The sequence below is a fragment of the Monodon monoceros genome, unplaced genomic scaffold (assembly GCF_005190385.1).
Source record: "Monodon monoceros isolate NGI ecotype Baffin Bay Population unplaced genomic scaffold, NGI_Narwhal_1 Super_Scaffold_21, whole genome shotgun sequence".
NCBI classification, from domain to species: domain Eukaryota; kingdom Metazoa; phylum Chordata; class Mammalia; order Artiodactyla; family Monodontidae; genus Monodon; species Monodon monoceros.
Window position 1 is genome coordinate 145,150,005 of NW_021703778.1, and position 72,089 is coordinate 145,222,093.

Below are 72,089 nucleotides of genomic sequence, written 5' to 3' on the forward strand. Positions count from 1 at the left end.
GCACTTACCACATCTAGACACTTAGTATGTTGAATGAACAATTTTTGCCAGCATTATTCCCTTTTAATTCTTAGAACCCTACGAAGCACGTGAAGGTCACTCCTATATACCAAAGAAAAAGCTGAGAATAAAGCAATTTGTCCAAGGTCTCCTGCTAATAAGTAGCAGAGCCAACGGGGTCTCCTGCTCAAGAAATCTATTAGGCCCCATGTGTTGGAGGGAATGGAATTTTTACTTTTCCTCTGGAAGTTTAAGATCTCCTTAAGATAATTTTCTGGGACTTCCCTGGTGGCGCAGTGGTTAAGAATCCACTTGCCAGTGCAGGGGACACGGGTTCAAGCTTTGGCCTGGGAAGATCCCACATGCTGCAGAGCAACTAAACCCATGTGACACAACTACTGAGCCTGTACTCTAGAGCCCATGAGCCACAGCCACTGAGCCCGTGTGCCACAACTACTGAAGCCCACATGCCTAGAGCCAGTGCACCGCAACAAAGAGTAGCCCCCGCTCGCCGCAAGTAGAGAAAGCCCGGGCGCAGCAACAAAGAGCCAATGCAGCCAAAAATAAATTAATTAATTTTGGGGCTTCCCTGGTGGCGCAGTGGTTGTGTCCGCAGGGGACACGGGTTCGTGCCCTGGTCCGGGAAGATCCCACATGCTGCGGAGCGGCTGGGCCCGTGAGCCATGGCCGCTGAGCCTGCACGTCCGGAGCCTGTGCTCCGCAACGGGAGAGGCCACAACAGTGAGAAGCCCGCGTACTGCAAAAAAAATTAGTATTTCGAAAAAAGAAAAAGATGAACCCTGGGCATGTAGGGCAAGAAAAGAGAACCTTTGGTTATTTTGACACCGGGTTACCTTCTTTTCCTCTACTGGTCTGACTAGCGTAAGGAAGAGAGTTCGGAAGACTTATGCATCCTCCCTATGTGGTCCAGCATCCTCCCACGCTCAGGGGCGCCCCTAAATGACAGAACAGGAGACAGTGGATAGCGGTTGTTCAACAGGAGCTGAACAGACAAAGCAAGGCAGGGCAGAGGAACAAAGAGCAACAGGTACAAAGGGAGAAAACAGTCTTTTCCCAGGGTTTCCATAGGTCACTAGTAACACCTACTCTCTTCTGTGATGATAGAGGATTCGCCGGGAATAAACTGAGGTATTTACAGGTAAAATATACCTCTCACTTGGCTTCTGCTCTAAAAGCCACCAGCTACTTTCTTAACTAGAAAGAGGTAGCAAGATACACTGATGAAGTTAAAGGAAAGCAGCACAGTCCATATTCCGCAGGAAGATTCCTTTATAACGGCGAATTTAATAATACACAGTACTAGAGCAGGGCCTCGGTCATAGGCCATAGGAGGCAGTAAGGAAGCAGGTCTGAGAGGGACCGACACATTCCAGGGCTCACGTTACAGTAACACTCACGCCGAGAATGACCGCCACGCACCTCCCTGAAGCTCGGCCCACCCACCAGTTCAGTCAAGAACTGTGTCACTTTTAATTCTTCATTTTTGGCCACTGACGATAAAATCCACCATGATGACAGCATTTCAGCACAACAGTCTCTTTCCAGTCATGATAGAAATGGATGTCCCAGCTCTTGAGAAACAAAGTTCATCTGATTTCTCTTGCCAGGACCGGAGAGAGAATTTTTTCTTAGTGGTCTGTTGAAATATTTATATATACTTAAAAAAAAACCCCACTAACAGTCCATTCTGTGCTCTGTTTCCCTGGAAGATTTCTCATGATCACCCCTCCAATAGCTAGAGGGGTCGTGTGTCTGGGAATAAAGAATTAAGATGCTTCAAAACAAGCAGAAACCCTAGTGCAACACTCAGTAGATGGTGGGCTCAAGGGGGTTGGTAGGGGAGGGAAGCAGGTGCTCTATTTCTGGGCAGGGAAAGCCAAGTGCTCGCATAGACGGAAGCATCAACAAGCAGGAAACACTGCTGGGGAAGGCCCATCTCCTTCCGTGTTCCCCCTGTATGAGGGCCATCGCGTCACCTGCACTTGGACTTCTGAGGTCTGAGGACCGTACCCCCCACCTGCCACCCATCCATGACCTGCATGCTAAGCTGGGTGGTCTCTGACCACAACAGGCCTAGGCAAGGAATTGGGATCTGACTCTGGAGGGCCCAGGGAGATCCTCCACAGGCTATCCCAAGAGAGAAGTACCTGGGAAGCTCACTTGCCCCAGCAGCTGAGGGGCATGAAGGCTTCGAAGGCTCGGAAAGAAGCAGCAAAAGGTGACTAGCAACGCAGTGGCCTTGGACATGGCTCGGTTTTGTGGGGAAGACCTGCTGCCACTGCCACCTGATTCTGTGCTGGGGACAGACTGTGCAGGTCTTCACAGCCAGCAGCAGCCTGAATACACTCCATGTTCCTTTCGTATGTATATACAGGTTGTGTGTGTGTGTGTGTTATATGTATAATTTTTAACTGAAATAAAATGCGATGGATTCAGGTTCGTTCCCCTTCGCTATAAGCTGCTCGGTCCCCTGCCCTGAGGGGTTCGTGCCTTCAGGCCCACCACCAGGCTCACCCTGGCTCGCCATCTGTCCTACCCCCCACCGTGGGAAAGTGGCCTCAGGATGAGCAGAGAGGACACATACCCCAACAGGTGACCAGGAGGAGGGCCTACCTCAGTGAGATTTCATTTCTAACCCTGAGAACCTAAGGAATTGTGAAGGACTCGGAGAGGGAGCTGGGGTTAAAGGTCACCAGGCTTTTTATTGCAGTTAAAGCAGACTCGGACAGGATGGTCCCAGCCTCGAGAGGGGACAGCCCGTCGGTCATGGGAACACTCGTCACAGAAGCCCTGTCCGCAGGCCCGGCAGTGGTGCTTGGAAAGCTTGATGCTGAACTCCTTCCGGCAGTTATGGCAGTGCAGGATCTCATGGTCTGGTACCCAGTACGCCGGCCTGGCCGCATCCTTCACCAGACCTGCAGCACGGAAGGAACCATGGCAGGCGGCACACGTGGGACCCATCACCCCGAGTTCCACGAGGCAAGAAGCCATCCGCAGACACTTCACTGGCTCTCAGTCTGACTGCACACAGATCACCCCCCTTCCACCCAGGTCTCCTTCACCGCCTACCACCCAGGTCAGGATCTCTGGGGCTGGGACCTAGGCACTGACATTTGTGTATCTACTAAGCTCTCCAAGTGAGCCTAAAGTGGGGCTGAATTAAGAACCAGTGGAGTAACAATAAAGAAGTTTGGGCTTTGGAGTCAGGACATACCTTCACCCCAGTTCCACTGAGCCTAAGTCAGTTGGTAGCTGCGGGATTAAGAAGTTCCTTAAATTCTCAGGGCCTTAGTTTACTCATCTTTAACAACACACCTTCAAAAGTGGTTACAGGATTACAAGAAATAATGTGTCTGATGCACTGGGACCCAATGGCCAGTGAGTGCTCAGCAGGTGAGCACCTGTGAGCACAGTTGGCAGACTTTGTGCCAAGGGCAGCCCCTGCCTCTCCCGGTTACCCCTGAGAGCAGATGCAACCTAAGCATCAAGCCTCGACAGACCCATCTATCCCACACCCTTAAGTCAAAAACTCATGATCAGCTCATTGTGAGAGAGAGCCGCAGTGATTAAATCTGATCCAAGCATCTCCATCACACCCACCCAGGAACCCTTGGTCTCTCCCCTACAGTGGGCTTAAATACCCTAGGCCCAGCCAGCCCTGCCTAAGCCCTCCACACGCTGGCGGGGCTTCCCTTCCTCTCCCTCTTCCCATCCTGGTTATAAGCACCCCTCACATTCAGAGGTGAGTGGCTGTCTTAAATCTTAAAGGAATAACAGTTTGGCTGGTGTGGCGGATTAAAGACGGCCACAAATTCTTTGATAACCTGACCCCTCCCTCGAATCTAGGCAGGCTCTGTGACTACAGCGGACTGTAGCAGAAGAGCCAGTTTCTAGGCCCAGGCCTGTCTCAGAGTCCTGAGCCACCATGTAAGAAGCCCACTACCACTGGAGAAACCACGTGGAGAGGCCTGGAGAATATGGGGAATGGCGGGGGGAGTTCTCCTGAGCCCAGCCTTCGAGGCATCCCTGCCAGGCTACCCAGCATGTAAGTGAGGTTGGCTTGGCCCCTCGAGACCAGTCCAGCTACCAGACTGGAAAATCCAGCAGTAATTCCAGTCAATGCCACTTGGAGCAAAATAATTGCCCTTCCTGTGAGACATGATAAAATGCGGGTTGTTTTAAGCCTTTACGTTTTCAGGTAGTTTGTTATGCAGCAATAAATGATATAAGAGGATGGCCTCCAGGAATAACATGAAACCACCAAGGTATTCAGCAGAAGCAAATGTAAATTTTCAGTCACTTCCTTGCTGCCCAACTCAATCTAGGTCAGTAAGACTTGGACAAAACAACAGCCCAAGGCACTATGAAAGCCTTCATCCCACATACACTGCACCCAAGAGAGGCACTGCCAGGCCCACCTAGTGGTATGTCAATGGCTGTCACCACAGCTCCCAAAGTGTTCTGCACGGCCTCGCCCACCTTCCGAGCAATCAGCGTCCCGCCTTCATCGTCCGCCTGTGCCTCAGTAACATCTGCAGACAATGATGAAGGAAAAGCTGTGATCTCTCAGTCATTTCCCAAATGCAAGACTCAGGGGCAACGGCAGAGCATTCTGGATGCTTCTCCCAGGGTACCACTGTGCTGTCCTGCAAGGATGGCAAGGGTCTGGGCTATGGGCACCAACACTGCAGCCGGTGAGAGTTGTTAGTCCTTTACCTCAATCCTCTGGGGCTATTTTATAACTTTCCCTTACAGTGAGCCAGAAGGGTTCAAGGAGCATGACCTAGAACCTCCTCCAGAGATAAGACTCAGTCTAAAGCCTGTGGTAAACACAGGACAGGTTTAACACGCCCCCCCCCCCCCGCCCCGCAAGGAATAGCACCCCAGGACCCTGTTAACAAAGAGCTCAGAGGATGACTGGGCAAGACCGGGGAGCAACTACTCTCAGAAGAGTGACGTGGTGAGGAACAGGGTCAGGCAGGTGGGAGTCCCGTTCCCAACACCCAGTGCCAAGGAGAGAGGTTCCCCCTCCACCCATGCAGTTCCCGGGCCCCACGTTACCTAACTGGGAATTCCTGGCTTCATAGCAGTTGTCACACACCCGCACGGGCGCAGGGCCCCAGCCCCGCTCCGGCACTGGCCGGGTCTTGGATGAACAGCTGTCACAGAAGCCCTCCCCACAGGCCCGGCAGTGATGCTTGGTGTCGTTATCTTTAAAGGATGTAGCGCACTTGTTGCAGCTCTGTTCCAAGCCCAAAACAGAGAGGCAGGTAACATTCATGTCTGCTCAGCTGAGAAAGTCAACCCGGGGGAGATGCCCAGGACCATCTGGGAATGGCAGGACCCCGATGATCCCAAAGGATGGGACCTAAGATCTCCAGCCACATGAAAATACCCACTACTGCAGCACAGCTGTGATTAACATTTTCTTCCAAGAAGTGCCTGGAAAGGTACCAAATCCATCTGGCTGAGTCACAGGGTTCCAGAAGGGACTACACCAGTTCCAGCTAAGAGAGCAATGAGGATTCACTGCTTTCACGGCTTCTCAAAAGAGCCTCTGGGAAGCTGATGAGGAACGGGTTTCCTGTCGCAAGTGCTTGGGCCAAAGCTGGGTGCTCCCTTTCTGTAGGTGCCATGAGGCTTATGTCTCAAGCTGAGGATGACCCTAAATGACCTCTAATGGCCCCTTTTCCTCCAGATTCTATATGTATGACCTCAGACATCTGACTAATAATAACTGGCTCTTGCAGGGAAAGAAACTAAAATCCACCGCAAGGAAAATACTTGCAAAATAACAAAGGGAAATCAGTGGGCAAAGAGGACACTGGCTGCCTCAACATACCCCACCCTTTCCAACACTCTGAGAGCTAATCCGAGAGAGAAATTCAGAGCCTCCCTCACAGAGCAAGCTTAGGACAGGGCAAAGCGGCACAAGCAGAATGGGCCGTGCCAGGGATGCAGGGCATCCTGCCACACCATACCAGGATCTGGGAGTTGGGCCTCCAGTAGGCAGGGGCGATCTGGTCTGTCAGCCAGGACGTCACAGCCTTGGTGGGCCCAAGGCTAAGCTCAGACACCGACTGAGCCATGAAGTTCATCCCATCCAAGAGGCGCTGGGCAGCATTGTTGTTGTCCTTCAGAAATCCATCAGTCTGAAATGAAAATGCAGGTTCCCATCATGCTCTGAGCAAAGGGAGTAAAAAGAAGGAGAGAGAGGGGTCTCAAACAAGTTATACACTCATCACAGCCAACTCAGAACCACAAACTCCCTGGCAGAGAAGAACGGGGATGGGCCAGGAATCCCTCTGGCTTCTAGACAATATCACACCCATGAGTCATTGCTGATATTATTCTCATCAAGGTGACCATAACACTTGGTGTACAACTGTTCAGAACTTTGCTGTAAGTGAGATACACAACCCAGGAAATACTTATGTAAAGAGGACACCTCGGGCTTCCCTGGTGGCGCAGTGGTTAAGAATCCGCCTGCCAATGCAGGGGACACGGGTTCGAGCCCTGGTCTGGGAAGATACCACATGCCGCGGAGCAACTAAGCCTGTGCACCACAACTACTGAGCCCACGTGCTACAACTACTGAAGACCACGAGCCCGTGCTTCACAACAAGAGAAGTCACCACAATGAGAAGCTGCGCACCACAACGAAGAGTAGCCCCCACTCGCTGCAACTAGAGAAAGCCCGAGCACAGCAATGAAGACCCAACGCAGCCAAAATAAGTGAATAAATAAAAGGTTAACATAAATTATTAAAAAAAAAAGAGGACATCTCTTCCAGGAGGCCTCCCACCCCAGACTGGGTTAGGAACCCTTCATCTCAGTTCCTCTAATATCTGCACATCTCTAGAAATCCTATTTCCACATGTAAGTGCAATGTCTCTTTATACATCCAACTCCCTATTAGACTGAACTGAGAACAATAATCCTTTTTCTTTTTTTAAGTATCTAGTTCAATTCTGGGCACATAGTACTCAACAACGTATGGTGATGAATGAGTGAACAAAGAGAAGGGGAGGAGCCTATATTCCCTAATCCCAAGGACTATGAGGAATACAGCCTAAAAATAAACTGGTATTACTGTTTTCTTGGAATATAAACTACCACAAGGATGATAGCTTTTACAAGAAAGAACACAGATCAAAAACAAAAGGTACTGATCAAAGAAGTCTAGTGAGAAAGTTATACTAGTTCAAGACCACGTTAAATCCTTGGGACAGAATGGCCTGGACCATCATGTCAAGGGGGCGGCCTGCAGAAATGAGACCACACTGCAGTAACCAATTCCAGTGCAGCTGGAAACTGGAAAGAAGATGACAAAACAATAAGGAAATCTTCAGTTCTCTGGTATCTGCAGGATCCAGGAAAGCTCAGAGGTGGATCTGCAGATAGGCCTATTAGGCTGACCAGAATCACCCAGCAAGGGGAACACCACCAAGTAAAATAAGTCCCTTAGAGAAAATCGCTTATCTTTCTTCCATGAAGGAAAAAGGTTTTGGATGTGTTGTGACTGATGGGTAATTCCAAGTGTGAATGGTGGTTTAATGCAGAATGAAAGCACCATATCACTGCCTCATGAACAGATTTGTCTTTCCAACATCTTGAATTCAAAAGTCAAATTAAAAACAGTAAAGGTTCCATCCATAGTAATTCTGCTTCTCAGAATATACTTCAAGAAGAATATACTCCAAAACAAAGTCTCTCTTACATGAAGATGGTCACTATAGCATTTTCTTCGATAATAAAAAAAAAAATCATAAACAGCATGAATGAAATCGAACTGTAATACTAGACAGAATATTACACAGTAATTACAAATGAGAACTGTAAAAAGTGAAAACAATGTAGAAACAAAGCAAAATTGTGTATGAGAAAAAAGTAGTTAAGTGGCACACAAATTGTAACTGCATCTATACAAACATACACATATGGAAAATGAGTGAGGAGAATATGAAAAAATAAAGTTTTATTTGCTAAGGCAATGTAACTATACAGCAATTTTTAGTTTATTTAAAGTTGTGCTTCTAGGGACTTCCCTGGTGGTCCAGTGGTTAGGACTCCATGCTCCCAACACAGGGGGCCTGGGTTCGATCCCTGGTCGGAGAACTAGATCCCACATGCTGCAACTAAGAGCCCACATGACGAAACTAAGACTTGGTGTAGTCAAATAAATTTTTTTAAATAAATAAATAAATAAAGTTGTGCTTCTAATATTTATGCAAGAAGAAATGGAAAAAATTTAAGGGTCTAGAACAAGAAAGGCTCTCCAGATCACACCTTCCTAAACCACCAGGATATTGAAATTCATGGTTAACCTTAAGTGTAAACAAGTTCTGCTTTCCCACACACAGGACTGGACAATACAAGAGAAAACAGGAAAATAAAACAGCTCTTACTCCAGGCCACACATGCACAATTTCTGTCCGCACCACTGTATCCACAGGATCTTGGTTTCCAAACCAGTACTGCCGGCTACGATAGACCACGCCGCAGTTGGGACATTCAATTACGTACCTACAAGGAAGGCAAATAGATACTGTAACCCCACCAGGTGCCTGGAGAGACAAACACACCAAACAACCGGTAGCTGAAACTCACCCAGACCAGGCATATTTTGCGAGACCCATCCAGGGGGAGTCGGTGGAAGCAGCCGTCTTCGGCACCACGCTGACTTCGTTGCCTCTCTCGTAGCAGGCCTGAAACATGGAGCACTCTGCCAGCTTCTACTCTGTCCACCAGAACCCCTGGCCTCTCCACATCCCTGTCCAGCCCCACTGCCCACAAACCAGACCAGCGGAGGGTTTACAGACCCTGAGTTTAGCACAGCAGAAGAAAGTCTTTCTCTAAAGAGGTCAGTGCCCTAATATATACAATGGAATATTACTCAGCCATAAAAAGAAACAAAATTGAGTTATCTGTAGTGAGGTGGATGCACCTAGAGTCTATCATACAGAGTGAAGTAAGTCAGAAAGAGAAAAACAAATACCATACGCTAACACATATACATGGAATGTAAAAAAAAAAAAAAAAAAAAGAGAAATGGTTCTGAAGAACCTGGGGGCGGGACAGGAATAAAGACACAGACATAGAAAATGGACTTGAGGACACGAGGAGTGGTAAGGGTAAGCTGGGACGAAGTGAGAGAGTGGCATGGACATATATACACTACCAAATGTCAAATAGATAGCTAGTGGGAAGCAGCCACATAGCACAGGGAGATCAGCTTGGTGCTTTGTGACCACCTAGAGGGGTGGGATAGGGAGGGGGGGAGGGAGACACAAGAGGGAGGAGATATGGGGACATATGTATATGTATAGCTGATTCACTTTGTTATAAAGCAGAAGCTAACACACCATTGTAAAGCAATTATACTCCAATAAAGATGTTTAAAAAAAAATCTCGGGCTTCCCTGGTGGCGCAGTGGTTGAGAGTCCGCCTGCCGATGCAGGGGACATGGGTTCGTGCCCCGGTCTGGGAAGATCCCACATGCCCCGCGGCTGGGCCCGTGAGCCATGGCCGCTGGGGCTGCGCATCCGGAGCCTGTGCTCCACAACGGGAGAGGCCACGACAGTGAGAGGCCCGCGTACCGCAAAATAAAATAAGATAAAATAAAATAAATAAATAAAGGAAGTCAGTGCCCTAAATGATTATGAATTGAATGTATACCCATCCCGGGCCCCAAAACTGAACTATAAATTATATCCCTGTCACAGACAGGAGAAATCCATCAAAACTGGGTTTCTGAAGAGCATTTCTGCTCTTAAGAATGAATAGTCAATGTATGGGAATTCCCTGGCAGTCCAGTGGTTAGGACTCCACACTCTCACTGCCAAGGGCCCAGGTTCCATCCCTGGTCAGGGAACTAAAATCCCACAAGCTGCGCGGTGCGGCAAAAAAAAAAAAAAAAAAAGAAAAGAATGACAGTCAATGTAGATGGCCCTTGCATATATAAGCTCAACAAAATAAGGGGGATTGAAGCTTAAAAAAATAAACCAAGGAGTCCCCAGCAACAGACATGTGAGTTCTTATGGTTAGAGCTGGAGAGAAGTTCCAGAGATATTCAATTTGAGTATCAGATACTTTGGGATGCAGCAAAGAATGGTCCCAAGCCAGTCTTCCCAAAAGGAGAGTGTGGCCGGCAAGCCAGCTGCTAGGGAAGAAGCTGGGTGGACTCACCTTGCAGGTAAAAACCCGGTTGTCATACTGGTGAGAGTATCTGCAGCGGCTGTTGGCTTCATGAGGTACTCCTTCTTTCCCATGATTCATGCTGTTCTTACATCCAGCCCTGAGTGAAGCCCAAAAGCTGACAGTGAAGCCGCCAAAAGGAGCCAGCGCCGCTTACGCTGAAGAATCTCTGACCCTGAGCCAGACCCAGGGCCAAAACCAGAGCTCCAGAATTAACCAGGCCCTGAATACCGAGCAGAGAAGGCAGTTTCTTTCAGAAACCCACGTGCCTCTCTCATACTTGCAATCAACATCACTACACAGGTAAAGCAACTATTACTCTTGTGTGAGGAGAAAGGGCCAAAGGAGTAATCTCTTCTTGGAAAACCACCTGGTCCCTCAGTAGGAACGGAGGAGCCAGAAGACACCACCTTGACCAGATATAAAACCTGAATGGCCCTCAGGGAACTCAAAAATCCAAACAGCATGAAATGGGAAGTTTAACCAGAACAGGCTGCCAAGATGTAAAACAAAAACCCACCCTCAAAATTTGGCAGTGCATAAAAAGGAGGCTTAAGCTGAACAAGAAAACCTTCCAAATGAACAGTGAGCTCTGCTATCCTGACAACGCAAAACCAGGGACTGGGACTTTAGAATTTCACTGTGACAGAAGGAGAAGTTCTGGAAACCCTAGTGAGGCACAGTTAACATGGAAAAGTGATGATCTAACAGATCCTAAGCCTCCTGCTGGGCTCATGGGGCCCGCTAAAGGAAGGCAAGTCACACTGGCAATTACCATCCCTCCTTCCTCTCCAAGACAATGCCCAGTTCTCTGTAGCCCAGACTGTATAATCGTAGCCCAGACTGTATAATCGAAAAGCCAAGTCCTTTTTACAAACCCAGAGCCAAGGTGGTGACCCAGCAGGTGGCCTACAGGGATCAATGCAAAAAGGCCATTCATAACAAAAAAGGTTCAGGTCTCCTCTGTATGGACGAATGTGAAGGACAGGAGCAGAAGTCCTGATGAGAGCAAAGACTCTGCAGTGGTGAAGGGAGTGGAGAGCTGGGGGAGTGTCTGCAAGACAGAGTCTGCAATCTGACCCTGACACACTGCATTTAAATCCCCTGGGCTCCATCAGACAAGTCACCAGACTGCGATTGAAGAGCCATTAACGGCTCAAATTAATCCAGTGAGCCTCAAAGTGTGGTCCCCATCCAGCAACATCAGCATCACCTGGGAACGTATCAGAAGTGCAAGTTCTCAGGCCCTACATCAGAACTACTGAATCAGAAACTGGGGGCAAGGCCCAACGATCTGTTTTAACATGTCCTTCAGGTTTTTCTGATGCATGCTAAAATCTGAGAATCACTGCTCTGTTCCCCCTGTAACAAAGTGTGACCCATGGACCAGCAGCACAGGCATCACCTGGGAGCTTGTTGGAAATGCAGAATCTCACCCAGACCAGCTGATTCAGAATCTGCATTTAACAAAATCCTGAGGTGATGCACACACGGATTAAGGTTTGAGAATACTGCCCTAACTCAGTGTTCTCAAGTGAGCTACGTATCAGAATCATCTGAGGAGCCTTTTAAATACACCAGTGCTGAGGCCCCACCCCAGATCTGTTAAATGAGAATCCCCGGAGGTGAGGCCCAGGCCTCAATGATTCTGAGCGCTCCCTGGATAATCCTAATGTGCTCTAAGTATCTGCCCTCACGGTGAAAGCAGCCAACTGGGAATAATGCCTACCCTGGTGCTTTGCACACACCGCGCTACCAAATATTAGGTGAAGGGATGGAATTACTACCATTGAAAGCTCTGGCCAGAGAAACATAGAAAAACAGGCAACCTGAAGTTTTCTGTGGTAAAAATTACGCAAACCAGTCAATTGTACATCTAAACCAGGTTGGAATCTTCAGGGGATTCCTCATAACCATGTGTCCTGGGATCCCCTGCAACCTCAAAGTATGGTCCCCAGACCATCAGGATCACCTGGGAACTTGCTAGAAGTACCCCATCTCAGCCCCCACCCCGTCCTTAAATCACAATCTAATTTAACCAGACCCCACATGATCTGCATGCACAGTGAGGTCTGCGAAGCACCATTCTGAGTCTCTTTGCCCAAGATGGGGACTTACCCGCAGCTGAGGCACAGGACAGAGCAGGTGAAGTACTCATCTGGAAAAAAGGAGCTGTGTGCCATCTGGTCATCGGGGATCTCACCGCTGAAGCGGTCGCTCAGGGCCTGTGCGGAGGGAAGGTGATACATGAAGGGACACGGGGGACAGCCCAGAGCTCTGGCCCTTGTACTGCTTGCCTTTTTTTTTTTTTTTTTGAAATGAACTTTATTGGTTATTGTTTTCCTTTTCTTCTTTCTTTTTTTCCCCACACCGCCCAGCATGTGGAACTTGGATCAAACCCACACCCTCTGCAGTGAAAGTGCAGAGTCTTAACCACTGGACCACCAGGGAAGTCCCACTGCTTGCCTTTCTAATATGCCCTCACTGCTGGCTTATTTCTTATGGGCTCCACAGCTAGAAGAGGGAAGCCAATGACTTCTGCTCTTTACCCTAGACCTTCTTGGCCCGACTTGCACCAATCCTCACCACAGGAAACCTCAGAAAGAACCAGCCCATTTCCCACGAGGTCAGAAGTAAGCAAACGAAGTTACCGTTCTCTCCTAATTACCATGCAAGTTATAAACACCTCACACACTCTCCGTCTTTCATTCAAAACCACCAGATACTGACTAATGTCCACTTCATCTTTGTGAAGCTGGGACCAAGAAACCAACACTAAAGAAGGTGGCTTGTCTTTCAGTCAGAGGCAGGCAGAGCTGAGAAGTGAGCTGGGAGTTTCCTGGGCATCTCCACCAGTTCTAACCAAAGGTGCTCACTGGAGTTTATGAAACCACAGAACTATATGTAGAATAAGGGTTATCAGCCAAAAAGCAAGGAGGAATTATTATAGGTTCTGGCAGTCTTTTATCAACTACAGTAACCTAAAAGACAGCAAGTGGCCAGAGCTTCCCTGGTGACGCAGTGGTTGAGAGTCCGCCTGCCGATGCAGGGGACACGGGTTCGTGCCCTGGTCCGGGAAGATCCCACATGCCGCGGAGCGGCTGGGCCCGTGAACCATGGCCGCTGAGCCTGCGCGTCCGGAGCCTGTGCTCCGCAACAGGAGAGGCCACAGCAGTGAGAGGCCCGCGTACCAAAAACAAAAGACAGCAAGTGGCCAAAATAAATGCTAAGAAGAAAGATAAAAGTATTTGCAGAAACAAACTGAAAATTTTATGTTTAAAGGCAGCTTCCATTTCTAAACCTCTCTTTTCACTCACTACTTTATATTGAAAGCATTCTTCAGGCTGGTTTTTTCCTTCCAGGCCCTTACTCGTATGCAGTGGAAAAAGTTATATAAATTAAACAGAAATGGGCTTTCCAGGCTTTAAAAATTATTAAATGCTCGCAATTCCAAGCTTCTCTCAATCCCTCATTCTGAGGCAGCCAGGCGCTATTCAGGGGAAGAGAAGGAACAGTAGCTTAAAACAAAATGTTACTTCCTTTAGTTAAAAGGCAAAAGAAATTTTAAGATGAGACTTGGAAAAGGGGCAGATTAGGTTTTAAACTAAGGTTCTCAAGCTCTAAATGGAATTTCGCTTAAGGAGAACTTATTTATTAAAGTTCCTTTCCCTTTTTTCAATGAAACCTAATACCCTGAGTTGTAAACGAAGTGTTTACAAAAGCACAGGCTCTCAATGTTGAGTCAGGTCAGGTGTTCAGACAAGAGTAGCGGCAAAGAATGTGTCAAACTAAGGGTGAGGGCCTCACCCACGTGCATTAAAATTCAGCTCCTGCAAGGATAATGCACAGGCTTGTAAGACACCATCTGCCAGCGATGGCCAACCAAGTGGCAATCCTTGACTCAGACCAAAAAAAAACAGTCTAATAATACATATATGTCCTGTTCTCTTGGGGTAATTCTGTAAAGAGTAACTTAGGGAAAACAACAAAGATTTTGAGAGAGACTATAAAGGCATATACCTATCAATATTAAAGAGAATAAACAAGAAGCAAGGCAAGTAGAATCACTTACTAGCCTACACGGTCCTCCTCTTACTTCAGAATGTGACCCATCTTTCGGGGACCTTTTCCATGAAGCCTTCCCAACCACTCTAGAAAGACCACGCTTTGCCTTCCCTGAGCACCTACCGTCCTCAACATCTGAACCAGGTACTAAGTGATGAGGTGATGAGGCAAAAGCTATGAGCCTGTTATACATATTTTACCTCCCAGACTAGATCACTAACACCGTGAAAGACATTTCCTACCTTTGTATCCTCCTCTCACTCCGAGCAAATGTCCTAACAAGTACTCAACTAGGACCTCTGGAATGAAGTGCCCCAGCACCAACCCCCCATGTGCACACCAACCCCCATGTGCACACCAACCCCTGCCCTCTCCTCCTCACCTTGGCCCTGCCTCTGCGCCAGGCTTCATCCCAGGCCCACAGGCCCTCTCTAATTTATGGCTAACTACTCGTTGATTGGCCAAATCACTGATAACTCTTAGGGCTGTATTTCTCAAACAGCTGTGTGCATAACTCTCTGGGGCTAGCTGGTGGAAAAATAGAGCATTATCTTCCCAATGCATCAATTTACTGAAAGATACGGGGAGGAAGTTATTTTCAGATAAAAAACAAACATGGATATAGTATGAAACTAAATGGAAAATTTGCATAAATAAAACATGAGACCCCCACCAAAGTTATTTCAGCTTGCAGGTGGCAGGTCTGCACTCTCTGTGCCTTTATTTCCTTATCTATAAAATGGGGGTGCTAGTAGTACCTTCCTCAGTAGGGGTCTCCATGGATTACACTGTAAAGATCAAATGAAGTTACTCATGTAGAGCACCTGGCATAGACTGAGAGCTCAGAAAACGTTAGCTGCCATTATTAATATCATCTTTATTTTTTATGCTGAGAATTCTCTTATTCCCTCCCTCACTAATTCAGGTAACACAGGGGATATAAGAACTTCTCTCTTTTCCATGATGGCTCATTGGTCTTCATGGCTGTTTGCATTTGTTGGTGAATATTTAGCTGCAAAAAGATGGTTATGTACCTAAAGCAGTGTTAAAATAAGAAAGAAAGGGCTTCCCTGGTGGCGCAGTGGTTGAGAGTCCGCCTGCCGATGCAGGGGACACGGGTTCGTGCCCCGGTCCGGGAAGATCCCACATGCCGCAGGGCTCCTACGCCCGTGAGCCAAGGCCACTAAGCCTGCGCGTCCAGAGCCTGTGCTCTGCAACGGGAGAGGCCACAACAGTTAGAGGCCCACGTACCGCAAAAAAATAAATAAATAAAAAATAAGAAAGAAAAAACGCAGAGCTAACTAAGGAATGCAGAAGTTACTAAGGAGGTATAAGGAAAACCAAAGAATAGCATTTTTAGCCCCAGGTAACTGAAAGGGTAACCTAAGTACTAGTTTTCCTTAGGAAAAATAATGCCAAATTTAGCATGAATCCAACAGCTGGGTTGAATTCAGAAGGCATGCCACTCTCCAGTAAATATAAAATTGCAGCCCGATAATAGTGATAAGCACAAGGTTTTTTCTATTCCAAATTCAAGTGGCCTGGTTCACTTCTCTGAAAGTTCTTCAGAAAAATGGGGGCATTTCTAAGTGTCTCAAGGCTAAGCATAAAACGATCTGCAGCCTGATTCCCATGGGACAAATCCCCACAGAACCACCATCATCACCTGCCCTAGACATTATGTTGGCCAAGGCAACAGTAACTTCTTGTGACATCAGAAAGAGAAGAACTCCTAGACCAACCAGCCTCATCACTTCAGATGCTGGTCACCCATCCTCTCAAATGCTGGGTAACACAAGCATCTCATTTCCCTCACAAGTCACTGAAGAGCTGGCAGTCAGTAATGAATGAGAACTTACAAGCATCAGGAGGACTTACTGAATCATGAGTATGTGAATAAAACAGTAACTGTTAAAAAGAAAATCTGATGTTCACGTGTTTTAGATACAAGGGTAAGGAGACACTGTTTTCCTTCCTCTATAACCTGATTGTTCCTTTCCAGCGTGGACATGACCACCTAATCCACATACTTCGTCCTTCAAAAATTCCAAACCTCACATCATTCCAGGGTTTCTTGGGCTCTCCTCCTCCTGAGGTCCCAAAGCCGTAAGAGACAGGGAAGGACCTTTCCTGAGAAAGCTTGGGAAAGCACTTGAGGCCAATCTGGAAAAGGTTGCCTGGAGGGCAGATGATCTTGAACTTTAGTTGCCTTGGCAACAGTAGGGCTCTTACTACTGAACCTGTAAGTTTAGCCCCAGTCACCAAAGGCTAGCAGTGAATTTTGATTTGAAATGGAGACTCTTATGTAATCCATGATGCCACCCACCCCCCCAAAAAATATAATAACTTTATAAATACTTAATAGGTGCTTCCTGATGTGACAGAATTAGGAAGTCAGAGTTTCTAGATTTAGAGATTGGAGGCTAAAGGAGGTATTACATAAAACCTATCGAATTCAACTTTAAAATTGTTCTCTCCATTATTCAGAACTGTAAATACAGGCAACAATAGTTAATTCAATATTCAATTCCCTTATTCAGTAGGGACCTAAGCATCTCTTTTCTTTAAATAGACTTACTTGATCAGTGAGAATATGCCCTGCTGGTAGGTATCTGGGCTGTTGCTACTGTGGAAACAGAGCAAAGGAGTGAGTGGTCAAGAAGTGGGGGAAATAACCCAGCTGGAAAAAAGGGACTGGAGCCTGGACCACAACATGGCTAAATGGTAGGAAGAGTGATCAGGTCAGCAGGATGAATCGGGAAACATAGGGGCAAGCAGCTAGAGCAGAAAGAGACTGTAGATCTCTCTCTCATTCACGCTCACTCACATACACACACACACACACACACACACACACACTCACACACATTCTACAAACTCCTCAATCTTTCTCATTAATCACATTTCCTTTTCAATAACGAACATGAAAAGAGAATATGGAGAAGGAAAAAAGATTTAACTTCTCTAGGATCCAATATATTTAGGGAGAAAATATACATATACATTATATACATATACTTCTGTATGCACTTATGTAGCACCAAAAATTTCTAGAGGCATAAACAAGAAAGTATTAACAACAGTTATCATACAGTGAGAGGGGAGAGGAGAGAAAGGGACTTAAGTCATATCTTACATGTTTCTGTACTATTTGAGTCGTTTATCACAAACACACATTGCTTTCTAATTTAAAAAATAACTTTTTAAATTAACCAAACACACAAATACAACTTATAAGAATGTCCTTTCTAAAGGCAACTGGCAATATGCATCAGGAACCTTTAAAGATGACCACACCTTCTGACCTTCTTAAAAGTTGAGTAACTACTGAGAAGGAAGACAACACAGGGTTATATAGACTTGGGAGTCAGACTATCTGGTTCAATCTCTCCACCACTTATTAGAGGAGTCATCTCAGGCCAATCAATGAACCTCTCTGTGCCTCCATTTCTCCACCTCAGAGTTGGTATGAGGATTAAAAGAATGAATACACGTGCGGTACAGAGCACAGTACATGGCATTAGTAAACACTCCAGAAAGGTTGGCCAGCAGTAGTATTGGGAGTTGTCACTTATCCTAAGGAAACAGGCAGAATGTGGGCAATACCTTTAAATACTTGGAAAATATAATAAGGAAAAAGGGAAACTACTATTAAAATAAGGGCAGAATTACTAAATGTAAAAAATGATCCATTCATATAAATGAAAAAGCATGGAGCTATTTTAAAAACATGTTTTCATAGAAATATTTAATAGCATGGAAAAAATGCTAGGCTTCAATGTTCCATGAAAAAAAAGGTATATTAAGTGTACACACATACATCACAACCCCAATTCTCTTTTTAAAATAAGTAGCAAAGAATCATATAATACCCCATTTTTATTTATCTATTTTTTGCACACTGTTTTTCTTTGCTATTACAAGGATGCTGCTATTAACTTCCTCACATAGTTCTCTGTGTTCCTGTGGGAGAGTTTCTTTAAGGCAAATTCCTAGAAATGATATGATTAGAATATATATTATGCATATCTTTACCTATACTATTGCATTTCAAAGTGGTTGTACTAATTTTACTTCCACTGGAAGTTTATAAGAGTTTACATTGCTTCATACCCTTTTTGACATTTTATTGCCAAACTTGTCAGTGTTTGCCCTTGCATGGTTGTGGTCTTAATTTCTTTGATTACTAGAGAGTTGAGATTTTTTTATTTGTGCATCACAGTCTTGACTGCATCTTATGTGATTTGTCTCTCCATTTTTCCAAAAGGTTTATACATTTTTTCCTAACAATATTCCTGCATACTTTATGTAAAATAAAAAGAAAATCATATAGGAAACAAAATCATATTGGAATATATTCCTAGGCTTCTTGAAGTGTTTGCTCAGTGAGTTAGTGAGGAACTGGACAAGGTAAAGCATAAATACCAGGAGAGAAAGAAAGAAAATGGAAGAATCAGAAAGCCAAACAAGTTATTTTGGCACTGATAATGTATCTGCTTATGACCATCCCTGCTCTTTTGTTCCAAAAAGGATTCAAGGCTGCTTATTTTTTAAAAAAATACAACACAAGGGCTTCCCTGGTGGCGCAGTGGTTGAGAGTCCGCCTGCCGATGCAGGGGACACGGGTTCGTGCCCCAGTCTGGGAAGATCCCACATGCCGCGGAGCGGCTGGGCCCGTGAGCCATGGCCGCTGAGCCTGCGCATCCGGAGCCTGTGCTCCGCAACGGGAGAGGCCACAACAGTGAGAGGCCCATGTACTGCAAAAAAAAAAAAAAAAAAAAAAATACAACACAAAACAAAAAATAAGTGGAGAAAAATAAACGACCATTATATTATCCACTGCTATAAACTATGAAGAGTGTATTTTAACAGCAATAAAACTCTCCTGGGTCAATTTGCCTAATGCAGACCTTAAAGGTAGTTTTCTATTAGAGTGATTACCAGAGAATTAACAACTTCTAATTGAAACAAAACAACAACCAGAAAAAGACAAAAACAATTTTTTCAAGGATTTGAGTAAGTTCCAAGACCCCACAGCTCCCTGGGGAGAGCCCAAAACACATGCTTAAACAGGTAACTCCTTCCCATGCACAGAGCAGTGGGCCCACACCTCAGTACAGCACAGACCCTGCCTCAGAGAACAGAAAATATAGGAGCCAGGTAAACTCTGAGGACAGCACTTACCAAGAAGCCTCAAAACTCCAGCTGACCAGGCTCATTTTAATCACAGAAAGCTTCATGAATCTTATCACTTCATAAGAATACACTATAACTCTTTTTCTCAAAAGTACCTAACAATGGGACTTCCCAGTGGCGCAGTGGTTAAGAATCCACCTGCCAATGCAGGGGACACAGGTTCGATCCCAGGTCCAGGAAGATCCCACATGCCACAGAGCAACTAAGCCCACGCACCATAACTACTGAGCCTGCGCTCTAGAGCCCACGAGCCACAACTACTGAGCATGCGTGCCACAACTACTGAAGCCCGCGTGCCTAGAGCCCGTGCTCCACAAGAGAAGCCACCGCAATGAGAAGCCTGTGTACCGCAACAAAGAGTAGCCCCCGCTTGCCACAACTAGAGAAAGCCTGCGCGCAGCAACGAAGACCCAATGTAGCCATAAATAAATAAATAAATTTTTTTTTTTTTTTTAAGTACCTAACAAACTGGCCTGGAGTAGGACATCCAAGACACCTGAGGGTAGAATCCCTGACCACTAACTACTGCTTAGAGCACTCAGTGTCCCTGAAGGTCTTATTTAAACTTTAAGCTGGGTTAGCTTTGAGAAAATCTAAGGAACTCTAGAATCCAGCCATTGGCCTAGTCGTCAATATTCATACTTACCAGATTTTACAGCCCTTTGTATAACATAGCATGGATTCGGCCTCTTTTAAGAATGCTTGCAATACTTGGGTGTAATCTTCCACTTGACTACCTTTGAGCCATTACAATGGACAGTAGCCAATAAATCTAAGTATACTTTAACCTCAAATTCTAATTAGAAATATGTATTTCATGAATTATTCAAATATAATCATTTTTCATAGTTTTTTTCCCTTAACATTATTCACATTAGTTAACACTTATGGAACATTTACTATATACCAAGTACTTTGCTTCTTAAAGTATGCGTTCTCATTTAATCCCCTCCTCAACTTCATTAGGAACTTCATTAGGAATCCCCTCCTCAACTTCATTAGGAACATCCTACTATTGCCCCTTTTTTACAGACGAGGAAAAAGGTCTGAAGAAGTACAATAAGGGCAAGGATTGTTGTCTATCTTATTTTCCACTGTATTCCCAGCACCTGAAACTCTACCTGGCACAAAGATTCACTCATTTATTTGTTGAATGAATGAACACACGAAAGACAAACTAATTTCCTAAGACCAAGCAGCAGGTAAATGGCAGAAATGGGATTCCAACACAAGTCTGTCTGACTCCAAAGCCCAAGCTTTTATAGTCCATTCAGGCTGCTATAACAAAATAACACAGGCTGGGTAGATTATTAACAACAGAAATTTATTCCCCACAGTTCTGCAGGCTGGAAGTCCAAGATCAGGGTGCCAGCATGGTGGCCTTCCAGTGAGGGCCTGCTTTCTGGTTCACAGATGGTGCCTTCTCACTGTGTCCTCTCTTAGTGGAAGGGGCTAGGGAGCTCTCTGGGGCTTCTTCTTTTTATTTTTTTTTAACATCTTTGTTGGAGTATAGTTGCTTTACAATGTTGTGTTAGTTTCTGCTGTATAACAGAGTTACTCAGCCATATGTATACATATATCCCCATATCCCCTCCCTCTCATGTCTCCCTCCCTATCCCACTCTGGGGCTTCTTTTATAAGAGCACTTTTATAATGTCACTTATGAGGGCTCCATCTTGATGACCCAGTCACCTCCCAAAAGCCCTCCATCACATTGGGCATTAGGATTTCAACATATGAATTTTGGGAGGATACAAACATCCAGCCTTTACCAAGCACTATGCAAAAACCATAAACCATTTTTGAGGGGTAACTTTTCATCCACCACCCCCCCTTTTTCTTTTTAACTTTTCATTTTGATATAATTTCAAACTCGTAGAAAAGTTGCAAGAATAGTACAAGGAACTCCCATATACAATTTACCCAGATTCATAAATTGTTTACATTATGTCCCACTGCAAACTTTTTAAACTCAAGGGATTAAGCAAATCAGCATATGCCCAAAGTCTGTTGCTGGGTAAACCAGGGCTGACCTAGCTTTATGCAAAAGCACTCCTCCTATCCCTTCCAGTCTCAGGCTCTATGCCCTAACCATCAGGGCACCCTCAAATCCCTAGCTCAAGTCTTCATGTCCACACTTGCTGTCCCTTCTCCAAATCCCACACTCCCAGCACTGCCCCAAAGGCCCTGCTCCCTCCCTGCTCCTCTGTACTCAGTCTGCAGGCACGGTGACACAGAGGTATACACAAAGCAAACTGCAAAAAAGGAAGCAGAACTGGCAGGAATTGATTTGATGAATTCCTTATAAAGAATGGTAAAATAACGTTTTTCTCCAAGATGAGGACCTGTCACCTTTTACCTATCACCCAAGATTCCTCCATACTCGTGTTCCTGGCAAGATGAGGCCATTCAACAGGTGCAAACTCTACTCATGCCCTTCCTTTCATATATCCTCTCTTTCAAGCCCAGATTTCTAATCACTGGCATCGACAAAAGCTGGAGAATTGAGTGTTCTTACCACCCACTGGTACCCCCATGAGAAGCACTCGGGGCAGAAGCCAACTGACCTTCAGGGCTTTGAAGATGACCCCCGGGTGTCGGGGAGAACGGGTGGTGTTATTCTCTAGTTGTTGCTCCAAAGCACGTCGAAGACCAGAAAAGTCTGTGGGAGGATTGTATGTCCTCGTTCCCTTGTAATGAATAGAACTGAAGGCTTCAGGGAAGCGGCCCAGCTTCCGGAACCGGTCCTGGATGAGCTTCTCGGGCACCTCAGAGGGGTGATCTGGACAAGCAGAAACAGGTACGTGAACAGTGGCCTCTCTTTAAAAGAAAAAAAAAAGTCACCTGTCTTTCATTATTAAAGGGATATATAGTCTGACTCCGTAAATATAAAGTACATAAACAGGCAGAACTGATCTATGCTGTTGGAATTCAGGTTACCTTTGCCTAGAAGGGAGCACAAGCTGGGACGTGGGTGCTGGTGTGTCATGATCTAGTACTGAATTCACATGTATGCTCAGCTTGTGAAAATGCATCATATATACACTTTTGATATAATGTGCTCTTTTTGGTATGTATGTTACATTTCAAGGAAGTGCCTTTTTAAAAAAAATGTGCTCACTGTAAAAAATCCAAACATGGACTTCCCTGGTGGCTCAGTGGTTAAGAATCTGCCTGCCAATGCAGGGGACATGGGTCTGATCCCTGGTCTGGGAAGATCCCACATGCCACAGAGCAACTAAGCCTGTGCACCACAACTACTGACCCTGAGCTCTAGTCTGTAAGCCACAACTACTGAGCATGTGTGCCACAACTACTGAAACCCACGTGCCTAGAGCCCATGCTCCGCAACGGACAAGCCACCGCAATGAGAAGCCCACACACCACAACGAGAGTAGCTCCCGCTCGCCGCAACTAGAGAAAGCCCGCGTGCAGCAACGAAGACCCAACACAGCCAAAAGAAATAATAAATAAATGTATTTAAAAAGAAAAAATCCAAACATGTCAAAGCATAAAAGGAAAGAAATGTACATCCTCTGCTCCCTCCTCCTCCTCATCAAAGGTAACTACAGACCAATGTTTACACTTTCAGACTTCCTTTTCTTACTCAATTACCAACACATTTATGCAACTTGCTTTCATCACTTAATAACATATTGTAAATATGTGTCCTTGTCATGTTATACTCTGAGACATTCCTTATTCTTTTTTAACAGCTACACAGTCTTCTATTCTGTGGACGTATTCCACCAGTCACCTACGAACGAACATTTAAAATAAATAGCTACTTTGAAAGTGCTGGTCTTATGCTGGTGAAGCTGTGGACAAACTGCCAACGTGAGGGTATCAGCCTCCCCATAGTTTCACCAACATTTATCCAGAAATTTGGGGAGTAGCAGTATAAACAGATGCAATAAATATTTTGGAGGTAAAACTTGGAAGGACTTTTAAATTTCCTTTAACAACAAAATCACTCCAATTAACACTGGAAATGTGGTTTTAGCTCATATTTAAAGGTACGGTCATCAAAGAGAAGTAGCCAAAATTCTGCAGTCAACCCCTAACCCCATCTCCTCCTGAACTCTTCCTGTGAGTCACTCTTGAAGGAAGGAGCAGCCCATCAGCAAGTGACTTCTCCCAAAGGCACCCAGAAGCCTGACTACCTTCATTTTCTCCCAACATCAGCTCACAGCTTGCCCCTGAACAAGTAATTGCTCCCAAATGATTATGGGAGCTTGGTCTGCTTGTTTGTAAAACAGAGATAATTCATTTGCCTACTAACTCCCACCTAGGAATCCCAGAAAAAGACCAGGATCTAACAAAATCCAAAAGTCTACAAGACAGAGAAATATGTAATTATCAATTTGCCCACAATTTTGGCACCTCTCCTACCCTGCATAAACTCTGGCTGTCTTGGTTCCATCTCAAGGTTTCAGGAAACAGTGATGGTATTCCAGAAACAACTCTGGATTTAGGAGTTAGAGACTTTGTTTTGAATCCCAATTTTGCAACCTGCTAGCTGGAACCTCCTTGGTTACATAACCTAAGCTGAGTTCAGTTTCTTCATCTGTAAAATATGGCTGCTGTTGACTGAGCTGAATAACAAAGATATCTTAAGTTAGCATTTATTTTTAGAAAGTGTTGGGACTTCCCTGGCAGTCGAGTGGTTAAGACTCCACACTTCCACTGCAGGGGGTGCAGGTTCGATCCCTGGTCAGGGAACTAAGATCCCACAATGCCGCGTATTGCAGCCAAAAAATAAAAATAAATTTAAAAAATAAATTCTAAAAAATATTTTTTAATGTTATTTTTGTTATTCAGCATTTTTGTTTGTTTGTTTGGCTGTGTTGGGTCTCCGTTGCTGCGCGTGGGCTTTTTCTAGTTGCAGTGAGCGAGGGCTACTCTTCGTTGCAGTGTGCAGGCTTCTCACTGTGGTGGCTTCTCATGTTGGGAGCACGAGCTCTAGAGCGCAGGCTCAGCAGTTGTGGCACATGGGCTTTAGTTGCTCCGCGACATGTGGGATCTTCCCAGACCAGGGTTCGAACCCATGTTCCCTGCATTGGCAGGTGGATTCTTAACCACTGCGCCACCAGGGAAGCCCTCAGCATTTATTTTTTTAAAAACAAATAAATAAACAAACATCTAGCATAGTGCATGGCACACAGCCCCAAAAAAAGTTACTTTTGAAAGGCTAGTTATTTCAAAATCCTGAACTGGAAGTTAGACCTTCCCCTCACCAAAGTTGTAAAGATCCAAAGTGGCACAGAAATGCTGATCACAGGAGGCACCCTAAAGTCAGCATTTCCAACCCCCTCTCCTTATCTCAGAGTCACATGCTAATGAGGCTCTTCTTCCATTCCGGAATATTTAGATTTCTCATCTTCCCACTAGACCCAGGTCCTTCAGATTCTAACTCCTTAATACAGTCCCAGTCTGTCCACTTCCCGCCTACTGCCCCTGCCCTGGCTCAGGCCCCATCACTCCTCACCTAGTACGGTGATAACCTTCTGGCCATCTCCCTGCCTCCAGGCATGCCTCTCTAGTTCATCCTGCAAAAGGCCGCAGGGGATCTTTTGAAAATACAGATCTGATCACGTAACTCTCTGCTTAGAATCCTTCAGGGGCTCTTGTCATACTTGTGACCTAAATCAAGGCCATCCACGCATGATCTGATCCCTGAGTATGTCCACGACTCCCTCCCACACCATCTATGCTTCAGACACACTGAGCCCCTTCATTCAGCAAATATCTGATGAGAGCCTACTGTGTGTCAAGCACTCATCCAGGCTCTTCAAAGGCAGCAGTGAATAAGGCAGGCAAGGTTCCTGCCTTCACGGAGTTGCCATTCCAAGGGGAAAAGGCCAAAAACAAGTAAGCAAACAAACAGGATGATTTCAGACAGCGACGGGTGCCCTGATGCACATGAACAAGGTGATGCAGTAAGACTGTGACCACCAGGGTGCAGGAAGGACCACTTTAAGGAGACACTTGGGAAAGGCTCCAATGGGGTGAGAGCTGAGATGAATCTGAAAGAGGACGGCTAACTGGGGAAAGACTGTTCCAGGCAGACAGAGTAGCATATGCAAAGATGGGAACAGAGAAAAGGCTGGTATAGCTAGCGGAGAGAGTGAAAGGGGGTAACTAGAGAAAGAGTTCAGAAACAGAGGCAGGAGGTAGAGTGAGGACACCATAATTAGGAGTTTAGATTTTTTTTTTTTTTTTTTTTTTTTGCTGCTTTGGGTCTTCATTGCTGCGCATGGGCTTTCTCTAGTTGCAGCGAGCGGGGGCTACTCTTCATTGCGGTGCGCAGGCTTCTCATTGCAGTGGCTTCTTTTGTTGTGGAGCACAGGCTCTAGGCACGTGGGATTCAGTAGTTGTGGCATGCGGGCTCAGCAGTCGTGGTTCGTGGGCTCTAGAGCTCAGGCTCAGTAGCTGCGCACAGGCTTAGTTGCTCCGCAGCATGTGGGATCTTCCCGGACCAAGGCTTGAACCCATGTGCCCTGCATTGGCAGGCGGATTCTTAACCACTGTGCCACCAGGGAAGTCCTGGATTTTTATTTATTTATTTTTGTCTGCACTGGGTCTTCGTTGCTGTGTGCAGGCTTTCTCTAGTTGAGGTGAGTGGAGGCTACTCTTCGTTATGGTGCGCAGGCTTCTCACTGCGGTGGCTTCTCTTGTTGCGGAGCACGGGCTCCAGTAGTTGTGGCACGTGGGCTCAGTAGTTGTGGCTCATGGGCTCTAGCGCACAGGCTCAGTAGTTGTGGCGCACGGGCTTAGTTGCTCCGCAGCATGTGGGATCTTCCTGGACCAGGGCTCAAACCCGTGTCGCCTACACTGGCAGGCAGCTTCTTAACCAGTGTGCCACCAGGAAAGCCCTGGATTTTATTTTGATTTAGTGGAAAGCTATTGGCAGGTTGGAAGCAAGAGTATGACATGATCTAAATTATAAATTAAGCTTTTAAAAAGCATCACTCCCCATGCTTTGTGGAGGACGCATTGAAGGGGGTGAGAATGGAATCCAGGAACTCACTACAACTACCTACAGTTCCCTGGACACAACGAGCTCTTCAAAATACTAGGGGTTTGCTCTTTCTGGAGCATCCTTACTCCCCTCCTCTATCTAGCCGAGTCTCTAGAGTTCAAATGTCACCTCCTCTTTCCTAGATCCCATAAGGAGGTGTAAAGGGTCCCTCTTCTGCACTCTCACAGCTCCAGGACCTACATCCACCACAGAACAGAACACGTGTGGTCTCTCCAACTAGACTATCAGCTATTCGAGGGTGGGAACTGTTTTTTGTTTTTCAGCTTGGGGCCCCAGTGCTCAGCACATGACATTGTGCACTTAACAGACTTTGTTGACTGAATGAACGTAAATAATGTAACTGTTTTAGGGGCCCACACTACCGTCCCTACCTGCATCCAATCACTGTCACTGCACCTGCTCCCTCACCCTCCCACTCAGGTGATGCTCTTGCTTCCCATTTCTTTAAGAAAATAGAAACAATGAGACAACTTCCACACACACATCCACCACATCTACCTACTTAGCAGTAACCATGTCCATATAATCTACCTTCTCTCCTGCTGTTATGGATGAACTGTCCATGCCCCTAAAGTCAACCCTCCACCTGTACATCACTCCTGCTCTCTCTCTTACATCTGCACTTCTTCTTTTCTAGTGAATCATTCCCATCAGTACACAAGTATCTGCAATACCTCACATCTTAAATTTTTAAAAAGGGAAAACTCCTTGAAGTCCCAAATCAGCCTCCAGCTATCACTTCATTTGTCTGCTTCCCTTTATAGAAAGAACTCTTTGAAAGAGGTGAATATACAACCTTAAGTTTTCTCCTTCTGTTCTCTTGATCCCACTCTGATTAGGCTTTCATGCCCACCATCCCTGGGAAACAGTCTTATCCAGATTCCCAAGGACTCTAACCCGCCAAAGCCAACAGGCAATTCTCAATCCACATCCCGATCATGAGCAGATTCTGACGTGGCTAATCACTCCATCCCTCTTGAGACACTTCCTTATGTCTTGCCCAAGCAGAAATTTTTCTGGGCAATCTACCACCACCAAGTTGCTACTGCAGCCCGATGCACCCAGGAAGGTCAATGTGTGACATGGTACCCCATCTACTCACCAGAGCCTAGCAGCTGAGTATGCACAGTCTCGTGGAAAATGATAACAGCAGGGCCCAGGGTGGACAGGGGGACATCCAGGCCACAGCGGGCAGTGGTAGCCTTGAGCTCCTTGGTGAAGTGCTTCAGGTAAGCTTCTGAGGCGTCCCCAAGGAACTTGAAGAGGTCATTGTGCAGCCGGTCTGCGTGAGTTCGATAGATGACGAGGTCTGAGATGGCCAGGACCTTAAGCAGCAGCCGTGTTCTCTGGCTTAGGTTCACTGTAGCCCCCAAGAGCCCTTCTGTGTCTATCACTGCTACTTTGTGGACTGGGTCATATGCTGCCCACACTCCCACAGTGCAGGACTCCTGGGCAGGGGAGGTTTTGAAGACTTCCCGGCCATAAAAGAAAGTGTGGTTGAGGGTATGAGACTTCCCATCCCCAGTATTTCCAAAAATGGAAACCACTTTCAGATGCTGATCAGGTTTGCAGTCCAATTTCCTAATAAAGTCCTCTTCATTCATTACCTTCCCAAAAAAAGGAAAAAACAAAAAAGACAATGAAATATGGAAACTGCAAAATAGCTAGAAACACCCGCAAGAAGAACAAGTGCTTCCCAGGGCCCCTTGATTGACTTGTCAAGGTGGCAAGGAAAAGAAGTCCCAGAATAAAAGCCTCTCACCCAGCACTTACCCCTAGCAAACAGCTAACGGGAACTTTTAAAGCCTCAGTCAGTATAAGAACTTAGTGGTCATGAAAGAGCTAAAACTATAAACTCTTAGAAGAAGACATAGGAAGAAATTTTATGACCATGGATTAGGCAATGGCTTCTTAGATATGACACCAAAAACAATACAACAAAAGAAAAAATAGATAAAATGAACTTCATCAAAATTAAAAGCTTTTATTCTGCAAAGGATTCCATCAAGTGAAAAGACAACCCAAAGAATGGGAAAAATATTTGCAAATCACGTATCTGATAAGGGACTAGTGGTCCAGAATACAGAAATAATTCCTATAACTCAACAAGAAAAAAATAACCTAATTAAATATTAAGCAAAAAATCTGCATAGACATTTCTCAAAAGAAGATATATAAATGGTTAATAAGCACATGAAAAGATGCTCAACACCGTAGTCATCAGGGAAATGCAAATCAAAACCACAACGAGATATCCCTTCACACCCACTAGGATGGCTATGATCAAAAAGATAATAGCAAGTTTTGGTGAGAATATGGAGAAATTTCAATGCTCATACACTGCTGGTGAGAATGTTAAATGGCACAGCCACTCTGGAAAACAGTATGGCAGCTTCTCAAAAAGTGAAACATAGACTTACCATATGTCTCAGTAGTTCCACTCCTAGGTATAAACCAAGAGAACGAAAAACACATGTCCACACAAAACTTGAACATGAATGTTCATAGCACTATTATCCATAATAGCCAAAGGTGGAAACAAGCCACATGTCCATCAACTGATGAATGGATAAAGAAAATGTGGTATATCATACAATGAAATATTATTCAACCATAAAAAGGAAGTACTGATATATGCTACAACGTGGATGAACCTTAAAAACATTATATTAAGTGAAAGAAGCCGGACACAAAATGTTACATATTCTATAATTCCATTTATATGAAATGTCCACTACAGGCCAATTCATAGAGACAGAAAGTATGTTAGTGGTTGCCAGAGGCTAGGGGAAGCAGGAATAGGGAGTGACTGCTAATGGTACAGGGTTTCTATTTGGGGTGATGAAAATGTTCTGGAATTAGATAGTGCTAAGGGCTGTACAACTTTATAAATATACTAAAAACACTGAACTGTAGAATTGTATACTTTAAAAGGATGACAAATACATGGTATGTGAATTACATCTAAATAAAACTGTTTAAAAAAAAGAAGAACTTATTAGTCAAATTTTATCCATCCATAATTCCTCTGTACAGTTTAAAGAACACTGCAGTCCTTGTAAAAAGTCAGGCCAGGGGACTTCCCTGGTGGTCCAGTGGGTAAGACTCCACGCTCCCAATACAGGAGGCCGAGGTTCAATCCCTGGTTGGGGAACTAGATCCCGCATGCATGCTGCAACTAAGAAGTCCTCATGCCACAATGAAGATCCCATGTGCTGCAACTAAGACCCGGCGCAGCATGAATGTGTGAATGAATGAATAAATAAATAAATCTTTAAAAAAAAAAAAAAGTCATGCCAGGAAGGAAGAGACCTGGTGCCAGTGAGATCCCAGACTGCAGCTCCAGAAAGATGCTCACGGTCTCTAACTCTTATAATACAGAACCCCGGGGTCAAAGCTCCTAATTCAAATAGGCAGTGTTCTACTCCAGCTAAAGGAGTGATGAACTTTTACACCTAGCATCCTCCAGCCACAAGAGAAAAAACACTGCTGTCATTGTCACTGTCACTGTCATTGTTCTGTCATTAACACGGTTCAGCTGGGAACTACATCTCCTAGAATCCCTTTCCCCCTACGATTCTGGGTTACAGTTGGCCAAAGAGGAACGTGCATAAAATCTGGAAGGCAGAAGTGAAGGGCTGGCCATCCCTTTCTGAAGGTCTTTTCACAGTCAGATACAGTACAAGTCATAATCAGAGGGGCCCTGTCAGTTCTCCGGCTGGATTCCCCAGGTCCCAAATCTTTTCTGTGTGTATTTTTGTTCCAAAGGCTCACACCTGCAACTCTTCTTCAGAGGCCGGTTATCAGGCTACTAGAGTTAGTCAAAATCACTTGGGAGTTTACAGCCCCTGAGGGTGACCCTTGGAAATGACCTATGGCTGCAAACATCACGAAAGCTATGAGGCCACTCACGTGCCAGAGCTCCCCTGGGGGCCAGGCTGGAGTGGCCTTTGGAGGCCTGGTTGCATCCTGCCTACACCACCCACAATAAGTCACTCACACAGGACCCTGATTCTCAAGAGTCTGCTGGTTTGATAAAGAGAAGTTAGAGAAATGTAGACAGACCACTGGGTGTGATAATATGATGTCTTCATTTCTCATAACTCATCAAGATGGTAAACCACTCATTATTCTATTAATAACATCACTACTGCTATGTTAATAGCCTTAATGTTAATGATAATATTAATAATTTCATCTACTGAATGCCCACTGCAGTGACAGTGCCCTTCACTAGATCCATGAGGGCAGAACTGAGTCTATCTTTACATCCCTAGTACTTCGGACACAGCCTGGCACATAAGAGGAGTTCAATATCTAGTTACTGAATGAATGAATGCCAGGCACCTTGCTAGGTACTTTAACCACTTTTCTCCACCTTGTATCTTCCACAGGGCTTAACACACAGCAGCACTTGATAATGGGCTCACTGATCTCCCAAGCAACCGAGAGGAACAAGAAGTTACACAGAACAGCCCATTCTGGACTGGTGTCACTCAGTCAGCCTTGTTCCAAGCTGCTAAGCTGGACACAAAAGAAACAAAACAAAATCTCCATAAACCTCTACCAGCAAGGAGTCAGAAAAGGTCAGAGGGCCGGCTGCAAGAGCCATGAAACAGTCCTGGGGAAGAAGACTCAGCCCAGGAGTTTTCTCCCCTGGAAATCTACTCCTTCATGAATCTGTTACCCAAAAAACAACAACTGCTATCCAGGATACTCAAGAGTGGGCACCTGAAAAGGGGCCTGTAGGAGCCGTTAGGTACAGAATTAAGTGTCTCAAGATTCATATTGATTAAGTACCACCAAATGACATACATAATATATAGAAATAGCTCATTCGAGTCAGCATTTGGGGATACTACTTTGGAATCAGGTGTCCTGGGGTATGTTAAACATACAAGTTCATGTGTTGGGCATGTGCAGATGGGTCCAGTGCAAAGTATTCTGGGAGGTGGAGCTCAAACCTCAGGCCGATTTTTCTACCAAGGAGCCCTAGATGATCATTTAACATGCACTGATAGCACTTTTTCACATGTAAAATGAGGATATAACCATCTTTGCCTCCCCTGACTGGGTATTGGCTGCTAATCAAATCAACAGATAAATGAGAAAATGCCTGGCAAACTGAAACCATGCTTCATTTTTCCTTCTGCATTTCACATTATTTTGCTCCCTGTTACGCTATTCAATTCATCCTTACCCTGTGGGCATTTTCCCCTGAGCCAGGAAGGAGAGAACAGCCTAGGTGGTAGCAAGACTGGTTTTCAATCAGGGGAGGAGAAGGTCAAGAAAAGATAAGAAGGACTTCCCTGGTGGCGCAGTTGTTAAGAAGTGGTTAAGAATCCGCCTGCCAGGGTGTTCCTGGTGGCGCAGTGGTTAAGAATCTGCCTGCCAATGCAGGGGACACGGGCTCGATCCCTGGTCCAGGAAGATCACACATGCCGCAGAGCAACTGAGTCCGTCCACCACAACTACTGAGCCTGCACTCTAGAGTCCACAAGCCACAACTACTGAAGCCCGCATGCCACAACTACTGAAGCCCGTGTGCCTAGAGCCCATGCTCCGCAACAAGAGAAGCCACAGCAATGAGAAATGAGACATGTTGGAAATGGTCCTCGGCCCTTACATAACAGCAAAAGCAGGAGCAACACCCCAAAGCCGCTCCTCCCCAACCTCCGCCTTCAGTCCTCCTCCAGCTTGCGTGGACCTCAGGCAAGTCAGAAACACCCAATTCCACTCCCATCTTTGCCACTATGTGGCCTTGGAAAAGCTACTTAACTACTGAAGCCTCAGGGAAATGAGATAATAACAGATACTACTGAAAGGACTAAATGATAAAGCACACAAAGGGCACAGCACAACGCCTGGCAGCAGTAGGCACTTGATGAATATCACTCATTATCTGTAAAGACGAGGCCACTGGGAAAGCCTCCAGGGGCACGGCAGCAGCACCAGCAGTGGCTCGGGCCTGCTTGTGGCTCTGAAGTTGCTCATCCAGGGACTAAAGTAGCCAATGTGGTGAGATCTAAACTGTTCTATCTGAAAATGAAAGATCTCACTGCTTGCTCCCGATAGCTCCTTTCCACTCCCGGTAAGCAAAGCAACATAGTATTATTAATACTGACTTTATAGCTGACTCTTAGTCAAGGTACTATCTAATATCATATCCATCTTGAAGAAACCAAACAGTACACCCCTCTCTCTATCACTGTCTCACCCACAAAGCTTTTCACTTTGTGTAGAGTTCCAAGGAGAGTTTCTAAAATGAAAGGTAACAGTACTCGATCATCTCCACTCTTCCAATTCAGAGTTCAAAGCAGTTTACAGCAGTGCAAAGTCAACCTCTGCCCCAAGCAGGCAATGGGAATGATGACAGTCTCCCTCAAGAAATTCCTTCTTAGGGACTTCCCTGGTGGTACAGTGGTTAAGAATCTGCCTGCCAATGCAGGGAACACGGGTTCAACCCCTGGTCGGGGAAGATCCCACATGCCGTGGAGCAACTAAGCCCATATGCCACAACTACTTAGCCTGAGCTCTAGAGCCTGTGTGCCACAACTACTGAGCCTGCATGCCACAACTACTGAAGCCTGTGCCCCGCAACAAGGGAAGCCACCGCAATGAGAAGGCTGCACACCGCAACGAAGAATAGCCCCCGCTCACCTCAACTAAAAAAGACTGTGCGCGGCAACGAAGACCCAACACAGCCAAAAATAAATAAAGTAAATAAATTTAAAAAAAAAGAAATTCCATCTTAGCCATCAGAGAATTATTCCAAGAAGAATGACCACATGGGCTTTGTCCTGAGGAGGCCTTGGAAAGGAAAAGCAAGAGATGGGATAGAAACTGAAGTAAAAAGCCTTGGAAGGAAGGAAGTTCAACAGAGCACAGAGACTAAAAGTTAAACTCCAAAGACACCGGCAAACACTCCAAAGCAAAGAAGCTCCGCACTGAGGTCCTTTCAGTCCTGGTCTCTCTGGGTGAAAAGGATCTGATTTGTACCAACGACAATCAAACAGTCCTCTAAATTTTTATGGTGTTCCCTTAGCTGAGGGCAAAAATCAGCTCCTTCCCCAAAGTAATGGAAAGGGCTAAGGGAAGCGTGGCTGCTCCCCACCACAACCTAAGGCTCATGATAAATCCCACCCCCAAGCCAACGAAGACAATTTTATCTCTCTCCACTGAGATTCTAAAATTAATCTAAATTAATAAATTATTCCCAAAGTTAAGTTCCCACTAATTACTTTTATGTGATGGTCTGTGGGTTATTCTCCTTTCATTCCGTTTTTGCCTGAGTTCAGAGGAAGAGACAGAACCCAAAGAAACCAAAACAGATTCTTGATCTTATCAGAACTGGGACCACGATTCCAGAAGGAAACTAAAACTTGATTACTTCATTTAATCTGTAGACAAAAAAAAGTTGCCTGCCATTTCAGTAAACAAAGAATGCTGCCTGCCATCCTGGTAAACAACGAATGTTGCCCCCATCAAGCCATCAGTCACTGCAGCCACCCCTCCCCCCCTCCCCCCATGGTTCACCCTGAGGGGGATTCAGGATGGAGAAAAACAGGATACTGACCCTAGATAGTGAAGATGTATATCAAAGGAATAATTTCAGTGAGCCCAGACTCTTGCATGTTCCCATACACAGAAAAGCACTAAAATCATTAACTTGAGGTGTCTGTTCTTTGTGATTAGCAGTAATCTTTTGATGTTGGACGACAAGGTTTTTGGGGGGGTTTTCCCAGCAAAAACTCCCATATATCCTGGCTCCTCCCTTAACCCCTATGAAACAGTTCCTCAGAGCCATCTAAGAGGCTGTAGCCCAGGCTATGTCCTCAGTAAGGTCACGGAGTAAAACATAATTCTCAGCTTTTAGGCTGTGTGTTTTTTTTTCAGTCCGCAAATCAACAGACATGTATCAAGCTTCATCTAGTGTCTGGCACTGACCTAATGATGTTAGACCAGCACAAGTATAGAATTTAGGTAACGTTTTCCTTCTTCTGTGGGAAGGAAAGGAGAAGCGGAAAGTGAGGGAACTCAAACTCCAGCCAATGATTTAAGTCCATGGCCTAATTTTCAGGCAGAATTTTACTTAAACAGTGTCATACAGATCAGTAGCCACTCCATTTTTAAAGTCCAAAACCAAAGGAGGTTCCATTCTAATAGCAAACTCCTATTGCCAGAAAGTTCTAGTAAGCCTGTTTCCCCCAACCCAACTAGTTCAGAAAATTACCTTTCATTCTATCCTCAAAGGAGTGTATATTTTTGTGTTTATCCATGTATGTGTCAATAGAGTTTCATGTTAAAACAACTGTTTCTCAATCAAATGTTTTCTTAAGACCGCTGAAGTCACAAGATGGGCCTTGCAAACACATGGAGCACATTTGATAAGGGCAAAGATCACTTTCTTCCACTCCAGTGTCCCCAAAGAGTTCCATTACTTGAGAGGTCAGGAATTCTCCTACCATGTCTTCTAACTACCAGTGCTGCTTCTGACACATAGCCTCACAGCACTGCCTGCAGCTCCCCTCCTCCTCTAGCAGGAAAGAGAAATGTTTCTGTGTAGAGATGACCCACAAAATAAATTTTTTTTAAAGGGTCATTTTTAGCACCATGGTCAGTTTCTTTGACTTCACCCAACTCACCCAGTTCAGCTCTCCATTTATATCTCCATAAAAAGCTTTCCAAAGCCATGCTGAATTCTGAGGACAGACTGGAAATACCAAGTCATCCTCCAGATCCACGTCATCCTCAAGGGACTCTTCCAAGGAGCTTCCAGATGGAAGATGGAGGCCCCCTTTTACGTGGCATAGCATACCCATATCTGGCCAGCTATAAAAACAGACACAAGCTCTGGTAAAGGCTCTAGGACCTAGCAGTAACAACACCAGGCTAGACAGAAGACGAGAGCTGAGCACAGGGAACTATATTCAATATCCTATAATAAACTCCAATGGAAAATTTTTTTTAATTTTTTAAAAAGAAAGAGCTAGGCCATCATCAAAAACTCTAGAAACAATAAATGCTGGAGAGGGTGTGGAGAAAAGGGAACCCTCCTGCATTGTTGGTGGGAATGTAAATTGATACAGCCACTATGGAGAACAGTATGGAGGTACCTTAAAAAACTAAAAATAGAACTACCATATGACCCAGCAATCTCACTACTGGGCATATACCCTCAGAAAACCGTTATTCAAAAAGATACATGTACCACAATGTTCACTGCAGCACTATTTACAATAGCCAGGATATGGAAGCAAACTAAATGTCCATCGACAGATGAATGGATAAAGATGTGGCACATATATACAATGGAATATTACTCAGTCATAAAAAATAACGAAATTGAGTTATTTGTAATGAGATGGATGGACCTAGAGTCTGTCATACAGAGTAAACTAAGTCAGAAAGAGAAAAACAAATACCATATGCTAACACATATATATGGAATCTAGAAAAATGGTACTGATGAACCTAGTGACACAGCAGGAATAAAGATGCAGACGTAGAGAACAGACTTGAGAACACAGGGGGTAAGGGGAGACTGGGACGAACTGAGAGAGTGGTATGGACATATATACACTACCAAATGTAAAATAGATATCTAGTGGGAAGCAGCTGCACAGCACAGGGAGATCAGCTCAGTGCTTTGTGACCACCTAGAGGGGTGGGATAGGGAGGGTGGAAGGGAGGCTCAAGAGGGAGGAGATATGGGGATGTATGTATACATATAGCTGATTCACTTTGTTGTACAGCAGAAACTAACACAACATTGTAAAAAGAAAAAAAGAAAGAAAGAGCTAGGTTCAGATCCACCTCTACCTGGATCACACTATGGACAATTTACTCAACCCTTGCTCACAGCCTCCATTCCTCACCCACCATCTCTGATAACATTTTCCCATTATTCCTGGTTCCGAGCTTCCCACTACAATGTACTCCAGGCTGGCAAGGGTCTGGGCCATGTTGTTCACCGCTGTAGCCCTAGCACAGAGCCTGACACATAACAGGAAATCTACACTTATTTGTTAAAAGAATGAATGGACACAGCACAGAATGTCTAAATGCTATATTCCCTCTGGGGAAGGGAACAGCGTAGTGTTACCATTAAGGGTCCAATCTGCCTCGACCACTCACTGACTTTAGAATAAAGAAGTTATTTAACTTCTCTGGGCCTCTGTTTTCTCTCCTGTAAAATGAGGATAACAACGCAATCTACTTTACAGGGTCACTGTGAGGATTAAGTGAGTTATTAATGCACATCAAGCACTCAGCACAGTGGAAGCATGCAGGAAATGTGAGAGAAGTGCTGACTGACATTACTGCTGCAGTTGCCCGAGTCTGCCTCTAGGCCACACTCGTCACCACCACCGCAGAATTTCATTACATTATCGATCCCAAGCAAAAACCCTCCTGAGGGAAGGTTTCCAATAAATGCCTCATTAAACAATCAGGGATAATGGGACAAGGAAGAAATTTACTCAACACATGCCACTCCCTCCCTCAAAAGGATGTATATTTTCAATTAAAAAAAAAAAGCTGTTAGGACTTCCCTGGTGGCTCAGTGGTTAAGAAACCGCCTGCCAATGCAGGGGATACGGGTTTGAGCCCCGCTCCAGGAAGATCCCACGTGCCGCAGAGCAACTAAGCCCGTGCGCCACAACTACTGAGCCTGTGCTCTGGAGCCCGCGAGCCACAACACTGAAGCCCACGCGCCTAGAGCCCGTGCTCCGCAACAAGAGAAGCCACCGCAATGAGAAACCCATGCACTACAACAAAGAGTAGCCCCTGCTCGCCGCAACTAGAGAAAGCCCACACGCAGCAATGAAGACCCAATGCAACCAAAAATAAATTTTTTTTAAAAAGCTGTTATAAGATTGCATAATACATATATTATGCATAAGAAAGCATTCAGTCTTCATAACAATGAAGTCACATGATTCCAAGAATTATTAGTACACTAGAGACTCCCTAAAGTGCCTTTCTCACAGTTTATGTTGAAGATCTTAATAGATGACACAGCTTTATAAGGAGATCTTTGATGTCTGAGGTGGACACTGAAAGGGGCCTGGTTTCTGTTCTACATGGAATGTGATAGTGGAGCCCTGGTGAAGTAACAGTATAGCATATAACTATTTAAGTAACAATAGTAACCACTCCAGCATTATCACCCTCCTCTGAATTTCCATAATGGCCTCTCTGTACTGCTCTGAGGTCATTCACCTTATTTCTTTTTTTTTTTTTAATTTATTTATTTATTTTATTTTTGGCTGTGTTGGGTCTTCGTTGCTCTGTGCGGGCTTTCTCTAGTTGCAGCGAGCGGGGGCTACTCTCCGTTGTGGTGTGCGAGCTTCTCATTGCGATGGCTTCTCGTGTTGCGGAGCACGGGCTCTAGGCGCATGGGCTTCAGTAGTCGTGGCTCGCAGGCTCAGTAGTTGTGGCTCACGGGCTCTAGAACGTGGGCTCAGTAGTTGTGGTGCATGGGCTTAGTTGCTCTGCGGCGTGTGGGATCTTCCCAGACCAGGGCTGGAACCCATGTCCCCTGCATTGGCAGGCGGACTCCTAACCACTGCACCACCAGGGAAGCCCCACCTTACGTCTATGTATTTGGTTGTTGTGGTTGTTGTTGCTCACCGAGCAGCTTGTGGGACCTCAGTTCCCCGACCAGGGATCAAACCGGGGTCAACGGCAGTGGAAGCCCAAGTCTTAACAACTGGACCGCCAGAGAATTCCCTATGTATTTGTTTTCTATTACCACTCGACTGTCCTCTCCTCAAGGGTGAGTTTAATGTCTTAGTGCCACTTTCTATCTCCCTCAGTTGTCAGCACATTGTAGGCACTCATTAAATGTTTGCTAAATAATGATTAAACTGATTTATTCTCATTAATGCATTTTATTCATTCGACAAATATTATTTGAGTGCCTACCATATGCCAAACACTGTTCTAGATGAGGATGAACAGAAGGGGAAAAAAATCACTGTCTGATCAAAATGTTCTAAAATTGACTGTGATGATGGGTGCATAGATCTGTGAATATACTAAAAGCCATTAAACTGTACACTTCAAACGGGTGAATCGTATGGTATGTGAATTATATCTCAATAAAACTATTTTTGAAAAAAGTAAATGCAACCTTAAAAAGGATTGAGATACTAGTGGCTTTCTTCTATTGTAAAATTAAGATAAAATTGTATACTTTTCTGTAGTTCTGTATTTTCAGTATTTTAACATGGTAAGTCTATGTTATTTTTATAATTGGAAAATAATAAACATTGTATAAAAAAGACACAAAAAAAACCCACTGCCCTCTGGGATGGACTGCTTAACAGGCACAGGGTTTTCTTTTGGGATGATGACAATGTTTTAGAACTAGACAGAGGTGGTAGCTGCACGACACTGTGAATATACCAAATATCAATGAACTGTTCGCTTTAAAATGGTTAATTTTATGTTACATGAATTATACCCCAATAAAAAAAAAATCACTGTCCTCATAAAGCTTACATTGTAATGAAGAGAAGAAAGACAACAATCAAACAATATATATGGTATACAAAATGTCCATCGACAGTGAGTGAAGATATCACGGTATATCCACACAATGGAACAAATTACTGGCCACAAGGACCAGAAAGGTGTGCAGAAAGAATTACAGGATTCTCAAACAGCCTCTACTCAGAGACAAGTACAAAAGACAGTGGGGCTTTCCCAGGAATGAAAGCCTCTGCCATCCCTCCCCAGTCTTGCTTAACCGCTGAATTTTCATTTTAAAGTATTTTTCACAGAGATTACTCAAACTAATAAGGCATATAATTGACACTCAATAAATGTTTATGACTGCTGTTGAGTGATACTTGTAAACTGAATTAAGCTCTTTGAAAGAAAAGGTTATGAGAGATTATGGAAAACAGTTTAGCCATGTAGATGACATATTCGCCAGGCGGGAGAATGGGCTGAGAAGTAGAGGAATTTCTAGAATACTCTATGACTGCTGAATTGCTCGGGATTATGTTCTCTCTTAACTTGAACCTGGGGTGTCTGTGTCTACATGCCAGAATCAGGCTCTGTCTGTTCTCTTCCAGTACTCTAACATCTAGAGTCAAATTCCCTGGGAAAGACAACAATAATCCAGTCAACAAGTAGAAGAAAATCAGGAAGGAGGAAAAAAAATTCCAGAAGCTACCAGAAAACAGATCATCCTCCAGTGAAGTCAAGCCAGAGGTCAGGTGCTTACGTATGGTGGGTATACATACTTCTCTGCCCAAGGACACCAAGCTAACCTCACAAACTTGTCAAAGAGAGCCTCTTAATTACTGGCCAAAAGCCATTGAAAAGAGGGGCAAAATGAACAAAACATCCTCCAGGGAAACATCCACCCTTTCCTGCCTCCAAAAGTTCCTCTGTGTCCCTTCCCATAGGTGTTTCCAATTCTTCTTGCCTGGAACTTTCTACCTTCTTGTTTTCTTTCCCTCCTTTGTGGTCTCGCCCATTAGCTTTCCTCTGGTTGCCCCTCACTGATCAAATGTGCTCAATACATTTAGCAGTTCTAACCTCAGCCAGAGATAATCTCTTGGGAGCTCTTCCCAAAGCAGGCAGGACTCCCCTGAAAAGTCCAGCCAGCCATCAGGCTTCCATGTGACACAATCTGCAGGATAAACTCAAGAGCGGTACAGCCAGGAGATGCATGCACAGGGAAAACATACACTGTCAACGTAATAAGAAATCTGCCTTTTATATTAACCCTGACTCAAAAAGCCAAATGTTTGCTGAATTCCAGAAAAAAATCAATCACTTCAAGGAACTGACAGACCAGAAAAAATCAGAATCACACAAACTGGAGGTAACTTGAAATAGTTAAAGATAGGTTCCCTGAAAAGCTGACTCACAGTGGTTTTGATGGCTTGTATGCGTCAAATTTTAAACAGCCCTGGACTAAACAAAACAGCCTCCCAGGTTAAATGCCAGGAGCCTGTTACAACTGAATGAGCCCAAGGCTGAGAGAGCTCAGAAGATGCTGAGCAGAAACCAGAGGCATATAATAGGGGCTCTTTCATCTTCCTGTTTGTCTGAGTCATCCTCAACCCTGGTTTCCCAGTAATACATACAATGCCCTCCCCTTACTACTATTACTAAACAAAAGGGGCTTTTACTTGAGTTTCTATGAGTAAAAGGTGGGGGAGGTGGAGAGAGCCTTTGCTGTTCTACCAATTACTGCTTATTATTTTGACAGACAGCTCCTAAGCAGATCTATAGAATTTTTTTTTGGTTACATTTTTTAAAATGCACCTAATAAGTGACCGTAAATATATTTGTGCTCTGACCAGAATTTGCCAAAGGGCTAATCAGCCACAGCACCAAAATTAGTCCTTACATTATAAAAGTTTGACCATTCAAAGAGAAAAATGGGGAAGTTCCACAATTTAGAAGATTATGATCCCCAGGCTCCTGACCCATTGACCAGTTAAGTCCTGAGGGGTTTCTGCCAGCCTGTTTGAAACAGAGATCCTGGAAAGAGCAAGCCCCAGAAAGGTGCCCTAGACCAGGAAATGGAAGACAAGGCCAAGGGGTCACCAGCAGGGGAGTCTAAGACAGAAGGAGCATAGAAATGGGGCAGACCAGCACAGGCAGTTTGTGGTCAAGGATTCTCACACAGTACAAAAACATCCTCTGCTCTTTTCCATTCCTGAATCCCACTAGAACAATGTCTCTTTTAGCCAATTAAAAAAAAAAAAAAAAAAGCCAAGTCCCAGTATTTTGAGCCACACTATTCTGGGACTGTAAACAAGCGAAGCAGCCAAACAACTTGATGGGTCTTCTTAAAGGAACGGTCTCAGTGAGATGAGGTCCACCACTGACTCACTGAAGGAAGGACTTGAAGACTCACCTTGGCCTTCCCTTTCAGACAGGGCCCAAGGCTGTCTATTTCTGAGTCCAGGAGGGCCTGCCCCAGGGGACACTTTCTTAGCTTCTCATTGACCACTCCTGGGTCACTGGGCTTCCCTATCACCCTGCATGTTCAGCAGGAGGGATTTAACTTCAGGAGTCTTTTGGCATGAAAAGCTCCTGCTACCATCAGGGGTCAGTCAGCATGAAGATGAAACAGGGGCAATTGCTTGCCAGTGTGCTGCTCTATTCTCTTGGGAAGAGGGAAGTTATAGGAGATTTGTAGAAAAGAGACAGTGGAGAATAAAGTGGTTGTGAAAGAAAAACTTGTATGGGGTTTAAATATTTATATATATATTAAACTTATATAGAGACATATAATTTTATTATATACATATATATGATTTTTTTCACCTTTTCTCTGTGACTAGAAATATTCTGGTAAGACAAGATGTCTGAATCCCTCACAAGACTCAACCGATAGGAAAATACTACCCCCTACCTCCACTAAGAACTCTAATTGTTAGAACTTTATTCTTCTAACCTTTCAGTTATTTGCTAAGGGTGTCCTCTCTAACTTCAAGAGATTATAGATGACTTGTCAGTGTGGATCATTTACTTACTGCGGCTCTAAATAAAGGGTCCATGAGTCATTTGGTTTTCCAAGTACAGTTCCACTAAGGTCTAGAAAAATCAATGAATACAACACAGAAAGTCTAAGTATTTCACTAGAAAGGTTACAAAATATGCCAAAAGAGAATACTGATTTCAGTTAAATTACTTCTGAGGAACTAACAGAACCAAAAGAGGGAGGAAAAAGTGGTGTATTGGTTAAATGTTTTCCACTTCACTGGAATCCAGATCTCCTATCACATCGAACCTTCATCTCTTAGATGAGTTTTCTCAATCTCAGCACTCTTGACATTTTGTACCAAATAATTCTTCATGTGGGGGTTGCCCTAGGCCTTTTAAGATAATTAGCAGCATCCTGGCCTCTATCCACTAGCCGGTAGCACATAATCCCCATCCCCCAGCTGTGACAACCAGAGATGTCTCCAAACATTGCCCAATGCCCCCTGCAGGGGCAAAATCTCTCCTGGTTGAGAACTACTCTGTTAGACAATACCAAATGAGATTATTTTAACTCTCTTTATTGTGTGAATTGAGTTCTTAAAGTTTTATCAATTTAAGTCAATAAAACCTGGGGTATTAAGCAGGTGTTATCTGCACAAACCAAATGCCTAGGAGTCACCACCGAGTTCTCTCATTCCCTCACCCCTCCACCCAATATATCAGCATTCCCGTTTTACATCCAAACTTTGTCCCAAATTGATCAATGTTTTTCCATGTCACCATGTCACTGATCACACCAAACTGAAGCCACCTCTCCCCTCAGCATCTTCAATAGCCTCCTAAGTGGTTTCCCTGCTTGCCCTCTTGCCCTCCCACAGTCACTACAATCTAGTCTTCACACCAGCTCCTGTGACCTTCTAGCATAAAGCAGTCTGGTGCTTCCCATTACACTTAAAATCCACACTTATTTCCCTGGCCTACAAGGCCCCACAGGATCTGGCACCCCCTTACCTCTGCACCTCTATCCTCTCCACTCTCTCCAGCTCGCTCCAGCCACATAGGCATTCTTTCTCTACTCACACATGCCATCCCACCTGCTTTCTGTTCTCATTCCCCTCTGTCTGGAGGTCTATTTCCCCAGGTAGTATTAACCATCAGGTCTTTGCTTAAAAGTCACCTTTACAATGAAACCTCCCCTAACTATCCGGCAAAAGTGGCTTTCCAGTCACTCTTCCTTGATTATACATCTGAACCACCTTTTTATGTGTCTGACATGTGTGAACTCTGCTTTCCTGGAGCTGAGAAAATGCCTGGCACCAGAACATATACCCAGTAAATGTGATGAATGAATGAATGTCTTTGGCTAGTAGGCCAGATGTGTCCATTTAAAAGCCACCAATGAGTTCCTGCTTCTGAGACCAAAAGTCAATCTCTCCTCAAATTTGCCATTCTAGTATACACTCAAATGGCAACAAGGTAATGATAAAACTGTCACCACCTAAAGGAAGTTTTTTGTCCTTTTAGGTTTTCCAAAAGAAACTAAATAATACTCAAATCACAAACAACAAATCTTAGGAGACTCTAGGCCAGAGAATTTGAGGGAACCACACATAAGAGTAACAGCCTACAAGCTACTAAAATAATCCCTATGTACTAAACTGAAAATGATCAAAACCCACAAATGCCTAGAAACATGAAAAGAAAAACAAAGCTGGGGCCTAAATCATGGAATCTTCACTGCTACGAGGAAGGAGTTCTTCAATGGTAACGTCTTGCATTTATATAGAGATATGTTTCATTTGATTCTCACAGCAGCCATGAGGAACTGGTGAGTTGATGCTATTGACCAGAATGAAGTTTGACTAGAAAGTTTAAATGACCTGGTGAGAGAGAACAGGAGTATCATAGAGCAAGGATCTTAGATCACAAATCCTCTGCCACTAATCGTAACTTGATCTTGGCAAGTCACTTCATCTCTCTGTGCTTCAGTGTCCTCATCTAGAAAATACAATACTATATACGAAATGCTTGTATCCCCCTGAAATGCATATGCTGAAATCTAACCCCCAAGGTGATGGCATTAGGAGGTAAGCCTGTGAGAGGTGATTACATCATGAGGGTAGAACCCTTATGAATAGGATTAGTGCCCTTATAAAAGAGACCCCAGAGAGCTTCTTTCTGCAATGTGAGGACACGGCGAGAAGACAGCTGTCATGAACCAAGCCCTCATCAGATACTCAATCTGTCAGTGCCATGATTTTGAACTTCCCAGCCTCTAGAACTGTGAGAAATAGACTTCTGTTGTTTCTAAGCCACCTCATCTATGCTATTCTGTCATAGCAGCCCAACTGACTAAGACATACAACTTACTTCATAGGGTGTGGTAGGCTGAAATTGCCCCCCACCCCACCCCACCCCCAAAGATGTCCACATCCTAATGCCCAGAACCTGTGAATACGTCACTTCATGGGGCAAAAAGGCTCTGCAGATGTGACTGAATTAAAGACCTTGAGGTGGGGAGATTACACTGGATTATCCAAGTGGATCCAGTGTAACCACAAAGACCCTTGTGAGAGGGAGGCAGAAGGGCCACAGAGAGGCAAGTGACAACAGAAGAAAAAAGACAGAAAGGGACTGGAAGATGTTAACACTACTAGCTTTGAAGCTGGATGATGGGGCCACAAGCCAAAGTACGCGGGAGGCCTCTTGAAGCTAGAAAGCTAAGAAAACACATTCTTCCCTAGAGCTTCCAGAAGGAACACAGCCCTATCAGGTCCATTTTAGGTCTTCTGACCTCCAACCAATGAGAGAATAAACTTGTGTTGCTTTAAGCCACTAAATTTGTGGTAATTTGTTACAGCAACAGTAAGAAACTAATACACAGAGTTCTCATCAGGACTCAATGAGCTCAAATGCTAAGAACAGTGCCAAGTGCCACAGTAAGAGCTCTTTAAATTTTAACTATCATGAGCCAAGACCAGAACCCAGGGGAGACTCAGAGAAGTAATGCAGAAGCTAAGAAAATAAGGTTCAGGAATTTGGTAATATCAATCAAAATTTAAAATGTACATATCATTTGACAAAAAGATTCCATTTCTAAATAGATTTATAGGATATTCAACACATCCTTGGTTGTAATAACTCAAATATCCCTTAATAGGCTAAAATTGGAGAAAAACCATTCAACAGAGTACTAGGCAGCCTTTAAATAATGAGGTAGACCTCAATGTGCTGATAAGGAAAGTTCTACAAGATGTATCCTTCAGTGAAAAACAGCCAAGGACAGAACAGCAAGTATATCAGATTCCATTTTTGTTGAAAAATTAAAAGGCTACATACATATATTCGTAAGTATACGTGAAAAAACTCTAGAAGTGCATGTAGTTAACCGTTAATAGTGATTGTTCTAACGAAGGAGACTAAGGTTATGAAGGAGGAGGGAAACTTGTCATTGTATGCCCTTTCAAATGATTTTAGTTTTTTTTTTTTTACTAAGTATGTGTGTGATATTCATTTCTAAAAAACTGAGGTTGAGATGTGACATCACCCATCAAGTATTTATGCGCTGACAGCATGCCCACCATTGTACGTGATCCAGGGCACAAGACGTGGTCCTGCTCTCCAGGAGTCTACAATTTAGCTGAATTCACCATCTAGATTTATGTCAGACAATCATCTCTCTAATTGTTTTAGACATTCACGTTAGAAAAGTGAACTAGATATTTTCTCCAAGTACTCTTCCACCATGACCCTATGAGAACAAGTCACCACCTAAAATTCTTGTCCCATCCATTAGTCCCAACCAGTGCTTTTTACAATTAATAAACTGTTATTTCCGGGGAAGTGGTCAATGTTTATGAAGGGAGAAATCTTTACAAAACAGCCTAATTATATACACATTACACACTACAAGAAAAAAAGATGGATTTGTCTGCTTCAGTACACTTCCTTATATTTTCTTAATTCTCTGCTAAGAAATATGTATCAGTGCTACAAAAAGAAAAAAGAAAATACATCCTCCTCCCCTCAAAAAATACTCTTTTTGGTGCTGACACAATATCCACTGGTTCATCGCAAATCTTCCTCTCATTTTACAAAAGTGACAACAATTCGAAGTATGACTTTCCAAAGGCTGACATTAAAGAGAACTGGTGGCAAAACCAACAGGAATCATCCAAATCTAAGTGTTCCATTTGTAAAACATTTAGTGCACACTGTCACCCAATTAGAGCAGAATCCATCGAGGAGACATTATTGCTAGCAAGGGAGGCAGAATGGGATCTGGCTCACTCTTCCATAACTCTATTAGTTCCTCTCAACCAAGCAAGAAAGCATGTGTTAGCAAAGTATTTAGCTGACAGGGCTTCCCTGGTGGCGCAGTGGTTGAGAGTCCGCCTGCCGATGCAGGGAACACGGGTTCGTGCCCCGGTCCAGGAAGATTCCACATGCCGCGGAGCGGCTGGGCCCGTGAGCCATGGCCGCTGAGCCTGCGCGTCCAGAGCCTATGCTCCGCAACGGGAGAGGCCCGCGTACCGCAAAAAAAAGTATTTAGCTGACTACATACGTACACAGAAATCATGACGTAATTCATTTCCATAACCTTATCTAAGGTGGAAAAAGACAGATGAAAAATACTCACTGGGTAATTATAAAGTTTTCAAGCGGTAACTTACAAAGGTACTCCTCCAATCTGGAGACTTGAGGAGTCATCGCAGCTAAAAGTACTGGATGTACTACAAAACACTCCCTGATACCGACAAACACAACAAAGTGGTGCTGTACTCCAGTGCCAGGCCCTGTGATAAGGGCCTTTCCGTTTCTATTCCTAATTTCTTTGAATCCTCTCAACTACTGCTGCAATGTAGAAGTGAAATTGAGGCATGGAGTTTAAGTAACTTGCCCTTGGTTATACAGCCAGTGAGTGACGCCAGGATGTGAAATGAAGCAGTCTTCATTTGAAAGTACAGACATGATAATTGTACCACCTTCACTGGAAAGTATAAACATTCTACTACCCCTTTCCCAATCGCCCCTGTCACACACTTCCATCTCCCCAACTTGCTCCTATCAGACGCCACCCTCTCCCCAGCTCAGAATCAAATCAAATATTCTCCAGTCCTTCTGTAATCCCAGATGCCCTTACTGGCTTCTATTGATCAGAAGCCAATACACGAAAATAAGAAGTCATGTGGAGAGGATACTACCCTTACGAAAAGCCACTTTTCAAACACCTGTCTCTAAATGCAGTTAGCAGGGTGACGACTTATAGCTTTGCACTCCTGTGGGACCCACCAGAAGTCAGTGTCTCTTTCCCTGCACACACACAGTCCCTCCTCATTCACATGTATTCACAACTTGCCAAAGTGCTCTCATTGAGAAAACAGTTCTAAATCAGTTCTTCCTGATAATAATCCTAAAAATAATAATGACAGCTACCACACACAGAGCGTTTATTAGGTAACAGGCTTTACAAACACTGTGTCATTTCATCCTCACTGCAACCCAATGAACTAGGCACTGTCCCCAGTTTATAAATGAGAAAACTAAGGCTCAGAGAGGTAAAGTAATTCAGCCCAAGGTCATGCAGCTGGTAAAAAACTAAATCTGACTCCATACAGATGTAAGCTTTCCGGGGTCTTGCCTCTTACTGACTAAAATGCGAGCTCCTCCTGGACCTCCCCTGAGAGCCAGCTGCCAACATCAGATCTGTTCCGCCACCACAGGAACCCTACTACCACTGAGCGCTTACCTGAACTTCTTCATTCTCATCTACTAGGAGGAAACTCACAACCTTCTCAGTCATCTTCTTCCTTTTGGTGTCCTCATCCATCCCTTCTTCCTCCAGCAACTCCTGGACCTTAGCCACATGGTACACCGTAACAGGGTGCCTCCTTCTGTTACCCCCAGAATGAGTCCTCTTCTGGCACTCCAGGCACAAGTTGATTTTACAGGTCTGGCACCTCACAACTGCCCTCTGCTTCATACCTGGAGAATGCCCACTGGGGCCCTTGCAGGGGTCACAGTAAGGGACGTGGCCAGCTTTGAGTCTGATCCGCTCATGGTTTCTCAGGCGCTCCTGCCGATGGAGCTCCTCCTCGCAGCGGAGACACTGCAGGCTACAGCACTCGTCACACTCGAAGACGGCTTCGTCAGTCCCGCTGCAGGTGTAACTCTCCTGGCACAACAGCCCAGGGTTCAGGCCCTTCTCTGCTGGGGAAGTCTGCGCACTCATATTCAGACCGGGAAGGAAAGCACCTACCATATAACAGTACCTGGGCTTTCCCCAGAAGTGAAGACAAAGGCCTTGAGTCCGAAGACTGAGCACAGCCTCCACAGGGTTCTGAACACCCTTAAAAAAATGTTTTTAAAAAAACATTCGATGTCTTATTAGAATTCTTCACACATTTACAAATGTTCGGATATTTAATTTCCTGCTGCCAAGACTCCTGAATCAGCAGCAACGTTGACTTGGTTTGATAGTTTCATCCTCCATAAAGTGCAGGCAAATATGTGGTTAAAATTAACTTGAGAGGGTCTGTTATGGCTATCTGAGAGAGATCTGATGGGTTCACTGAGGTGGGCGCATGCATGGGGCCTCAGACACAAGATTTTGGTAATGAAAGAGAATGGTCAGGAGCTTTTCAATATTATGCAGCTCAAGTCAGTATTTCAGAGGATACCTAGAATAGAGGCAGGAAAAGGATTTCACTCATCTAAAAACAAAAATGCACCTTATAAAAAAAAAGATTGTGATTAAATAGGCCAGAACTCCCAAGAGAACTCTCACCCTCGCTTGTAAAAATCACACTGGCTCATTTTGATCCTAGAAATTTCTCCTCAAAATCATGGTTAAGCCCGCTCCTTCTGAAAACAACCACTACCTCTAGTCTCAAGGCATTTAAGAGACTGTGTTGCTTTATTTCCCAGCCTGAAATTCTCTGTTCCCTCAGTTATTAAATTAAGAATCAAAAGCACTAAGCAAATAGTCCTTGGAGGAACAACCCTCTGCACCCCTACCTGCACCCCACAATTGGGAGAGGTGGAGAAAGACGTTTGTAAAAAGCTAAAGAAACAATAATAATAAACTTTAGCTCCATCAAAGTCCTGCGCAGATCCAATTAACCTTGTGACTGGATTGCTTCAACTCTAGACAGATGCCTATTAACGACTCTAAACCTGGAAACAAGAGTCACCATTCCATGTTTAAAAACAATTAAAAACAATTATTGTACTTCCTTTTGTCCTTTTGTCTAACTGCAAAAAAAGGGAGCAACAGGAGACAGAATTCCTCCACTATGGCCCACTGCAAAGCCAGGCCTGAAGTGAGTTAAAACAAATAATTCTTCTCTTTGTCACTCAAAACCCAACTTTAAAATAACTAAAAAAGAAAGAAAGAAAGAAAGATAGATAACTGGGGCAAGAATGGGGCTTTTTGTCACAATCATATTCCTAACTCCCCTTCGCCTCGACACCCAAACTAACGCTCCAAGGAAATGTAAAGCCCTCCTTTCGGGTATTCACTCCTCCCATACAGTAATCAATCTATCCATCTTATTTTTAGATAAACAAGGAAGGCGAAAGGAGTGACTAGGAGACCTTATTTACACCCTAATCACAGAAGTGCCCAACCAGCTCCCACAACGTTAGTAAAAATCAAAATTTGTCACAATTGAGAAAAAAATAAAACCAACCTTCAAAAAGATACCTCTCCGCCCACCAGACCCAAGCAAACAATCTGCCCACTCGGCCTCCCACCTCGACGCCTCTCTCCAGCCGGGGATTCCTCACCCTTCCTTCCTTCCGGACAACACCACCACAACCCGAGGGGCAGGAGCAAGGTCTAAGAACAAAGAAGGTCCCCCCAAATCCCCCCAACGCTGGCAGAGGCCAGAGCCGAATCCATTGTTTATACCACCCCACCCCCACCTCCACCCCCGCCGCACCCGCCCCCCCTTCCTCCTGGGGAAGGAGGGAGCTCCAGGGCTAGCGCTCGTCCGGCGCAGGGCCGTGCCCTTCCCTCCCCGACCGCGGCGTCCCGGGAACCCCACCACGAAGCAGCTCTGCTGCGGCGAGGCGGCGTCGGGGGACCCCGGGGCGCCGGTGGAGACGGGGGCTGTTCCTCAGGGCACCGGTGGATCCAGCCTCCTCTCCATCTCCACCCCCCTCCTCCTTCGCTGCCTCCCGGGCTTCCTCCTCTCCTGTTGTCAGTTAGGATCAGCTGATCTGAGTGAACTTCTCCCTGCTCGGACTAACAGGAAGGCGTGAGCGGTGCAGCCCAGTGAGGGAGGAGCGGGAGAGGTGGAGCCTGACGCCGGCGGGGGCGGAGAAGGACGCGCATAGCCTCCTGGGAAATGTAGTTCTCCGGAGGCGCGTCCTTCCCCAACTTCCCGGAAGTGAAGCCCCTGAATGACTACAACTCCCAGTACCGAAAACGCTGCTCTTGCGCAGAGGCGGTAGAGACTGCCCTTCGAGCATTATGGGACTTGGAGTTTTTGCGGTGACTGTGGTTTCCGCAGGTTTCAGCACCTTGTTTTGGGTAGTGGCCAGAGAAGGAGTGGCGCTAGATTAGAGAACTGATGTAATATGTACTATAGGCGAGGCAAATAATTCGATTTCAAGTAACCCTTAATGTATACCATTCCTTCAGGAATGTATAAAAACAGGCAGTCTCCTCTTACCCAAGTTCATCTTGCACTAACTAAGAAAAGACCAGAAAGAATTTATAAGAGAATATAAGTACTCTTGTGGGAGTTTTGTTTTCCCTTCAAGAGTGTTCTGCAAGCCAACCATTAATTTTTTTTCTCCATTAATTTAGTTTTCTGACTTTTCCTTACATACCTGAAGAACTTCCAAATTTTCTTTTAGTTAGAGGGGGTACATTTATTCAAGTAAGCTTTCAGACTACAGTAAGGCTAATGGTTAACACCGTTATCTGGCTTTTCGTAAATGGTCTTATACTTGTTCAGTGCTTTCACTTTTTGTTCTTTTCGTTTGTTTCTTAGAACAACACTGAAAGCAAGCCTGATGTAAAGAGCACTGGTTTGAGATGCTGAAGACTGGGTGCTTGTTCTAGAAAGCTCTTGGGTAAATCATGCAACTCTCCATGAAATAAAAGGATTATATCCTGTAAGCTCTGAGGTCCCTGCCAGTTTTAATGTTCTGTGATTCTATCTTGATAATTGTTAACCCAGGAGAGAAAACGAAGGTTAAGTGACTTGCCAAGGTCATAAAGCAAATTATTGACAAAGCTGGGACAAGAACCCATCTCCTGACCTAAAGTGAGATAATTTTGTACGCTATGATTCAAGGGACATAGTTAGACCAATAGTAAAACCAAATCTACATAATAATGAATCAGCCATGTGTGAGGGTTATATTGCTGAAAATTATGTCTTCAAGACTGGGCAGATAGCCAACAGTGGGACTAACAGCACAATGGTGGAGAAATGCCACATCACAAACAAGGATACTAAGACCTAAGCTATCTGTAGTACTTTACAATTTCGAAGTTTAAAGGGGAGAAGAGGAAAAGAGGGATTTTAGAAAGGAATTTAAGATAACAGGTCTTGAGCTAGGCTCTTGAGACTGGCCAGCATGGCATAAAATTTCCCTAGAAGGTTTCATTCCTAACCTACCGCTATAATTTTTTGTAGCCTTAATAGTTTGCTTCATACTCCTAATTATAAAATGAGGCTATTAATATATCCTGAGAACAAAATGGTATTTAACCCTTTTTAAAACCAACGTGCCCATTTTAAAGTACATTTTTTTAAGTTAAAATAAGAACCCCTAAAACTGTGGAAAATGGTTGCCTCCAAGGAAGGTAACTAAGGTGAGGAAAAAGAAAGACTTTAAACACAGTTATACTCTTGAAATTTCTTACTATTTAAGTGCAATATGTCAATAATGGAAAATAAACTATTTTACTTTTATTTCTTGTAATAGATCATGGGAATTATCAGATCCCTTTCAGTTGTTGGATGGTTTTACTCAGTCTCATTCTTTGTGTGCTTAGTTATTTTTTACTATGAGCGGCATTTTCCTTGGAAAATTATTTGTGGGAATTTTGAAAGCTAGGATAAAGGTTCATTCCTCCTGAGAGAATTTAGTTTTGCTTCTGCCAGTAGAGATAACTTTAAACTAGCACTGTTAGGGATTTTTTTTTTTTAAACCACCAAGAGATGTATATTTAGGCTATATATCCCTGAGAGGACTGGCTTATGGGTCCAGTACCCCTCTACAGCTCCCCACAATCACCCCTTCCAAGACAACTTTCTTTCAATCTGTTAGGTGGGGGTGTGTTTACTTGCAATTCACCCTTACACTGAGGTCCCGGCTTTAGAATTCCCCATTCGACCAGGCCCTGGGCTTAGCCTTCTGTCCTACTTGCCCCCTAGGCCTAGAAAAAACAAGTTTAAGTTCTCTAGGTCCATCCATGTTGCTGCAGATGGCATTATTTCATTTTTTTTTACAGCTAATATTCCATTGTGTATATGCACCACATCTTTAGCCATTCTTCTGTTGATGGACACTTAGGTTGTTTCCATGTCCTGGTGATTGTAAATAGTGCTGCAATGAATAATGGGGTGCATGTATCTTTTCAAGTTTTCTCCGGATATATGCCCAGGAGTGGGATTGCAGGATCATATGGTAACTCTGTTTTCAGTTTTTTAAGGAAACTCCATACTATTCTCCATAGTGGCTATACCAATTTACATTCCCACCAACAGTGTAGGAGGGTTCCTTTTTCTTCATACCCTCTCCAGTATTTAATATTTGTAGACTTTTTGATGATGGCCTTTCTAATGGGTTTGAGGTGATACCTCATTGTAGTTTTGATTTGCATTTCTCAAATAATTAGCAATGTTAAGCATTTTTTTCGTGTGCCTGTTGGCCATCTGTATGTCTTCTTCGGAGAAATGTCTATTTAGATCTTCTGCCCATTTTATTTTATTTTATTTTATTTTGCTGTATGCGGGCCTCTCACTGTTGTGGCGTCTCCCGTTGCGGAGCACAGGCTCTGGACGCGCAGGCTCCGGACGCGCAGGCTCAGCGGCCATGGCTCAGGGGCCCAGCCGCTCCGCGGCATGTGGGATCTTCCCGACCAGGGCACGAACCCGCGTCCCCTGCATCGGCAGGCAGACTCCCAACCACTGCGCCACCAGGGAAGCCCTCTGCCCATTTTTTGATGGGTTGTTTTTTTGATATTGAGCTCTATGAGCTGTTTGTATATTTTGGAAATTAATCTCTTGTCAGTCACATTGTTTGAAAATATTTTCTCCCATTCTGTAGGTTGTCTTTTCATTTTGTTTATGCTTTCCTTTGCTGTGCAGAAGCTTTAAAGTTTAATTAGGTCCCATTTGTTTATTTTTAGTTTTATTTCCATTACTCTAGGAGACGGATCCAAAAACATATTGCTGTGATTTATGTCAAAAAGTGTTCTGCCTATGTTTTCCTCTAGGAGTTTTATAGTACCCAGTCTTACATTTAGGTCTTTAATCCATTTTGTTTATTTTTGTATATGGTGTTAGTGAACGTTCTAATAGCATACTTTTTTTTTTTTTTTTCTTGCGGTACGCAGGTCTCTCACTGTTGTGGCCTCTCCCGTTGTGGAGCACAGGCTCTGGATGCGCAGGCTCAGCGGCCATGGCTGACGGGCCCAGCCGCTCCGCGGCATGTGGGATCTTCCAGGACCGGGGCACGGACCCGTGTCCCCGGCATCGGCAGGCGGACTCTCAACCACTGCGCCACCAGGGAAGCCCTAATATCATTCTTTTACATGTAGTTGTCTAGTATTCCCAGCACTACTTGTTGAAGAGACTCTTTTCTCCATTGTATATTCTTGCCTCCTTTGTCATAGATTAATTGACCATAAGTGCATGGGTTTATCTAGAGATTATCATATTAAGTGAAGTAAGCCAGACAGAGAAAGACAAATATTATATGGTATCATTTATATGTGGAATCTAAAAAAAGAAAAGAAAAGATACAAATGAACTTGTGTACAAGACAGAAATAGACCCACAGACATAGAAACAAACTTATGGTTACCAAAGAGGAAAGGAGAGGAGGGATAAATTATGAGGTTAGAATTAACACATACACACTACTATACATAAAATAGATAACCAACAAGGACCTACTGCATAGCACAGGGAACTATACTCAATATTTTGTAATAACCAATAAGGGAAAAGAATCTGAAAAAGTATGTATATATATATATATATATATATATATATATATATAAAACTGAATCATTGTGCTGTATACCTGAAACTAACATGACATTGTAAACTCAACTGTACTTTAATACATAAATAAATAAAATAAAAATTATATATTTTCAAGGAGTGCTGAAAACAATAAAAGAATAAAACTGGATATGAAAAAAAAAGCCATATAAGAGAAAGACAAAAAAAAAATGTTTAAGTTCTCAAGTAAGACATGTGCCCTAGGGTAAAAGTAACATCATTGCTCTATTTACTCTCTGGATCCTGCCTTCACCTAGATTTTGGTCTGATTTTTCCTTGTCTTCTTATTGACTCTTCACTATTTTACCAGCATTTTTCATTGTTTCCAGTAGGATGGCCAATTTGCCATATTATGAGCCATTATACAAAAAAGAACAGTCAAGCTAGTGGTTAGCTCAGGGAGGAGCCAATATGATCAGGGCACATGATGGACATCTGGGTGTTTGTTGGCAGTGTTCTACTCTTTTTTATTATTATTATTCAAACAGAAAGTCACAGGCAGTGTTCTACTCTTGGCCTTTGTGGTGGTTGCACCAATGTTCACTTGATACTTTTGCTTTAAACAATTTATATGTTTTTCATACTTTCCATTTGAATATCTCACCGTATAAAATAAAATTTTAAATTTTTTAATTAGAAAAACATGAATAAAGTAAAAGGTGACTGGAAACTAGAATCTACAAGGTAAGCAAACCAAGCTTTTGGACTTAATAATTTCCTTAGGTCACTCAACACAGCATTTTAAAGGTCTTAACCACAATAGGACGTACAAAACAAGTAGAAGAAAGGTTTTCAGGTTTGTCCCCTTCAACTTCCCCCATAAAAGGAGTCCTCAGTACAAACACACACACACACACACACACACACACACCACTGGTCTTTAGCTATTAAAATACACACTCCTAAATTGTGTGGCTACATCCAGGTATCCTGTGTGGATTAAGCTGTCTGTTTCCCAAATGGTGCAAAGGGATGGCATTCATTTCCTTGGTAAGTTTGTTAGAGCCCAGATCCACCCTTCGGCCTTGCAGACACAGAAATTTGATTTTTTCACCCACCTAGATGGATCCATCTCTTAGCGGTAGACACACACCAAGTTTACCAGGCTGAGGATGCCAAGCCAATAGTTTACAATGACATATTACTATTACCCAGACTGGAATGCTCAAAATTAACACAGCACATTTGTTCCTCTGATAATAGTCCTATAGGAGAAACCTATTGAAAAAGTGCTTGGTGAGTATAGAATCAGAACAAGAGGGAAGTATTCAAATCAGTTGAATATTTATGATAAAAGGCTAACATGTATAGACCTCCTGTTAGAGATAGTCTCTACCTATGGAACCAGAATAATTGAATTCCTCTAAAGTTACCTTTCTGGACTTCCCTGGTTGTGCAGTGGTTAAGAATCTGCCTGCCAGTGCAGGAGACACGGGTTCAAACCCCGGTCCGCGAAGATCCCACATGCCGCCGAGCAACTAAGCCCGTGCACCACAACTACTGAGCCTGCGCTCTGGAGCCCGCAAGCCACAACTACTGAGCCTGTGAGCCACAACTACTGAAGGCCACGTGCCTAGAGCCCATGCTCCGCAACAAAAGAAGCCACCACAGTGAGAAGCCCCCGCACCGCAACAAAGAGTTGCCCCCGCTCGCCACAACTAGAGAAAGCCCGCGCGCAGCAACGAAGACCCAACGCAACCAAAAAAAAAAATATATATATATATATATATATAAATTTACCTTTCTGCTTGACATTACATGGCTATCCACTAAGACAGAGCTTGGAAATTCACTCTGTGTAATTAAGAAGTTATTTTATTGGAAGGCTATAAGGTATCTTAGAATTGTTGAGAAATTTGGGAAACCTGGCTCAAAAACTAGTCAAGGGAGGCAGTTAGGTGGAATCACAACCAAATTCTCACCATAGGAGGTCAAGGTGGGACACAATCATTAGCACCATATCCCCTGAAGACGTTTTCCAGTACATTCTATGCTACTGCCACCACTGCGTTCTCAGTGATGGCAACTGTGGTAGGCAGAATAATGGTCTTCCAAATATGTCCACATCCAGACCCCGACAACCTGTATACACGTTACATTACATGGCAAAAAGGACTTTGCACATGTGACTAAGATTAAGGAACTTTTTTTTTCAAATAAAAAAATTATTATTAGATTCAAAGGAAATTAAAAGGACTCTGCCAAATCGCTATAAAAGTTTCTAGATGCTTCCTTTCGATTTCTGTGTTCATCTCATCAGAGACCAGTAGCCGTCATTTCAGGGAGGGATGCCGGCCCCTGACCTCAGCAGGTGGAGGCACTGCCCCAGGTTTTGTTAGTTCTTTTCATCAGTCACTCAAAACTGGGCACTTCTGGGGCCCTGCCACATACAGCACCCTGGACTAGGGTGAGGACTGGAGGGGTAAGGGAACTGGAGCTCTGGCGAAAGGATCGCCACTGTCATCGTTAGGAGCAGGAAGAAGAGGCCGGCAGGTCGCTGCTCATTCTTTGGGGGCTGCACCTACCTCAGAGTTTTTTTTTGTTTTTTTTTTTTTTACCTCAGAGTTTTTGTTTGTTTCTTTATGTATATATATACATATATATATGTATATATATGTATATATATACACACATTTTATATATATACATATATATGTATATATATATGTATGTATGTATATGTATGTGTATATATGGTTTATATTTTTTTGTTTTTGGTTTTTTGGCCACACTGTGCGGCATACGGGATCTTAGTTCCCCGATCGTGGATCAATCCCACGCCCCCTGCAGTGGCGGCGTGGAGTCTTAACAACTGGACTGCTGTGGAGGTCCTGTTTCTTTTTTTTTAATATTTTAATTTTATTGGAGTATAGTTGACTTACAATGTTGTGTTAGTTTCATGTGCACAGCAAAGTGATTCAGTTATACATATGCATATATTCATTCTTTTTTACATTCTTTTCTCCTATAGGTTATCACAGAATATTGAGTAGAGTTCCCTGTGCTATACAGTAGGTCCTTGTTGGTTATTTATCTTATATATAGTAGTGTGTTTATGTTCTTCCCATAAGTTTAAGGACCTTGAGATAGGAAGATTAGCCTGCATTATCCAGGTGGGCCCAATTTAATCACAGAGCAGAGAACCTTTCCCAGCTGTGGTCAAAGACAGATGTGATGACAGAAGGAGTCAGAGTTGCTGACTTTGAAAATGGAGAAAGGGTGCCATGAGCCAAGGAATGCTGGGAGCCTCTCAGAGTTAGAAGAGGTAAGGAAACAGATTATCCCCTACAGCCTCGGAAAGGAACACAGTCCTGCCAACAACTTGATTTCAGCCCAGGGATACCTATATCTGACTTCTGACATGTAAAACTGTAAGATAATAAATCTATGTTGTTTTAGCCAATAATTTTGTGGTAATTTGTTACAGCAGCCACAGAAAACTAATACAGCAGTGCTGCTGTGAATAATTTCTTAACTGTCTCTGCATCTTTATATATCTCTCAAGCTTCAAAATCCTAGGCAGGAAATCTACTTGGCTCACATGGATCACATATTTGTGGCCTGGATGTAAGGAAAGTGGAGAGAGGGAGGATCTTTTCTCTTGAGTTCTGGAGTAGGAGGCACGATATAGTGGGAGACTACCTACAAATAGGAAAGGAGGTGGGATGTTGGACTGCAAGATAACAACAAGTGTCCAAAAGAGGCAATCCTATATTTTACTAAGAGGACTTTGCTTTTTCTATACTTAAATGGATTACTTACTCTACTCTGGTTGGTAGTTTTTAAATATGATAATATATTTCATCAGATTATGATTGAGTCCACTGACCTATGAGCTATATTTTCCTTCCAGTAGTTAAGGCAGAAATTGCAAATCAAACTGCCTTAATCAATAAAAGAAATGTACTGGCTCACATAACTGTACAACCTGGTGATTATAATTTCTGCCAAATCTCAATCTTGGAGTCAAACAGCATGCTCAGGACCTTGTTTCCTTCTCTATTTCTCAACTTTGAGAAATTCACTCAACTAATTTTTGACAAAGTTGCAAAAGCAATTCATTTACAGGAAGGACAAGTCTTTCCTTTATCCTAGAGGAAGGATGGTGCTGGAGTAATTGAACAAAAATAGGCAAAAAATAACCTCAACCTGAATCTCATACCTTACACAAAAATTCATTCAAAACTGATCATAGATTTAAAAGTAAAATGCAAAACTATAAAACTTTAAGAAGAAAACATATGAGAAAAATTTCAAGATCTAGGCTAGGTGAAGAGTTCTTAGACATGATAGCAAAAGCACAGTTCATAAAAGAGAAAATTGATAAAATTAGATGTTAACAAATTAAAACTTTTTTCTCTGTTAAAAAGGTACTAGAGGGCACTTCCCTGGTAGCACAGTGGTTAAGAATCCACCTGCCAATGCAGGGGACACGGGTTTGAGCCCTGGTCCGGGAAGATCCCACATGCCGCGGAGCAACTAAGCCCGTGCTCCACAACTACTGAGCCTGCGCTCTAGAGCCTGCAAACCACAAATACTGAGCCTGCGTGCCATAACTACTGAAGCCCGCATGCCTAGAGCCTGTGCTCCGCAACGAGAAAAGCCACGGCAATGAGAAGCCCGCGCACCACAACAACGAGTAGCCCCTGCTCACCGCAACTAGAGAGAAAGCCCGCACACAGCAACAAAGACCCAACGCAGACAAAAAGAAATAAATTAATTTTTTTTTAAAAAAAAGGTACTAGAGGACTTCCCTCATGGCACAGTAGTTAATAATCTGCCTGCCAATACAGGGAACATAGGTTCGATCCCTGGTCCGAGAAGATCCCACATGCCGCAGAGCTGCTAAGCCCATAAACCACAACTACTGAGCCTGTGCTCTAGAGCCCACAAGCCACAACTACTAAGCCCGTGTGCCACAGCTACTGAAGCCCACACGCCTAAAGCCGACCTCCACAATAAAAACAAGCCACCGCAGTGAGAAGCCCGAGCACCACAACAAAGAGGAGCCCCTGCTCGCCGCATCTAGAGAAAGCTTGCGCGCAGCAATGAAGACCCAACACAGCCAAAAAACATTAATTAATTAAAAAAAATACACTATCTCAAAAAAAAAATACACTATCTCAAATGAAAGGTATACTGTATAGGATTAACAACAGATTAAACACCACAGAGGATGGAAAACATAGCCATAGAAGGTACTGAATATGAAACACTGGAAGAAAAATGACTGGAAAAAAAAATGAACAGAGCATCAGCAATCTGTGGAACAATATCAAGCAATCTAGTATATGTGTAATTAAGGTCACAAAAGGAAAGGAGAGCAAGAGAAAGGACAGAAAAATATTTCAAGAAATAAATGGCCAAAAGTTTTGCAAATTTGATGAAACCTATAAACCCACAGATGGAAGCTCAATGAACCCCAAGCAGAAAAGACATGAAGAAAACCACAGCAAGGTCCTTATAATCAAATTGCTGATAATGAGTGATAAAGAGAAAATCTTGAAAATGGCCCAAGAGAAAAAAAGATATATAACAGAGAGGGGAAAAAATGATAGCAGATTTCTCATCAAAAATCATGTAAGCCAGGAAACAATGTAGCAACATCTTAAAAGTAATGAATGAAAAAAACCTGTCAATCTAGAATTCCTTACTAGTAAACGTCTTTTATAAATGAAGGCAAAATAAAGACTTTTTCAAACAAAAGTAATCACAGAGAATTCAGAATAAGCAGACCTGCACTACAAGAAATGATAAAGAACATTATTCAGGCAAAAGGATAATGATACTAGAGGGAAATTTAGATAGATACAAAAGAATGAAGAATGATGGAAATGTCAAATATATGGATAAATATAAAAATATTTTTCCCATTGTTAAAATATTTTAAAAAGATAATTGTTTATAATAAAAACAATAACAATGTATCATGGAGTTTCTAACATAGTTTATAAAGTAAAATGTAGGAAAATAATACCACAAAGGATGGGAGAGAAGATGGAAGTATGCAGTGGTAAATTCTATATAAATGGTATTACATTTTTGAAGTTAGAGTATGATAAGTTAGCAATATATATTGTGAACCCCAGATCAACTAAAAAACAAAACAAAGATGTATAGCAGATAAGCCAATGTCAGCAAGAAATTTGAATAATAAAATGTACTCAATCCAAAATAAGATAAGATGGGAAAAGAAGTAAAGGACATACAGAACAAGTAGAAAACAAATAGCAAGATGTCATATGTAAACCCAGCCATGATGAAAATCACATTAAATGTAAATGGTTTAAACACTGCAGTGAAAGGCAAAAATTGTCCAACTGGATAAAAAAAGCAAGGTCCAACTATATGCCATCTACAAGAAACACACTTTAAGGGTAAAGACATAGAGTAAAAGGATTGAAAATGTTATACTATGAAACATTAATCAAAACAAATCTGCAATGGCCACATTAATATCAGACAAAGAAAATTTTAGAATAAGAAATATTATCAGGTTTAGAAAGAGACATTTCATCAAGAGGACATATGAGTTCACCTAATAACAGAACTTCAAAATACATAAAGCAAAAATTGAAAGAACTGGAAGGAGGAATAGACAAATCCACAAATAGAGCTGGAGATTTCTATACTCCAGACAGTAATTAATACAAGTAGGAAGGAAATCAGTAAGAATAGGGAAGACTTGAACAACATTATCAACCAACTTGGCATTCCCAACGACAGAAAAATATACCTTCTTTTCAAGTGCACACAGGCTATTCATCAAGACAGATCATGTTAGGCAGTAAAATAAAAAGTATTGAAATCATATAAAGTGTTTTCTCTAACCACAATGGAATTAGCTAGAAATCTGTATCTGAAATATAACTGAATATTCAGTTATAACTTATAACTGAAATATAAGTGGAAAATCCCTAAATATTTGGAAATTAAACAATACACTTCTAAACAACACTTTGGTCAAAGAAGCCACAGGGAAATTAGAAAGTATTCTGGGCTGAATGAAAATGAAAACACAACAAATAAAGACAATGCTTAGAGAGAAATTTGTAGGATATAATGCTTGTCTCAGAAAAGAATAAAGGTCTCAGAGCAATTATTTAGGCTATCATCTGGAACTAGAGAACAAGAGGAAGTTAAATCCAAAATAAACAGAGAGAAGAAAATAATTAAGATCAGAGCAGAAACGATGACATAGAAAACAATAGAGAAAATAATCCAAAAGATGGATCTTTGACAAGATTTTAAAAAATTGATAAATTTATATCTAGACTTACCTCCCAAAGAGAGAAAAGACACAAATACCGTTACAGAAGTGGAAACGAAAATCACTACAAATCCTAATATAATAAAAGAATAATAAAGAAATATTATTAATAACTTTATGTTATTATAAATTCAACTACTTACAAGAAATGGCCAGTTCCTTAAAGGACACAAACTGCCAAACATGACTCAAGGAAAAACATAACTGGAATAACCCTTTATCTATTAAGATGAATTTAATTTAAAACCTTCTCACAAGGACAATTCCAAGACCAGATGGCTCTGCTGCTGAATTCTACCAAACACTTAAGGAAGAAACAATACCAATTCTACACAAATTCTTCCAGAGGATAGAAGAGGGAACACTTCCCAACTCATTTTTTAAAATTTAGGCATAATTGGCATATAACATTATATTAGTTTCAGGTGTACAGCATAATGATTGGATATGTGTATACATTATAAAATAATCACCACAATAAGTCTAGTTAATGTCTATCGCCATATATAGCTACAAAATTTTCTTTCTTTTTATTTATTTATTTATTTTTGGCTACACCACGCTGCTTGTGGGATCTTAGTTCCCCAGTCAACTAGGGATCGAACCTGGCACCTCGGCAGTGAAAGCACAGAGTCCTAACTGCTGGACGTACAGGGAATTCCCCCAATTTTTTTTTTTTTTTTTTTTTTTTGCGGTACGCGGGCCTCTCACTGTTGTGGCCTCTCCCGTTGCGGAGCACAGGTTCCAGACGCGCAGGCTCAGCGGCCATGGCTCACGGGCGCAGCCGCTCCGCGGCATGTGGGATCTTCCCGGACCGGGGCACGAACCCGTGTCCCCTGCATCGGCAGGCGGACTCTCAACCACTGCGCCACCAGGGAAGCCCCCCAAATTTTTTTTCTTATAGTGAAAAAGTTTAACACTTACTTTAAGCTTTCAAATATGCAATACAGTATTATTTACTATAGTCACAATGTTGTATTAAGTACATTACATCCCCATGATTTATTTATTTTATAACTAAAAGTTTGTACTTTGGACCCCCTTCACCCATTTTGCCCACTCCCCAGTCTCCAACTCTGGCAGCCACCAATCCATTCTCTGTATCTTGGAGCTTGGTTCTGTTTTCTTTTGTTTTTTAGATTCCACACAAAAGTGAGAGCATACAGTGTTCATCTTTCTCTGTCTGATTTCTTTCACCTAGCATAGTGCCTTCAAGGTCCATCCATGTTGTCACAAGTGGCAAAATTTCATTATTTTTATGGCTGAATAATATACCATTATTTATGTATCTCACATATTTTTTATCCATTCATCCATCGATGAACATTTAGGTTGTTTCCATATCTTTAGGTTGTTTCCATGCTGCAGTGAACATGGGGGGGCATATATCTTTTTGAATTAGTGTTTTCATTTTCTTCCAATAAATACTCAGAAGTGGAATTTCTGGATCCTATGGTAGTTCTACTTTTAATTTTTTTGGAAACTTCATACTGTTTTCCATAGTGGCTGCACCTATTCACAGTCCCACCAACAGTGCACAAGGGCTCCCTTTTCTCCACATCCTCACTAACATTTGTTATCCCTTGTCTTTTTGATAATAGCCATTCTCACAGGTGTGAGGTGATGGTGAGGTGGTTTTGATTTGCATTTCCCTGATGATTAGTGATGAGCGTGTTTTCATGAACCTGTTGGCCATCTGTAGGGCCTTCTTTGGAAAAATGTCTATTCAGATATTCTGTGCATTTTTAAATTGTATCTGTTTTGTTGTTGTTATTGAGTTGTATGAGTTCTTTATGTATTTTGGATATTAATCCCTTATCAGATATATGATTTGAAAATATTTTCTCCCGTTCAGTAGGTTACCTTTTAATTTCATGGATGGTTTCTTTTGCTGTGCAGAAACCTTTTAGCTTCATGAAGTCCTACTTGTTTATTTTTGCTTTTGTTGCCTTTGTTTTTGGTGTCAGATCCAAAACATCATTGCTAAGACTGATGTCAAGTAGTTTACCAGCTATGTTTTCTTCCAGGAGTTTTATGGTCTCAGGAGAAAATAATTCCACTTCCAATAGCATCAAAAAGAATAAACTACCTTGGAATAAAGTTATCCATGGAGATGCAACACTTATACACTGAAAACAACAAAATGTTATTGAAAGAAATTAAAGAAGACATGGGACTTCCCTGGCGGCGCAGTGGTTAAGAATCTGCCTGCCAATGCAGGGGACACGGGTTCGATCCCTGGTCCAGGAAGATCCCACATGCCATGGATCAACTAAGTCCATGTGCACTCTAGAGTCCACATGCCACAACTACTGAGCCCATGCACTGCATCTACTGAAGCCTGCGCACTCTAGAGCCTGTGCTCCAGAACAAGAGAAGCCGCCACAGTGAGAAGCCCGTGCACCAGAATGAAGAATAGCCCCTGCTCACCGCAAATAGAGAAAGCCCGCGTGCAGCAATGAAGACTCAATACAGTCAAAAAATAAATAAAAATTTTTTAAAAATTAAAGACATGAGTAAGTGGAAAGATATCCTGTGTTCATGGATTGAAAGACTTAATATTGTTATGATGGCAATACTCCCCAGATTGATCTACAGATTCAATGAAATTTCTATCAAAATTCCAAACACTTTTTTCTGTAGAAGTGGACAGCTGATCTTAAAATTCGGGAACCCCATGTAGCAGTCTTGAAAGTCCTAAAAAGAACAAAGCTGGAGTACTCACACTTCCTGACTTCAAAACTTATTACAAAGATACAATGATCAAAACAGTGTGGTACTGGTATAAGGATAGAAGTATAGATCAAAGGAATATAATTGAGAGTCTATAATTAAACCCACCCATCTACTGTCAATTGATTTTCTACAAGGGTTCCAGGACTATTCAGTGGAGGAAAGAATAGTCTTTCAACAAGTGGTGCTGGGATAATTGGATATCCACATGCAAAAGAACAGACCTAGGGAATCTGGACCCCTATATTACAACATATACAAAAGTTAACTCAAATGAATCCAAGACTTAAATGTAAAAGCTAAAACAACAAAACTTTTATTAAAAATATAAGTATAATAGGAATTTCCTGGCAGTCCAGTGGTGAGGACTTGGCGCTTGCACTGCCATGGGCCTGGGTTCAATCCCTGATTGGAGAAGTAAGATCTGACAAGGCCTGCTGTGTGGCCAAAAAAAGAGTAAAAATACAGGTATAAATCCACATGAATTTGTGCTAAGGTCTGAATGTTTATGTCCCCCCAAAATTCACGTGGTGATATCTTAATCCCCAAAAGTGATGATATTAATAGGATATTGATAGGTGGGGCATTTAGGAGGTGATTAGGTCGTGAGGGTGGAGCCCTCATGAATGGGATTCGTGCTCTTATAGAACAGATCCCACACAGCTTTCTAGCCCCTTTCTGCCATGTAAGGACATAAGTCTGCAACTAGGAGGAGTGCTCTCACCTGGCCATGCTCATACCCTGATGTTGACTTCTATCCTCCAGAACTGTGGGCGGTAAATTTCTGCTGTTCATAAAGCTACGCAGTCTGTGGTATTTCGCTTCTGAGCCTGAACATAATAAGACACCTTAGATTTGGCAACAGTTTCTTAAATATGACACCAAAAGCACAAACAAACAAACAAACAAAAGGTAAATTGGACTTCATCAAAATTTAAAATTTTGTGCATCAAAGGATGCTGTAAAGAAAGTGAAAAGACAACTCACAGAATGGAAAAAAAATTTGCAAATCATATATCTGATGAGTCTTATATTCAGAATACATAAAGAATTCTTAAAACTTAATAATAAAAAGTCAAATAGGGGGCTTCCCTGGTGGCACAGTGGTTAAGAACCCGCCTGCCAATGCAGGGGACACATGTTCAAGCCCTGGTCTGGGAGGATCCCACATGCCGCGGAGCAACTAAGCCTGTGCGCCACAACTACTGAGCCTGCGCTGTAAAGCCCATGAGCCACAACTACTGAGCCTGCGTGCCACAACTACTGAGCCTGCGCTGTAAAGCCCATGAGCCACAACTACTGAGCCTGCGTGCCACAACTACTGAAGCCCACGCACCTAGAGCCTGTGAGCTCTGCAACAAGAGAAGCCACCGCAATGAGAAGCCCGTGCACCGCAATGAAGAGCAGCCCGCACTCGACACAACTAAAGAAAGCATGCGTACAGCAACGAAGACCCAATGCAGCCAAAAATAAATAAATAAAGTAAAAAAGTCAAATAACCCAATTTAAAAAGGGCAAAGGATGTAAATAGACGTTTCTCCAAATAAGATATACATATGGCCAACAAGCACATGGACAGATGCTCATTAGAGAAGCGCAAATCAAAACCCAATGAGAGGGCTTCCCTGGTGGCGCAGTGGTTGAGAGTCCGCCTGCTAATTCAGGGGACACGGGTTCGTGCTCCCGTCCGGGAAGATCCCACATGCCGCGGAGCGGCTGGGCCCGTGAGCCATGGCCCCTGAGCCTGCGCATCCGGAGCCTGTGCTCCGCAACGGGAGAGGCCACAACAGTGAGCGGTCCGTGTACCGCAAAAACAAACAAACAAACAAAACCCAATAAGATACCACTTCACATCCACTGGGACAGGTATAATTAGGGAAAAAACCCAGAGAATAACAAGTACTGGCAATTGGAATCCTCAAACTTTGCTGGTGGGGATGTAAAATGGTGTAGCTGCTGCGGAAAACAGTTTGATATTTCCTTAAAATGTTAAACATAAAGCTACCATATAATCCCACAATTCCACTCTCAGATATATATCCAAGAGAATAGAAAATATATGTTCAAACAAAATTTGTACACAAATGTATATAGTACCATTATTCACAGTGGAAACAATTCAAATGTCCATCAACTGATAAATGGATAAATAAAATCTGGCATATCCATACAACAGCATGTTATTCAGCCATAAAAAGGAATGAAGTACTGTCACATGTTTTAAATGGATGAAACTTCACAAAATGTCGAGCGAAAGAAGCGAAGCGCAAATCATATTCTATATTTCTGTTTATAGGAAGTGCTCAGAATAGGCAAATCCATAGAGACAAAAAGCCGATTAGTGGTTGCCAGGGGCTGTGGGGAGCAGGTAATAGGGAGTGACTGCTCAATGTACAGTGTTTTATTTGGAGGTATGAAAATATTCTGGAATTAGTGGTGATTGTTGTACAACATTGTGAGTACACTAAACGCCACTGAATTGTAGACCTAAGAATGTTTAAAATTGTGAATTTTATATAAATTCTACTTTTAAAACAAAACAAAACAATAGAGGAGACAATAATGAGTGGAGTGTTGCCTAAGTTGAGTTTGAGGTGCCCAGGAAATATCCTAATGGAGATACTCAGTAGGTAGCTGGCCAGTAAGAGAAGGGAATTCATGTGATCTAGGCTACAGATATAGATCTGGGAATAGATCTATATATGTAGATTTATTGTTGAAGCCCTAAGAGTAGATGAGTCGGCTGTGGAATCACGTAGCGTAAGAAGAGATGAATGCCTGCAACAGGACACTGAGGAGGATCAACATTTTAAGATATGAGAATAAGAAGAGGACCCTCCGAAGCAGATTGAGGAGGAGGAAGCAGCGTGCTAGGAGGAAGAGTCTGGGACGTGGAAACCAAGGAAAAAGGATTTGTCAAAGGTAGTGGTCAGGGAGTTCCCTGGTGACCTAGTGGTTAGGATTCAGCACTTTTACTGCCTTGGCCTGCCTTCAATCACTGGTCAGAGAACTGAGATCTCACAGGCTGTGTGGCGCGGTCAAAAAAAAAAAAAAAACAGTAGTGGTCAGAGGTGTTAAATACTAGAGGAGTAAAATAAGATAAAGGCTAGGACTTCCCTGGTGGTCCAGTGCTTTAGACTCTGTGCTTCCAATGCAGGGGGTGTGGGTTCCATCCCTGGTCGGGGAAATAGGATCCCACATGCCATACTGCGAGGCCAAAAAAAAAAAAAGACTAAGAAACGTCCATTGGACTTAGCAAAAAAGTAGGCATAGTTTCATTGAACTGGTGGGGAACAGGTTGAGATAACAGTTGTAGGATAAGATACCTTCACTAGGGGAAGTCAGGGAAATGTAAGTTAAACTAAATTAAACGTCATTGTCTCCCATTAGAGCCAGTGTATATATATGTATATGTATACATGTGTATTTAAGTTTAAACTATTTGTAGAAAAGTAATTGGTATAGCCCGTTTGAAGAAGGGTGGTATCTATTCAAATTTAGAAATTAGCATACCCTTCCACCTTTCCTTTCCACTCCTAGGTATCAGCCCTAGAGAATTATGGACACATATTTTGAAGGAAACATGTATAACGATTGTAATTGCAAGACTGTTTAAATGCATACAAATTGGAAACAAATGTTCATAAGTAAATGATTAAAAAAAAACTGTATAGTAGACTATGGTTGCCTTCTCAGTATCCATTTCCCTCCTCTTTTCTAACATAATTCTAATTTTGTTCAAATATCCACATTTCCCCAGCACAGACCTTAGATTTCAGAGAAAGCCAACCTCACTCTTATGTCAAGGGATAGGCTTGATTTTCTAAGGGTATTTGCATCTATCTTGCCAATTATTATTTTAGGCAAGAACAAGAAACTTAGTTTAGGATGTAATTCAATTCAGGTTCCTGGGGCTTCTAGAAAGTTCTCTTTTGACCTTCTGGAAGAAATTCTGACCATAAACAAAATGAAAAGACAACCTACGAACTGGGAGAAAACATTTGCAACCAATGCGACCAACAAGGGCTTAATTTCCAAAATATACAAACAGCTCATACAATTCAATAACAAAAAAACAAATAACCCAATCAAAAAATGGGCAGAAGACCTAAATAGACATTTCTCCAAAGAAGACATACAGATGGCCAAGAAGCACATGAAAAGCTGCTCAACATCATTAATTATTAGAGAAATGCAAATCAAAAATACAATGAGGTACCTCCTCACACCAGTCAGAATGGCCATCATTAAAAAGTCTACAAATAATAAATGTTGGAGAGGGTGTGGAGAAAAGGGAACCCTCTTGCACTGTTGGTGGGAATGTAAATTGATACAGCCACTATGGAGAACAGTATGGAGGTTCTTTAAAAAACTAAAAATAGAGTTGCCATATGATCCAGCAATCCCACTCCTGGGCATATACCCTGAGAAAACTATAATTTGAAAAGATACATGCACCCCTATGTTCATATGTTCATAGCAGCACTATTTACAATAGCTAAGACATGGAAACAACCTAAATGTCCATTGACAGATGAATGGATAGACTATGTGATATATATATGTATGTATATATATATATATTATATATATATATAAAACATGGAAATATTACTCAGCCATAAAAAGGAATGAAATAATGCCATTTGCAGCAACATGGATGGACCTAGAGACTATCATACTAAGCGAAGTAAATCAGAAAGAGAGTACTTCCCTGGTGGCACAGTGGTTAAGAATCTGCCTGCCAATGCAGGGGACATGGGTTTGAGCCCTGTTCCAGAAAGATCCCACATGGCACAGAGCAACTAAGCCCCTGCGCCACAACTACTGAGCCTGTGTGCCACAACTACTGAAGCTCACTCACCTAGAGCCCGTGCTCTGCAACAAGAGAAGCCACCACAGTGAGAATCCCTGGGCAACGAACACCCAACGCAGCCAAAAATAAATTTTTTTAAAAATCAGAAAGAGAAAGACAAATACCATATGACATCACTTATAAGTGGAATCTAAAATATGACGCTAATGACCATATCTATGAAACAGAAACAGACAGACACAGAGAACAGACTGTGGTTGCCAAGGGGGGTGGGGGTGGGGGAGGGAAGGATTGGGAGTTTGGGATTAGCAGGTGCAAACTATTATATATAGAATGAATAAACAACAAGGTCCTATTGCATAGCACAGGGGACTATATGCAATATCCTGTGACAAACCATAATGGAAAAGAATATGAAAAAATATATACATATATGTATAACTGAATCACTTTGCTGTACAGCAGAAATTAACAAACCATTGTAAATCAACTATACTTCAATAAAATTTTTTTAAAAAAGAACTTCTGAAATCCACTTATACTTTCTCCTAAATTAAAAAGCACGTGGGCTCAAAGTAGCCGTGTATGCCCATGAGGGGAGCTAGCCTTAGAACAAGGCCCCCATTGTAGATGGTAGGGCAGAGAGGTAGGAAAAAATAAAGACAGGAAGAACCTCATTCTTGATAAAATTACTGAGGTTCTGGATCACTTAGCCCTGAAGGGCAGCCTAGCTAGTCTTTCTGCTGAATGGGCCAGTACATTTCCTTACTGGCTAAGCCAGGTTGAGTAAGTTGTTTGTTTCTTGTTTTTGAAAACTTTCTAGTCCAGACATTATGACACAACTGTATTATGGAATACAATGCAGCAGTTTTAAAGGCAGATTTCTGGGCTTCCCTGGTGGTGCAGTTGTTGAGAATCTGCCTGCCAATGCTGGGGACATGGGTTCAAGTCCTGGTCCGGAAAGATCCCACATGCCGCGGAGCAACCAAGCCCGTGTGCCACAACTACTGAGCCTGTGTGCTGCAACCACTGAAGCCCGCGTACCCAGAGCCCGTGCTCCGCAACAAGAGAAGCCACCACACTGAGAAGCCCGCACACCGCAACAAAGAGTAGCCCCCATTCGCCACAATTAGAGAAAGCCCGTGCGCAGCAACAAAGTCCCAACATAGCCAAAAATAAGTAAATAAATAAATTTATAAAAAAAGAAAAAAAAACATTAAACAAAACAAAACATTGAAGCTACCTATATGTTCTTTTCCAATCTCCACCTTTGCTCTCTCCAAAAGGGATACAGTAATTTCAAGAGGTAACCACTACCCTGAGTTTTTCATTAATTTTTTTAAAGTATAGTTTTACCACATATGTTTTTTTAAACAATAGATTCTTATACCATTTTTTAAATTTTTATTTTATTTATTTATTTTTGGCTGCGTTGGGTCTTCATTGCTGCATGCAGGCTTTCTCTAGTTGCGGTGAGCAGGGGCTTCTCTTGTTGCGGAGCATGGACTCTAGGCGTGCAGGCTTCAGTAGTTGTGACACGTGGGCTCAGTAGTTGTGGCTTGCAGACTCTAGAGCGCAGGCTCAGTAGTTGTGGTGCATGGGCTTAGTTGCTCTGAGGCATGTGGGATCTTCCCGGACCAGGGCTCAAACCCGTGTCCCCTGCATTGGCAGGTAGATTCTTAACCACTGCACCACCAGGGAAGCCCTTTTTATATCTTTTTTTTTTTTAATTTTTGGCCGTGGCACGTGGCACGTGGGATCTTAGTTCCCTGACCAGGGATCGAACTCGTGCCCCCTGCAGTGGAAGCACGGATTCTTAACCACTGGACCACCAGGGAAGTCCCAGGTTCTTATACCATTTTTAAATCTTTATAGTAATGGTATCATACAATATACAGACTTATGACTTTTTTTACTCAACACATCATGTGTGTAACTGTAGTTTATTCATTCTATTTTTATACAATGCTCATTATGTGAATTTTTGAAAATATGTATATTTATTCTCCTGTCAGACATTTGAGTACTTTCCATTATTTTTTTCCTTTATGAACAATGGTGCCATGGACATTCTTTTTTTTTTTTTTTTTTTACATCTTTATTGGAGTATAATTGCTTTACAATGGTGTGTTAGTTTCTGCTTTATAACAAAGTGAATCAGTTATACATATACATATGTTCCCATATCTTTTCCCTCTGGCGTCTCCCTCCCTCCCACCCTCCCTATCCCACCCCTTCAGGCAGTCACAAAGCACCGAGCTGATCTCCCTGTGCTATGCGGCTGCTTCCCACTAGCTATCTACCTTACGTTTGGTAGAGTATATATGTCCATGCCTCTCTCGCGATTGTCACAGCTTACCCTTCCCCCTCCCCACATCCTCAAGTCCATTCTCTAGTAGGTCTGTGCCTTTATTCCTGTCTTACCCCTAGGTTCTTCATGACAGTTTTTTTTCTTAAATTCCATATATATGTGTTAGCATACGGTATTTGTCTTTCTCTTTCTGACTTACTTCACTCTGTATGACAGACTCTAGGTCTATCCACCTCATTACAAAGAGCTCAATTTCGTTTCTTTTTATGACTGAGTAATATTCCATTGTATATATGTGCCACATCTTCTTTATCCATTCATCCGATGATGGACACTTAGGTTGTTTCCATCTCCAGGCTATTGTAAATAGAGCTGCAATGAACATTGTGGTACATGACTCTTTTTGAATTATGGTTTTCTCAGGGTATATGCCCAGTAGTGGGATTGCTGGGTCATATGGTAGTTCTATTTGTAGTTTTTTAAGGAACCTCCATACTGTTCTCCACAGTGGCTGTATCAATTTACATTCCCACCAGCAGTGCAAGAGGGCTCATGGACATTCTTGAACATGTGTCCTGGTGCATATATGCAAAGGTTTCTCTATAAAATTAAGAGTGGAACTGCTGGGTCTTAGGCAAAGCACTTGCTTTATTTTTCTAGGTTATACTAAAATAGTTGTATCAATATACATTTCCACCAACAATCCCTAAGTGTTCCTGTTATTC

At 43.1% G+C, this 72,089-nt stretch overlaps 1 protein-coding gene across 4 annotated transcripts; it reads right to left on the reverse strand.

Annotated features, from left to right (window-relative positions):
• Window positions 1-690: 690 nt before the first annotated feature.
• ZFYVE1 (zinc finger FYVE-type containing 1) lies at window positions 691-50,193 on the reverse strand. 4 transcript variants are annotated; one of them, XM_029237642.1, is made up of 12 exons: window positions 50,029-50,193; window positions 47,730-48,660; window positions 27,624-28,128; window positions 22,047-22,261; window positions 12,337-12,443; window positions 10,210-10,318; window positions 8,632-8,729; window positions 8,430-8,547; window positions 6,003-6,173; window positions 5,083-5,263; window positions 4,440-4,553; window positions 2,699-2,936 (listed from the first exon to the last, which is right to left on the reverse strand). In XM_029237642.1, the coding sequence occupies exons 2-12, from the start codon at window positions 48,240-48,242 to the stop codon at window positions 2,704-2,706; spliced, it is 2,364 nt and encodes a 787-aa protein (XP_029093475.1). In that variant the 5' UTR covers window positions 48,243-48,660; window positions 50,029-50,193; the 3' UTR covers window positions 2,699-2,703. The 4 variants fall into 4 exon arrangements, with proteins under 4 accessions (XP_029093478.1, XP_029093479.1, XP_029093475.1 ...); XM_029237643.1 differs by lacking the exon at window positions 50,029-50,193 and adding an exon at window positions 49,736-49,845; XM_029237645.1 differs by lacking the exons at window positions 27,624-28,128; window positions 50,029-50,193 and having other exon boundaries at window positions 691-2,936; window positions 47,730-47,912.
• Window positions 50,194-72,089: the final 21,896 nt, after the last annotated feature.

Excerpts from the sequence above, each read along its gene's own strand:
- ZFYVE1 (XM_029237642.1), bottom strand. The coding sequence starts at position 48,242 with ATGGTAGGTGCTTTCCTTCCCGGTCTGAATATGAGTGCGCAGACTTCC. Across the intron at positions 8,548-8,631 it reads GCAAAATATGCCTGGTCTGG|GTACGTAATTGAATGTCCCA; the intron begins GTGAGTTTCAGC and ends CCTTCCTTGTAG. Across the intron at positions 4,554-5,082 it reads AGCCAGGAATTCCCAGTTAG|ATGTTACTGAGGCACAGGCG; the intron begins GTAACGTGGGGC and ends CATTGTCTGCAG.